Here is a 65617-nt window from a genome sequence, read left to right as displayed (position 1 = left end):
TTGAACTTGAAGGAATATTTTCATTCTAACTTTCTAGAATGAGTAATTGTCTTCACAAAAGAGTGGAGGCTGACTGCTAGATTGACATTCACCAAATAAAACTGCAATATTAGCCATAAGATCTTAACTCAAAAGATAGTTAATCTTATAACAGAGCTCTTAGCTCTGATACCAATTGTTGCCCAGATGACTAAAACAAGAGGGGGTGAATTGAGCTGTATTTAAAAAAATAACAATTATAAATCAAATATACAATATAAAATATAAACAAAATACGAAACAATAATAAATATAAAGAGTAAAGGTAAGAGAGAAGCAAATTTTGTATGTTAATGAGGTTCGACCCCACTGCATACATCCTCGCCTCAAGCTACTATTTGAGGATCCCAAATTCACTATTCAACCTCTTTCAGGTGGAGATAGAAACCTATTACACCTTTAAACAATATCGTTATAAAGGATCCGTGTAGAGCACCCTCTACACTTGCAATTACCTTATACGTGGTAATTTAACTATTTTCTATGTTGAATACTTTTTACACGCATAAGAGTTATACACACCCTTTTACTGATACAAGAGCTGATAGTGGGTAAGTTATCAGAAAACACTCCTCAATGAATGAAATAAAAATAATACAGTGTAAAATATATCTCTCAAAATTAACAAGGATTAAGGCTCAATGCTTAAAGAAGAGAGAATGAAAGTTTTGAATGAATGTTGTATCTTCTTGATGTTGTAAATGTGAAACTCTCAAATGATCTATTTATAGGCATATGAGACTTCATATTCAAATTTAAAAAGATTCACATGTAAAAAACAACATCATTCACTTTTTCAAAAAATTCAAATAAAAGGTTCTTTTTTTTCAATTGTCAAAGACAACATTATTTATTTTTCAAATACTTCAAACCTAATCTTTTACTTTTAGCATATGAAAAAATGAGCACACTTTACTTTTCAAAAAATTCAAATCTAATCTTTTTCTTTTGCATATGACAAAAAGAGCACGCTTTACTTTTCAAAAAATTCAAACCTAATTTTTTTACTTTTTGCATATGACAAAAGGAGCACACTTGAATTTTCAAAATTTTCAAACAAAAACAACGACCTTTTGCATAAGTCAAAAAAAGTATCAATGACTTTTAAAAATATTCAAATAAAACATGCACATGTGAAAGATGACGATCAATCATCTTTAATATTTTCAAAATTCAAACCTTTAATCAAGGTATGGACATGTGAAAGATGACAATCAATCATCTTTCAAAATTTTCAAATTTAATTTTTAAAATATTCATGCACATGTGGAAAATATATTTTAATGTTTTATGATAAAATATTAATTTTGAGCCTCAATCCTAATTTCGAATTTTTAAGAGATTTACAACATTATTCTATGATTTTAATGTAAATTTGTTCACTTCTTGCTCATGCTTGTTTCCTTGATGTGTTTGACTCCATTGTGTAGACAACTTGAGCTTGAACTCTTTTATTTTTTGAATTCATTTGTTATCATCAAAATTCATGTGTAGATATATAATTACACAAAAATTAAAACGGTTCAACATTTAGAATATTAGTTTTAAATATTATGAGTGTGTTGAGATTTGAAAAGGTTAAATTTTTTTATTATATTTTATATAAAAATTTGACAAAGTGTATAGAGATTTGAAAAATGTGTAATGATAAGATGAAGTGAGTTGAGGAGAGTTTGGTAACCAAAAGGGGCCTAAATCGCATTTCACCATGGAGTGGCCTCAAAAGATTATGTATGATCTTTAGTTGAATTTCAAGTATGTGAGATAAATCTAACCTTCTCAAATGTGATATTTTGGATAATGACTTGTGCAAATTCACTAGAAAACAGAATCTAATTGTTGGGTTGCATGTAGAGTTTGGTTTGTGAGCAGAAAAGGCATTAACAGAGAGCTCGCTCGACTTTCGCTCGATTTGACACTTGAGCGAAACTTAACCAGTGAGTTTGCTTGAGTCTCGCACGACAATGAACTTGAGCGAGACACAACCCTAGTATTCACTCGAGTTATGCTTGACACACCACTCAAGCCAGTGTTCATTAACTGCTCGCTCGAGGCATACTCGACATGCCGCTTGAGCGAAGAACCTATTTTTGCCAAATTAGGGTTTCCAACACCGTCTCTATATGTATGTTATGTTTAGATCCTCTTGTATACCAAATTCAGTAGTTTCAGAGTGAATAAAGAGAAGCAAAGTGTGAGTGCATATTGTGAAAGAAAAAAAAGCCCTAGAATGAGTGAGTTGAGACTAGGTGATTGTGATTTCTTTTGAATTAATAAAATCTATACAGCTCTGTGGATGTAGACATATTGCCGAACCACGTAAATTGTGTATTATGTGAATCTATGATTGCTTGATCGTTGCTTTTATTTGTTTGCCATCGTTGGTTTGTGTTTTTCACAACACTAATATACCGATATAGTTTAATGAATTTCTTGTTGGAATATCTTTTCTCCCTCGCACCATGGTTATACAGTAAGTGTTGGGAGCTGTTCTGGCCCAGAAACGAATCTAAATAAAGGAGGGACGAAATTTAACGTGGTTCGGCAACTGCCTACGTCCACAGAAACTGTAATTTCACTATGAAATTGATTTTTACAGAAACTCTCTCTCACCCACTCTCTGTTTCTCTCTTCTGTCTCTCCCACTCTCTGTCTGCACGCTGCACTTTCGCTGCACACTCTCTGATGCTTAAGCTCTCCTATTTATAGGAGAGCAAATCAATACTATGCAGCAATTTGCTGCATGATTTTAGGGAGGTGGGGAGGTGCCTAACAAAAGCACCGAACGGTGCCTTCGGTGCCTAACATGCCAAAATAGTAAACGGTGCATGGCACCGTTTACTTCTTTGTCTCCATCTGCAACAATCTCCCACTTGGAGACAAATGAGTCTACATATCTTCATAGCAATTATCACAGCAACTTCAAATCATGCCTTTAAGTACGGAGGCCAACTGAAGCTATACACAGCTTCAGTTTGTCAGCAGTAACTACTTTTGTAAACATGTCTGCTGGGTTTTCTGCTCCTCGAATCTTCTCAAGTATCAGCTGTCCACTATCGAGAAGAGATCGGATAAAATGGTATCGCAACTGTATGTGTTTTGTTCTGGAATGAAAGGCTGGATTCTTTGCAAGAAAAATAGCACTCTGACTATCACTGTGCAGAATGCCTTTTTCATTCTTCTTTCCCAATTCCTCCAAGAATGACTGCAACCAAACCATTTCCTTCCCTGCTTCAGTTATAGCAACGTATTCAGCTTCTGTAGTTGAGAGAGCAACAATCTTCTGTAACTTAGAAGCCCACGATACAGCTGTACCACCCAGCGTATACACAAATCCAGTAGTACTTTTCCTGCTGTCAACGTCACCTGCTAAATCAGCATCTACATATCCCTGTAGCTTTAAACCTGCTTTCGTAAAGCATAGTGACGTATCTGAAGAGCCTTGTAGATATCTCAAAATCCACTTAACTGCTTCCCAATGCTGCTTTCCTGGATTACTCATGTACCTGCTCACAGCTCCCACTGCTTGTGCAATATCTGGCCTTGTACAGACCATGGCGTACATAAGACTACCAATAGCAGATGCATAGGGTATTCTGTTCATGCATTCTTGCTCTTCCTCCGTCTTTGGCGACTGATCCTTAGTTAGTCGAAAGTGACTAGCTAAGGGTGTGCTCACTGGTTTCGCCTTATCCATGTTAAACCTTTTGAGCACCTTCTTTACATACTCCTCCTGGGAGAGCTTGAGAGTATCATTAGACCTGTCTCTAATAATTCTCATACCAAGGATTTGTTTTGCAGCACCCAAATCCTTCATCTCAAATTGCTTTGACAACTGCTTCTTCAGTTTATTGATCTCCTCGATGCTTGACCCTGCAACGAGCATATCATCCACATACAACAGTAGGATAATATAAGAGTTGTCAAAGTTCTTCATATAGCAACAATGGTCAGCCTGCAGTCTTGTAAATCCATTACTGCACATGAAGTTGTCAAACTTCCGGTACCATTGTCGTGGAGCTTGTTTTAGGCCATACAAGCTCTTCTTCAGTTTGCAGACTAGATTCTCTTTTCCCTTCACTGAGAATCCTTGTGGCTGGTGCATATAAATGTCTTCCTCCAAATCACCATGAAGGAATGCAGTCTTCACATCTAACTGTTCAAGATGTAGATTCTCTGCAGCCACAATTGCCAACACTAGCCTGATCGTAGTCAATTTTACAACTGGGGAGAAAATGTCTGTGTAGTCGACACCTTCTTTTTGTTGAAACCCCTTCACGACCATTCTGGCTTTGTAGCGCTTGCTACCATTGTGCTCTTCCTTAATTCTGTACACCCATTTATTGTGCAAAGCCTTCTTGCCTTTTGGAAGCTTAGTTAGCTCCCATGTCTGATTTGACATCAGTGACTCCATCTCATCTTGCATGGCTTTCTCCCACTTGATCGAATCTTCATTTTGTAGAGCTTCATCATAACTTTCCGGTTCACCACTATCTGTTAGCAAGATGTAGTATAGAGATGGTGAGAACCGCTGTGGTGGCCTGATCATCCTTGAAGATCTTCGAATAACAGTAAGTGGTGTACGTTGTTCGATCTGTGGATCATCATTCTCTTGATCCTCGTTCTGATCAGTGTTGACTCGAGTAACATCAAAGTCAACAACCTCAGGTTTCTTTGGCTGCTCCTCAGGTTCAGCTTGTGACCTAGCTTTGTACAGAATCTGCTCATTGAAAATCACATTTCTACTTCTGATGATTTTGCGATTTTTATCATCCCAAAATCGATAGCCAAATTCTTCATCACCATAACCGATGAAAAAACATTTTCTAGATTTGGCTTCTAACTTGTTACGATCAGAAGAATCTATGTGAACATATGATAAACAGCCAAAAACTTTCAAATGGGAAAGATTTACCTTCTTTCCGCTCCAGACTTCCTCTGGTAAATCAAACTTTAAGGGAACTGAAGGTCCCTGATTAATCAAATAGGCTGCAGTGTTAACTGCATCAGCCCAAAAACATTCAGGCAATCCTGAATTCAGCCTCATGCTTCTGGCACGTTCGTTGAGAGTTCTGTTCATGCGTTCAGCTATGCCATTCTGCTGCGGTGTCCCGGGAATAGTCTTCTGAAATCTAATCCCATTTGCAGCACAGAATTCTTTGAACCCTCCGTCGATGTACTCTCCTCCATTGTCTGACCTCAGACATTTTAACTTCAAGCCTGTTTCATTTTCAACCATGGCTTTCCACTTCTTGAAAGTATCAAATGTGTCAGATTTATTTTTCAAAAAATAAACCCATACTTTCCTGCTTGAGTCATCAATAAAGGAAACATAGTACCGCGATCCTCCAAGAGAAGCGACTGGGGATGGCCCCCACAAATCTGTGTGCACCAACTCCAACTTTGTAGATTTTGGAGTTCTACCATTTTTCAGGAAACTAACTTTTTTCTGTTTCCCAAAAATGCAACCTTCACACATGTCGAAATCAGTTGATTCCAACTTTGGTAACTTCCCCTTGGATAATAGAATTTTCATTCCTTTCTCACTCATGTGACCAAGCCTTTGATGCCATAGGTTGGCATTTGCATCAGCAATTGCAATAGTATCTCTAATACTTGAAGTCATGTATAGAGTACCTGTTTTTGTGCCTCGAGCTACTACCATAGCTCCTTTTGTTATCTTCCATGTGCCACCGGTAAATAGTACCGAATGCCCATCAGCATCAAGTTGTCCTACAGAAATCAGGTTCCTCATGAGTTTGGGAACATGTCGCACCTTCTGTAGCAACCATGCACTTCCATTGGGCAGATTGATTGGTACATCTCCCATGCCTTCGATTTCCAACGCTTCTCCATCTGCTAAGTACACCTTCCCGAAATCACCAGTGACATAATTCTGCATGATTTCTCTGTGTGCTGTAGTGTGGAACGAAGCTCCTGAATCTAACACCCAAGATTCAATTTGATTGTCGACTGAAAGAAGTAAGGCATCTTGGAGATCTTCTGTTGTGGCATTAACAGAATCATGCTCATTCTTCTTCTTTGCTTCTTTGCAATTATTTTTGAAGTGGCCAATCTTGCCACAATTCCAGCACTGTACTTGTTTTCCGGACCTTGATTTACTTCTGCCTCTTCGGGACTTCGATCTGCCCCGATTTGAACTTCTACTAGCTCCTCTACCTCTCGTCTCGAGATTTAAGGCAGAACTGGAAGTTGATGCTTCTCCTGTATCTCTTCTGCGAACTTCCTCGCTAAGAATATGGTCCCGGATTTCTTGATACTTCATCTTTGTTTTGCCATAAGAATTGCTAATAGCTGTTCTCATGGCCTCCCAGCTTTTTGGCAATTGAGCCAGAGCAATTAGTGCACGTACTTCATCATCAAATTCAATCCCCACTGAAGCTAATTGATTGATGATGGTGTTGAACTCATTCAGATGTTGAATAACTGGAGTTCCTTCTGCCATTCTCAAGTAGAATAGCTTGTACATCAGATGCACTTTGTTATTGGCTGATGGCTGCTCGTACATATCCGATAGAGCTTTCATCAAATCCGCCGTGGTCTTCTCCTTTCCCACATTGTGTGCAACTGATCTTGACAGTGTTAGTCTAATGACTCCCAACACTTGTCTATCAAGGAGACTCCAATCTTCATTGCTCATGTCATCTGGCTTTCTTCCTAGGAGTGGAAGATGTAGTTTCTTCCCATAGAGATAGTCTTCTATCTGCATTCTCCAGTAGCCAAAGTCTGTACCGTCAAATTTCTCGATACCAGCACCTTTAGCTTCTTCTCCAGCCATGAGTTCAAATTTAAACAAAGATCACCGCTGCGTCCGAAACACTCGAATTAGCTGGAAACGAGTCCGGAATGATCCAAATAGTTTGTCAGCACTATTTGATCGTCGCGATGGAACTCCAACTGGCGTGATCTAGCCCAAATTGATCTGCAACACGTGGATGGTTCAGATCCAATATACTGACGCCGAATATCAAAATTTCGACCGTACGGATGAGTCCGGAATGATCCAAATAGTTGGAAAGCACTATTTGATCGTCGAAATTGGACTCCGAATGGCTTAGATCTAGCCAAAAACAGATCTGAAAAAACGGACGGCCTTGATCTGTCTGGCGCGTGAGATGCACGCGCTGTACAGTGAGCGTGGTGAAGCACGTGGCGCGTGGGATGCACGCGCTGTACAGTGCGCGTGGCGCGTGATACGCACGCGCTACAGTGCTGTGCGCGTGGGGAGAGTGAGGCGCGTGTGAAACACGCGCAGAACCTCTGTAGGGCGCGTGGGGGCGCGTGAAGCGCGTGTCCGTCACGCGTCTTCAACCTCTGGTGCGCGTGGGGGCGCGTGAGCGCGTGTGGTGCACGCGTCTTCAACCTCTGGAGCGCGTGGTGCGCGTGGATTTGCAGCAGATGCACGCGCCGATCTTCTAGGGGCGCGTGTAGCCTCGTCCGACCTCCGTTTTCGATTCCGTTTGCGGCAACGGATTCGTCTCGGCGCGAGGAACACCGTGGAGTTGTCAAAAATTGATTTTGAACAACTTGAATTTTCGGACAGATTGAACCGGTGCTCTGATACCAGTTGTTGGGAGCTGTTCTGGCCCAGAAACGAATCTAAATAAAGGAGGGACGAAATTTAACGTGGTTCGGCAACTGCCTACGTCCACAGAAACTGTAATTTCACTATGAAATTGATTTTTACAGAAACTCTCTCTCACCCACTCTCTGTTTCTCTCTTCTGTCTCTCCCACTCTCTGTCTGCACGCTGCACTTTCGCTGCACACTCTCTGATGCTTAAGCTCTCCTATTTATAGGAGAGCAAATCAATACTATGCAGCAATTTGCTGCATGATTTTAGGGAGGTGGGGAGGTGCCTAACAAAAGCACCGAACGGTGCCTTCGGTGCCTAACATGCCAAAATAGTAAACGGTGCATGGCACCGTTTACTTCTTTGTCTCCATCTGCAACAGTAAGTTCATCATCATCTGTCTTTTTTTTTTTTTTACGCGATTAACCACCAACTTTTCTATGGCTGAGATTTTGCCTCTAAACTTGTTTGGATTCGATTTCGACTCTGCGAGGATAACAAGCGTTGTATAGATTATAAATTTTGAAGTGCTTTTGATTCTTTAAACTATGTAAATGATTTCCTTATAATAGTGGCATAAATTTGTAAGCATGCGTCAATTAAATGGAAATTGCAAGGCACTATGATCGTATGGAACTTAATATGTTGTCTAGTGTCTCCCCTTTCCCCCATTATTTAACTAGATCCTCCCATTTGCAGTACTGTCCACCTGCTAATGCACGATAAAACCTATCTCTGCAGTAGACAGGTCTTCCATCTGCAGCCTCAGCTGCTGCAGCTGCTAAATCATCATCAGCCATCACCTCGATGGGCAATTTAAGCAGCTCCTCTTTTCTACAAGGTTTAAAATAAATTGTTCAAGGACAAAATAGAAACATATGGTGCACTTTTAATGGCACAGTTGGAATGTATATTTATACCTTAAATTGAACTTTGTGCTGATCTTTGAAGATAGAATGTCTGATGGGTTTTCTTTTGTGCCAAAGGTGGTTTGAAAGAAATCCTCCACTGGTGTAGCAAAGATGAAAATAAAAACTGCTGTAACAAGTAACGCCCCAGTTCCAACTAGTGTCTGTTTTAGCTTCTTGATAACTGGCTTCACCTAGAGACATAAATATTCCATATGAATTTCATCTTCCAGTGAAAGATATCATAAACTGCAGTTCACACCACTGCAATGTCTAGCATGGATACATTTGTGCCCTTTCTTAAGCTCTGTCTGTGTGTGTGTGTTGCATTTGTTTAACATTATTACTTCACTTTCCCAGGATCATAGCAAACGTTATTTTACCAAAAAACAAGAAAGAGATTCATTTATATTGTTTAATACCTTGTAAGATCCCAACAATCTATCCCGGGCCAGGATCTGCAACATAAGACGAGAAGCTGTTAATTTCCAATTGCTAATTGGAACATGCATGATATCTACACTGTTTGTCTCTATAGTCTGTTGAGCTAATGCAAATGAATCATGCCTCAGTCATTTCATCTCGTCATCAACCAGAATGCTCAATCAACAGACCTCTATCGAACGACTATAATTGAATATTAAAATTGACTGAAATTCTTACTGGTTTGTCCGGTTTTAGGATAACACACTTGATTTATACCACCCATTTAGATACTTCCCATATTTTTCGGCTGCCTTTGGATTGTATCAAGTGAAGTGCGGTAGTAAAATGGGTAGTTTTAGTGCATGTAAAGCCAATATATGTACTTATCTGGGTTTGCATGCATTAAATAATTTTGTTTATTCCAATATTAGATGGCTGTATACAATTTTTATTAAAGATGCACTTCTCTTTTACATGGCCCCGTACAGTTTGTCTATGTATGAAACAAATGATCCATGGACGCTTCTGTGGTTCCAACATTATTAAGCGATGGTAATACATATTCAAAAGAGCAAAACCTGTCAAATTTCTCAACGTACTATATGATTATGAGGCTCTTCAATAAATCTTGTCTTGTAGTAAATCTCTCTACCCCCCTTTCAGTTGAATACTCACAAGTTTTTTCAGTCAAAGTACTCTTAAGAGGTTGACTAATCCATTAATCCATTCTTTATTATTTCACTGGCATGTCCAGTTGCTGTCTGTAATTAATATTCAGTAGCAGAAATGTTGCAGATACCCCAAATCAAGAACATAAAGTTGGTTATATAATTTTCCCATTGTTAATGATGCCCCTGGTCTCCTCACAAGAAAGAAAGAAAGAAGAATGCATGAAGATGCTAACCTCAGGCGGCTTTACCCACATTTGCCCATCATACCATCCACTCTCTTCATAAGGTATCACTGCCGATAGAAGTCTATCACCAACATAACTCCATCCCTGCAATATAATTATGCAAAATTGTTTATTAGTTTTATGGATACTGGTGAAGAAATAGAGGTTCTATATTTAAACCTGATAGTTATTTAAAAGTTATGAATGTTCAGGTTGTGCATGTCTATATTGCTTTAAAATCTTTCTAATTTTGTAGTTCAGAAGCTCTACCTCCTGTTTGTTATTGGATTAGTTTGTTGGTGTGGTTGAACTAATGTGCAAGCTTTTCTGTTTGAATCCATGTTGTCTCCCATAAAGTTTGTTTGCCTCCATGTTGTCAAAATTAGAAGAATTCAATATTATTCATAAGAATTATAGTACTGTTGAATCTGTCAGTATGTGAATCTAACTTAAATATCTTGAAAGGTGGTGCTTTTGTTTCCTTGGCTGTGCCAATAAATCTCCGAGCTATTTGTAAAAAATAAATATGTTTACCCTGCACATTTGACTGGTAAGTGAATGATAGTTGAAATAGTGATCTCAAAGACTTTCCAGAGCTATTCTTGATTGTAGTTGGAGGGCAACAGACCATACTAATGTTTTTGAATCTATTATTTCCTACATGGCCTTTGTGGTCATTCTCTCCAGAAATTATCCCGTTAGTGCTTGCTGTCGAAGTTACATAACATGCACTATAGAAATGAAACTACTGTAATATGAAGAAGAAGAAGAAGAAGAAGAAGAAGAAGATACCAAGTAAATTCTTAAGACAATTAATGACACAAGAAAAAGAGTTCCTGTTCCAGCAGCTAGCACAAATCTTAGAGGTTCCTGCAAAGGTTCAAACATGGAAATTAGTAAATATATATTCACAAAAAGATCGTTCAACCATTGAAACATTTCATGCTGGTTTGCATGAGTCTGTTCTGATTGAGCCTATGGTCTCTGTGCAATTTTGCAAAGATCAAGTATTGTCCTAAATATAAAGCAGCAGCGAAATTATGTCACTGGTAGGCTCTGAGCAATTTTGCAAAGATGAAGTATTATTCCAAATATAAACAGCTCATGGATTTTAAGACGGTGTTCTTATAAATATGACGGTTCATTTGCTGTCTTGGTCTCCTCTTATTCAGAAAATATTTATCCAAAATTTATTCACAAAATTGCCCAAAAAAAGTTGATGCTTTTGTACACAAAAGTGGCCATTTTTAGTTTGATCTCACCCTTGAAGGATTAAAGCTTGCAGCTGCAATTGGCACTCCCAGAGATGTGAAAGCTCCTAACCAGAGGCCTCCAAGACGAAGGAAAAAGGGCCCGGGATCAAGTTCACCCCATGAATATAGGATTCCATCTTTTAGAGAGGAGTACTCATTCACCTGTAACAGAAGCAAATAACTGAGTGTGAATTGATTGTGATACAGCGCACGATACATCTGAATCTCTTGTACGAGTCCTCTTGACCCATGACATGCTTCACCCACTATCATGCTTTCCTAATTATCCTCTTTCATCCCTTTATTTAATATCAGTGTCGGGAAAATTTTGGAAAGTAATGCATTTCGCAGAAAGTTAATATTACAGGTTTGCATGACATTTAAGGGGGATCATGTATGCCCTTTGACCAATCATTTGGTGGTTGTATTTTTCTAATATGCAGGGGCAGAAATAAGTTACTGGAACATCTATTGCTGCTGTGATAACAAGTGCTGAAGTACATGATTACAGTCTAAACATACCGGCCTTTGCTCGAAAGGAACCTCAATTTCCAGTCCGGGATTCCAGTTCCGACTTGGGAATCCACTTGTTTCCCCATCTTTTTCATCTTTCAAGGCCTTGACGGAAGTCCCTTGACAACGTCTCCAAGCCCTGTGATACTGAATGGTCCATGAACCGTAGCTGCTTCCAAGCTTGACTTGGCTTGAACTGGGAATCAGAGAGCAATACACGTTTACCCTGATCATTTGTTTCCAGAATCGGAACTACTATGATAGATGCAGCAGCAGAGATAATATGCTGAATTTGTTTCCCTTTTCAGTTCTTGCTTTTTGGTTAGATTTGGAGGAAGAGAAGTAGAGGGCTAGTACTGTATCCTTTTAGAAACCATATATCATTTACGTGGAGGCAAATGATGGATACAAATTCACATAATGGTTTTGTTGCTTCCTTACTGGGACCACTATTTTTGCCACTTTGAGAGGACAGTCACCAATCAGGGACTGCCATTTCATCGTTGCCCTACTTTAATAGTGTTTAAACTTTCTGTCCACGTACTTTGTTTCATACCATTCACTTGATGAGGTTTGGGAGTTAGATTATCCAGATGTTCTGGTCCTTGTTGAAAAACAGGGACAGGGTGAAGCAGAATTGCTTTCTCAACGTGGCAGCTTTTCTCTTCCACGCAATTTCGAGTGTATTCCTGATGTTTGCACGGGCTTTACTGAGCAAGACCGGTGGATATTTATTATTATTATTATTATTATTATTATTATTATTATTATTTTTTGTTTTTCTCCTGAGCCATTCAAATTGTGTAGTGATTTTGTACCAACCAAATGATCGAGGACTATATTTCTAAATAATTAGTCAATAATTGCAGCTCAAAATTCATTATAAGAACTTGGAAAAAACCAGTGATTTAACAGAAACTTCATGTTTACCATTGTAACAGAAACAAGTCATTTACCATTGTAAAAAATTTCGAACTCGATTTGAGGTGGAAAGATCAAGAATGGGTTGTTAGCTGCCAAATAATCAAAGATAAATCTCTAACACTTTCCCAGTGAGATACAATATCCCTCATTGAATTATGGATTGGATTTTAATTTCGTGTGGGTTTAATTTTTTTAATATCTCAATTCTATTTTTCTGTACCTTACCACAGTTATTAATGATAGTATATATTTTTCTTACACGCATCTTATAATGTTGTCATATCACTTTAGGCCCGCCTGTTGACATTGGGAGAACATTTATATGCATGCTAGAGCACACTATATTTCTTTATTTATTTATTTTAAATATATATATATATATATATATATATATAAATATATATTAAATTCGTTTATATCTATAATATTTGTGAGACAAAAGAGTACAATCCCGTTACCTACAATAATGACTACAGGCAGGCTGTCGAGACCGATACAGTACAGTCAATCTCGCAAATGTCATATTATTTTTAAAGTTTTGCTGTACAATCTCCCAACATTCCAACACCTCACTATTTTTTTAATTTTTATTATTTTATTTTTTATTAAATATTTAATATATAAATAATAAATAAAATAATTAAATTAATTTAAAAAGAATAAATTCAAAAAAAAATATTAAAAAATTGAAAAAGAATGGGATGTTGGGATGTTAGGAGGTTGTGTAGATTTTTTCTTATTTTTATATGATATATATAATCTTTTTTATAATTTTTTAAACAATCCTATTTTAAATAAAAAAAATATTTTTGTACAATAGTTTAAAAATGATATCGTTTTATAATAATATTCTCAATTTAAAACATAATTTTATTAAAAAATAGTAAAAGGAATTGTAGATATTTTTTTTTTCGACAATAAAAAAAAAAAAAAGGCAGCACAAAGCCGGGGCAATCATACCGTTAAGAGAAAGTTCCCGCGGTGTTTACGGTTTCCAATGTTCTACGAGGAAAATGCCGTGCTCGGCTGCTTTCCCATGTCTTTCAAATTGACCAATGACCACCGCCCCAACCCCAACGAAATAAGGGAAACGGAACGGACTCTTCTCAAAGATCAAAAGAGAGGGAGCAGCAGAGCTTTTATTTCATTTTGATAACGATCCTTGTGGCTGATATACATATACTACCTATATATATATTTATGATGAAAGGCAAAAGCGGGAAAGGATATTGTAATTGGTGCTTTGCGAAGACGAACAAGCTAGGGTTACCGGCTGTCTTCCTCCTCTGCTCATTCTTCTTCATCTCCGGCTTCTTTGCCTCCACCCTCCTTTCTCTTCAGGTAGTTTTCTTCTGATTTTCTCCTATTTTTTGTTCTTTTCTTTTATTTTTTTTGTTTTCCGTGGAAAGTTTATCACCGTTTAAATTATTGCGCAGGATAATTCTATAGGTACGACGAGATCGACGCTGCAAGAATCGGTCAACGAGGGAATCGAATACAATTCGTTGACTCCTGGAGAGACCGGAGACGATTCTGTTACTTCAATTCCCTTTCAGGTGCTTGGTTTTGCTCTTTAAGCGATTCCTTTCTTTTTCGTTGTTCGGCTATTGGTGCAAACATGTTGTATTCTTTTCTTTTCCTCCCCCAACACCACCCTCTCTATTTTTTTTTTTTTTTTTTTTTTTTTTGTCCTTCAATTGTGAGTTTCATCTGTGGATTACTTCCCATAGATCTTGAGCTGGAAACCGCGGGCACTATATTTTCCTGGTTTTGCTACACCAGAGCAATGCCAGGGAGTCATAGACATGGCAGAGCCAAATCTTAGACCGTCCACTGTGGCTTTACGACCAGGAGAAACAGAGGAAGACTCAAAGGGAATTAGAACAAGGTTCCTCCACTCTCTCCTCTTATGTGTGTTTGTGTGAGGTATTATAATTAGATTAGGCATTTGAAGATGAAAATCAACATTAGAATGTATCATAAGGTGATTGAGATGTAAAATAATTAACCTCCTTGAATTTGGAACTCTCGTGCTTCAACTCAATTGGCTTGATCAATTCTCAAATCGGTTGTACATTATGTTATTAAGCAGAATATGCATGCAAACAATATGCCACGTGATGTATGTTGGAATTGATGAATAGTGGAATTGATTCTTGATTAGTAACTAGTATCTGATAATATCTTTCCGGGATAAATAGCTTTGCATGTAAATAGGCTGCAACTTTGACAATAAAATGTTAAGATCGTATATCTTCTAACCCTTGCTTTCCCTTTACCGTATCAGATGATGTATTTATCTTCCTTCTTCTAGTAATAATAATGACAATTATTATTATTATTATTATTGTTGTTGTTGTTGTTGTTGTTGCTGCTGCTGCTGTTGTCATCGCCATTGTTGTTTTTGTTCCTGTAGTTGTTACTCACATCTGTTGGTTTATTATGTACTTTAAACAGATTTCCTCCTGTGCATTATTTGTGAAGTTTATTGCATGTGAGGATTGATAATCATGATTGTAGGAGTTTTCATCAATTTTAAGGACATATTGATTATGTTGATACGATAATCAATTGTTGGTTTATGCTTCATGTGAAACAGTTCTGGCGTGTTTATTAGTGCTGACCAAGACAAAAATGGTATTTTGGATATCATTGAGGAAAAAATTGCGAAGGTGACAATGCTTCCTAGGGCCCATGGAGAGGTACTAATCATAATATTTATCATCATCTTCATATCAACAATTTCTCTCTCTCTCTCTCTCTCTCTCTCTCTCTCTCTCTCTCTCTCTCTCTCTCTCTCTCTCCCCTACACACACACACACACACACACACATTTATATCCAAAAGACTATGAGTATGAAGAAAACTTCTTGTCTATGTTAATCTTAAGTACAATGTTAAAGATTAGATAGTTTTTTGCCACCTGGGGTGGTGGTTGATGGGCAATGCAGTGGATGAATGCCTACGCCTAGTTCTCATCAATAAAGTTCTTATTTTCTGGTTAAAAAAAATGCAGTGGATGAACACCAGCTGTTAATACCTGGATACTTGCCATCTGCATCTCCTTCCAATCAACCTGTTTTCTTGGTTCTGTTCCTTTTTCTTCCTTTTCTTTATGATTTTCTTTCAGGAAGAAAATTTCTTCTTGTTCATCTGCATTTGGTGGTAAATTTAGTTGCAGCCATCACTGATGCAACTGCATTGCTCACACATATATCTCATGTCTTACCTTTGAGTCTTCTATCCGAACCTTCTGAATAAATTGATCTGTAGAAAAAATGCTGATTTACAGCTCATTACATGAATTTGCTGCCTCAATGATAGGGATATCTTAGTGATTTTTCTCTTACCCCCCCCCCCCCCCCCCCCCCCCCTCCTCTCTTTTTCTCTTTCTAGTAGAAATGACTCTTTCAATATTTTGGTGTACAAATTTGAATTGGTTCGGGAATTAGAATGGCACATCACTGCCTTCTATATTTTTATGTTGTGGTCCACACAAGCTATCAATACGTTGTTACAAATCACCAGTGCTAAAATACCTTCAATGCTTTTGATTTTAATGCCTAGACAATTATTTATTTTATTACATGCTTTCGTTTTCTTCGTTGAAGTAGTTCCACTTTCATTTCAGGAAAAATTCTAAAATTGTCTGAGGATGTCGCCATGTTTCAGGCATTCAACATCTTGCGCTATGAGATTGGGCAATTGTATAATTCTCACTATGATGTGTTCGATCCTGCCGAGTACGGCCCGCAGAAGAGCCAAAGGGTACAAGCAAAAAGCTTAGGTGTTTGTTTGGTTATTATTGGTTTCTTATTCATAGAACTACAGAAACGTGAGTTTGGATAGAACATGCACGGGCTGTAAAGAATTGTAACATGTCTCTTTAATCTTCATGCAGATTGCTTCCTTCCTCTTGTATTTATCCAATGTTGAAGGAGGGGAAACCATGTTTCCATTTGAGGTAAGATCAAACTGCTGTCTCTCTTCATACATTTGGATAGAATTTTTATTTTTTTGTTTGATCACTTGTTCAAAATTCATCTAGGTGATCATCTAATGCCTGCCTTCAGTTCTCTTATTCCTCTTTTTGGGATTCAAATATGCTCACGCTCTGATCTGCAGAATGGCTATAACATGGATGAAACCTATGATTTTAAAGACTGTACAGGTTTGAAAGTGAAACCACGCAAAGGGGATGGACTTCTTTTCTATTCAATGACCCCGAATCTAACAATTGATGCGGTTAGTAACAATATTATCATTTCATCATCTCAATCTTTTTCAATTGATGCGGTTAGTAACAATATTATCATTATCATTGTCCCAATCTTTCTAATGAAGACTTTCTCAAACGAGAATAAAATTTCCCATTATAAAAGATCAACAAACATCAACGGGATTATAAATACAAAACCTCATTCTGTCAAAATGTGGGTAGGCATTCGCCTGGAATGGATACCTTTAGCCATTTGCCTGAATTAATGTTAGCGGGAATCGATGGTGACCATAATTTTGTATGTTTATCGATCAAGTTGGGCAGAATTAAGAGTATAGCGGAGACCCAATGGATAATAGTCCTAAGCTTTGAAGAATCTGTTTATATTTTTCATAGTTAACACTACTATGTTTGGCTGAATTAAGAGCATAGGGTCCAAATGTATAATAGTCCTAAGCTTTGAGGCGTCTGTTTTATATTTTCCATTACTAGGGCCTTGGCACCGTGTTTGAGTTTCATAAGTGCATGAATTGCAACTATTCCTCGGATTCTTCTGGTAATTATTATCCTATCCAAAAAAAAAAAAAAATCTTCTGGTAATTATTATTGGATTGCTTTTGGCAGACGTCACTTCATGGCAGCTGCCCTGTAATTAAAGGTGTAAAATGGGTGGCCACAAAGTGGATCAGGGATCAGGAACAAGATGATTAAAATATGTGTACCTGCAATCGGCGTGTAACTTAAAATTTTGTTTTGATTGATAATCGGTATCCATGTTGTAATATTATTGTGTTCTTAGAAAAGTTCACAACTATAATTTCTTTAAAACTTTTTTACAACTCGTTTCATAACATTATACTTCATTAAAAATAAATTTAATTTTACAAAAATGTCTTTTATTTAATTTAGAATTGTAAAAGCGTTGTAAGTCAATAATTTTTTTCTTAGAAATCCTCGCATTAGTATTTTAATCTCTAATGCTGCATCAAGCAAGTTGTCCCTTTGAATTTAGTTATATATACTTATCTTTCTTTTTCTTTTTTTTTTAACGAATGCGAGCTAACCTTGTACGTATTTATAAATAGTTAGTTATAGTTTAACTATAAATAGTTAGGGTTGTGTAAGTTTTCACACCCGCGTTGGGTTTAGATAAAAAATTTAGAGTCCTGTTTTAAAATTGACAGTGTATTGTATACACATTTATTTAAAATTCTATTAGTTGCCTTACACTACAACTATTTTTATTTTTATTTTCTTGTAGGGTTTTTGAGTAGTAGAATCATTCTTAAGTAAGACGTCGGTAGGTCCTACTTTTACCTTGGTAGAAATGTGATCCTAACGATTAACACACCGTGCCCCACCCCCTGAATAAAGGCCGTTACAGGCCCGATATTATGGAGAAAGGGCCCAAGATAAGTTGAACCTACTTTGGGCTATTAGGGATTTTAAGATCTCGAATTGGCTGGTTAGGCCAGACAGGAGGTCAAGCACCATAAAATGCTTTTAACCAAAGCTTGAAAATCAAAATCGAGGTTGAAATTGGATAAGAATTGCATCAATGAATCGGGCGATTCAACAAACTAAGTCAGGCGATTTATGGAGATTTTGAATCGATTATTTTAATGTTGATAAAATATATTAAAATTAACACAATTCAAGCATATAATGTCATGTATGAAAGAGTACAAGTATAAATTTATTGACTAGTTTCAATAAAAATATGATAGAATATTAAAATTTTAGTAGTATCAATAAATATATAATTTATGTATTTAACATCAATTGTTAATATTTTTCTTTTGCCTCGTATACAAAGAAGATAAAGACCATTAAGTAATAGGCACATAGTAAATATCATTTTTTATGCACAATCACAAATTTAATACAAAATACTTAATTCTTTTTTTTTTTGTTAAACTAAAAAAAATAAAGTTCCTGTTCTATCTTTCAATTTTTCTGCAATTTTTATTTAATACAATGATAAAAAATTTAACATATATTTAATTCTATCATATTTTTGTAAAAAAAAAAATTACTTAATCGATTTGGCTTTTGATCGATTCAATTTAAATAACCTAAATCAAAAATATCATGACGCATTAATCATTATGACTAACCAGCTCCTAAAAAGAAAAACCTAAGCATATTTTAACTACTAGATCTAACTGAATCTGGGATATTCTTAAATTCTTCAAGCTGCCCTTTACAAAATTGGCAGTAGACAAGACAACGTAGATGAATCCGCTACCAAGCAATCATATACTATATGAGTAATGATATCCACATAATATATTTCACTAACATGTTTTAAAATAAAATTATTTTTCTAAAGTAATATTATTTTTATAAAGTAATTTTATATAAAATAATTTTTTATTTTAAAACAAGGTTGTGTAATTTCTGATAAAAAAAAATTGTCTATCATTTTTTCTTATTCAACATGGGCCAAATATTAATAAAAACAAATAAAATGATGAATGTACCATTCGTAATGCATGTATTTTTAAAATTTCTTTTTTTAATCTTTTCAAATCAATCATAACCCGGAAGGCGGCGCTCTGTAGTCCCACAACATACCTGACATAACGATCAACGTCGAAATCTTACGTTTCCTATTCTAAATCACCATCTACCGTACCGGCATTGCCTCGAAAAATGAATTCCAAGTGCTGAGCTCAACATCCTTCCTTCATGCTCCAACTAGGTGCCTGTCGACATCCGGGGGAATCTTTTACGAGTAAATCCCGATTTGGTTTTTCCCTTTTCCCCCACTTCTACTTTGGTATACCCTCGATGCATATGCGCGGTCCTGTCTGTAACCACAAAATCTCATTTTCTTCTCGCTTCTTGTTCTCATCATTTAGCGACCAATGAAGGCAAACCAGAAACCAACAACCATGAGGACATGAAACTAATTTAATGGGTTTGAAATCATAATTTGTGCCAGTTTTGATATGGTTGCTTCCCCAATCGCTTCAATACATGCATACCACCAGCTGCTGTGAGGAGACACATCGCAGCAAATGCAATTATTGCTGCATTCCCAATGTTCCGATGGTAGACTCCCTGCATAAACACCGAGTATCAACAGTAGTATATGACACTATAGCTATAGCATTACACTGTATATTGGCATGAAAACAAATGAAAACTGCCTGAAAGCAGCTCTCTAGTGATTTAAATCATCTTCTTGGACAGTTGGGACTCGTCCTCTTATCTTTTTCTCTATTTTAAAGTCTCCATACCATCGCTCACCACAATGATAGGGGACCCTGATCAGGTATTCAGTCGGAACGCTTTAGGAGGGTGTTCTTAGGAGGAAAGCTCCAAGTATATTCTACATAATTATTTGATAAATAACAGGCAATAACGAGCAGCATATTATGCATGCCATACTTCTAATATTCCCAGTTGGAGAAGGCAAGTAAAGAACATTAAGCAATTGAGTTTGGATCCTTCTCTTCTTTTTTTCTTCTTTTTTTCCCCCTTTTTTTCAAGGAGAGGTATTATTAGAACAAAGATGAGGTTTTGTTTTCCCTAGGCAAGAGTTTGGATCCTCTCCTACTTCTAGATATGCTATAAAGTTTCAGCCTATAAATAATCTTATACCTTAGTGTACAAATGATTATGTATGTTGCCATCACTGTATATCAATATGATGATCATTCTACCACTAGTGCACCAGCCAACCAGCTGAACGTTAGATGGAGAGATGTTTATTTCTCTGTTCCCTATGTTAACAAGGGCTTAAACGTAGGCATGCACTTCAGCTTTGAAAATAAATGAGACGCACTTGGGTCATAAAAAGCAGAATTGCTGCATTGGCAGGGGCTAGAGAAAGGCTCATCATTCCTCCTCGCAACTCATTTGGCACATACCTGTGAACAAAATTAATAGCAGAACCATCAACAAAAATTCATATGATGCGGCCAATTCTTCCTAGGTTAAAAGTTAGGAATCTGATTTAGCATACATGGTCCTCAATCTGGCAAGTGAAGGTAAAATTAAGCCAACACACCCATGGAATAAGCAAAATAGTGCAACTAGAACTTCAATTTCCTGCATACAAGAAATGAACACTGTCAACTTCTGAACAACTGGCACCAGAGACAGAATGGCTAATATTTTTTCTAATATTTCCGTGAGTATAAGAGATATGTACCTGATAATCATAAGCTATTATAGATAACACAAGTCCGAGTACGATAAATGAATATAGTAGACAATCTTCAGTGCGAAGTGGTGATGGTCCACTAATGAGCCATGGGAACACTGTGCTTCCAAGCATTCTCGCACCCAGCATACAGGGATATACCAATCCGAGATGCACTTCTCGTCCATCAGCCTAATTTGCATGAGTTTCAAAGAATTTTACAATTTAGAATATAATCACAAGTCAATGTTCATGATCCAGTCGAGGACAGGAAAGTACTTTAAGAGGGAAAAGACATGAGAACATTGAATCAATGGATATATAAGTTTCAATAACTAAAACAATTCTATTGATTTGATTGAGGAAAAAAACAAATTAGCTTTCAAAGTAACTCTTTAGTTCAGTTGGTCAATTGAGTTAGATGTTGATGAATAGAAAGTGACTACAGCATGTGGGGAAAGCTTAAGAAACCCATCCTGAAAAACACTGTTGCAGATATTTCAAAATCTCTAACATGATGAGTTTGCTTCAAAATGTTTATATCATACCACCAATGTCGGGGCCCATAAAAGCCAAAACACTGTAATGGAGAAGTGAAGACAAGCTTGTGCCCATGCCAAAAGGCATATCCTTCTATCTGCCAGTCACAAAAAAAAAAAAAATCATTAATGCCAATACTATGCAAAAGCATAATTAGAAATCAGCCGTTTAATCCTTAAATACATTTTAACCTGGGATGCGATTAATCCTCTTAAAGGCAATGCAATTTTCTAGTTGAGTAACAATCAAAATGAGATCCAAATATGAGAGATGTTCTATAAGTACTTATCTTCTGTTTGAAATTCAAAGGTGATTTGGGTAGATAAAAGATGAAAGGCTATCATGGATCCAGGGATTAATAAATTGTAAGACCATAACAACACAGGGCAGGAAAGAGAGGTAGGAGAGCTAAAGGAGAATGTGATGTACAAAAACGACATCAAGTCCAAAGCAAATAAAATAGGCCCCTGACAAGTATGATTTGCAGGTGCCAACAAGACAATGGCCCAAAGACACTCATTAACATTTTTGAAACCTGTCCAACTAATATAGAATTCAAACAGTCGGTTAAGTTATTTTCATACCTAGAATGAATTTGGAGTCGTGATACCTGTTGTCCTTCCAGTCTTTAGAACAGTTAATAATTGATTCAACTGTATTTTGCAGCTTTTTTTTAAGAAACTTTATTTTGGAATTTCCCAAGCTTAGTTTGTAACACCCCAATGGAAGGCCCAAACCACATGGCCTATACTCCAAAAGGACTAGTCAATGATACAATTGGAGCCCCATTGGAACCTTATAAAGAGCAAGAACTCCTCCTTCCCAAGCAATGTGGGATCCCATATACCACCTACCCTTAATCTTATCATATAGGGGTATCACATAGTTCATTTGAGTAAAATAAAAGGCAAGATAATTCTACTAAAACAAAGTTAAATTCTCAGTCTTACCTCCTAAAATATATGAATAAAAGGACACTCTATATTCCTTAAATGAAGCAGTCTGCGAAGGTCCTTTCAATCCTACAGTAACAGAAGTTACGCTTATCATTCCCAACAAGATAGCTGCGTTGGAAGGAGATGCTATGTTCTTCTCCATATTATCACCAATGAGCCAATTTGCAAGCACCTGGCTTCCAATGTAAGACGCAGACTCAAAAAAAGTCATTAACCAAAATGTGTCACTCATTGAATCTTGCCTCAGCCCTTGCTGCAAAGAAAAGACCCAAGACACGATAATCATTAGCAATCTGGCTATTTCATCACACCCTATAATTTCACATAGGCATTCACAGTCTGGTAAAACACAGTACAAAAAACAGGAACAAATAATTTAATCAGGTAAAACAAACAAAACTGGCTCACTTCAATGAGGAAAAGTTATGGTACCTACACCAATGAACTGCCTGCATGAAAAGTAAAAGTGAAGAATGACATTTCTTTACAAACCTTTTCATGTTGAACTACCACCCATGTCTCAAAACTGAATGAAAATATTGAAGAGGCAAGAGACAAACAGATGCTTGCTACCAGAACACTTGGGTGACCAATAATCCTCTTCCAAATGCCGACAAACAGGTGAAGGATGCAAAAAATGAGACAAACTTTCTTTTGACCTCTGCGCACAAGCATACAATAGGTGACTTTGTTAGGGTTCGTTACATTTTCTGCTCCATCAATTTAAAAAATTATAGCTCCAAAGATGACACCAAAGTGCAGGAGTTTACGCTAGCACTCAGCCAACCTGTATGTTCTTCAAGTAACATAGTTGAAACATGTTTTTTTATGCATAAAGCATGGAATAACGACATAATTAGACTTAGTTGTACTATGTTCCCATGTTCAGTTTAAAAGTGCTACATAAAAAATGTGAAAGCAAATCACTAGAAATCAAACATCTGGCCTGGATATTTCTCACAGAGTATTCTTGCAAAACGAAAGCACACTAGAAGTACACTATTTCATATATAAACTAATTTTTCAAAAGAGAGATATATTTGAGTGTTTCGAATTTTTAATGTTTTTTCTTTTTTCTTTTGAAATGCACCGGGTGTCCAAAACCAAAGTCTCGCTTATCACGGGGGTGCACAGTCCCTCGGCAAAGAGTTTTCCACAAGTGTACCTTGGGTAATTCAAGGGGAAGTTCACCCAATCCGATGGCCTCTATAAATTGTTTACACCTAAGAGGATTAGAACCTTAGATTTGGAGAGATCATACCACCAAGACCTTAAATGTAAACGTGATAAACATTTTAAAGTTCAAGAAATGGGATTGTTTCCACCATTCAGATCAAGCCAGTGATATATATATATTGCAGACAGAGAAACTTACCAATAATTCAGTATAACGAAGACCATTGTAAGATGGAGGTTATCTTTTGTAATAGGTGTATACAATGCTCCCTTTAACCCTTAGATGTCCCCTACATTTCTTTTTTGGATAAGAAAATTTATCTTTTGGGATTGCCATGAATCGCACCACATAAGACATAAGGTCCCCTACATTTCTGAGAAGGGAATTGCATTTTTTTCAACTTTAAATTCGTTCACATTTCTTTCCAAAAACACTGATCCTTTCTCCCAACAGACTTCAACATTGCAAATAAGTAGACCGCTAAAGAATTCAGAAAATTCAATATCTCCAGTTTTGCTTCATATGAATCATTTTTTATTCTTTTATTTTGTCAATTAAACTCTGAATAAGCCAGAGAATACATAAATAAAAACAAGGCCCTCTGGAGCAAGTGATCGCACTTACATTAGATCAGAAAGCACGCCTAAGAAAGTGCCAACGAAAAGAGCAGCTGCAGAACCAACACAGAGAGACAAAATCATTTGCTCTCTGCTAAATCCATAGTGAGCCAGCTCGAACTCTCCGAAGACTGCCCATAGTCCTTCCATTGCTGCATGAAAATTTAAAAAAAAAAAAAAAAAAAAAAAAAAAAAAAAAAAAAAAAAAAAATCATGTAAGTGATCCGAAATCCTAACATGATTATTCTCTTCTTCTTTTTTCTTGCAATTTCTCGGACGGAGAGAGCGCACAACGTGTCGTTTCGGTTTTTCCCCAGCCGTATTTTTCTCAGCAACCAAATAAGCCTAATTCGTTAAGAGTTTTGAATAGGAAAAGTGACCGACCTGAAGCGAGGGAATACACGAAAAGGAAGTTCCGCTGGAAACGAAGGAAGGAGGAAGAGAATCCATGGTCGAAGAGGGCCGAGGTTTTAATGGAGCTGTTGTTGTTGGATGCGTAAGGGAAGATAAATATGGAAAGGAGGCAGGAGATGAAGATGAAAATGTATAGGGCGAGATTCGGTTCCCAAACGGAGCTTTCAATGACGACTCCCATTTTTTGCTTCTTCGGAAAGTTCAGTATAGAAGGAAAAACCTGTAATTCGAATCTCAGAAAACCCCTGAATCTTGAGCCTTGGATTATAGTGACTGAGAGAGAGAGAAGCTCAAATGAGGGATAGAGATGGAGTTCAGATCTAAATAATGGATTTAGAAAAGGAGTAACTGAAGCTTCGGCCCTGCAATTGCAACCAAACCGGTAGCCAGGTGTCGGAGTACGTGAGACGTATCCAATAGAAAACCTGCCGCTTGTGGCACCCTTTTTTTTTTTTAAAAAAAAAAATTTGATTCTTCTTCTTTTTTTCTTTTAAATAATAACATCTTCATCTACTCTATTCCATTTTTCTCACTTGTACAAATTTATTATATTTTATTGAAAAATTAAGAAAATTATTTTCATGAAAAAACTTGCCGATTATACAATCTGGGACGTGTGCTCCCCTTTAAATTACAAAAATATGGAATTTGGGTATACGTAGTGTTAACGTCGTATTTCATACATCTTTGGGTCGGACTCATCAAAAGCTTAGGTCTTCTTTGTTACTTGTACATGCAAATTCACTCCAAAATCTAGTGGCCAAGTAGCAGCTAGATGGAGCTTACGATGCCTAAGTCAGTAGAAGAAAAATTGGAAGACTCTAAAACCAGGTTGTTTTTTTTTTAATTACCTCTGCTCGACGTTTGGGGGGCGGCCTTTATACCTGCCCCTTAGGTTCGTGACGCATTCCTTATCCCTCTGGCCTTCCGGGTGCCTTATGCCAGAATCCATTTAATGTGGCGTGCTCTCCGAGAGGGGACGCCAGGTCAGGGAGTCTTATCAAAGTGGCGTGCTGCTCCTTCCATGGTAAAGGGGGATTGAGTGCTCTTCGGACTATGGCCTATTCGAGTCATCAGCTTGACCCATATTCTCCTAGGGCTGGGAATCTCGCAGATAGGTTGTCCTAAGTGAAATGGACCTCAGTCTAGTTTTGGGCTAGATGTTGCATCCATTTGGGTTAGGTTGATACTTTTGAAAAAAATCCTCCCAACACGTGAAAAAAAAATCATATTTTATTAATAGATCACATTCTAATTCTATGTTAAAAAATGGCACAACAGATCAGAAGGAAAGAATGATTCATCCCCAACCCCGTTAAGGTTGTACTAGGCCTGGATCGATGTTGTGTGGGCCCTCGGCAATGATCCGATGAGCCTGTGTGGTATCCGTGCGTACACCCATGTCAATGAATAGTAGATAAATGCAAGGAAAATAAAGAAAAATAGATATACAGATTTATGTGGTTCGACACTATGCTTACGTCCACGAGGGATTGGGGAGAGGAGAATCTACTATAATAAACTTGTTTTACAATCTCTCATCTTCACTGTATAATAGATTTCAAATGTCCCTCTTCCCGCTCTTCACTCTGTTATTGGAACCCATGTCTAAATGTTGAAGAAACCTTTCTCGAGAAGCATTTCCAAAAAGTCTCCCCAAAGTCGTAACTTCCTTTCTCTTTATCTTCTATATTTTCTTCCTTTATACTACATCACCTTTCTTTTATGTCTCATCCTCTCTTTTCTTCCTGATACCCTAATCACACCTTGCATTCCCTTGCTCTTTCATCCACTTTCCCTCTCCCTTCCTTTGTCCTCTAGTGATTGCCCTTTGATGGACTGAGCCTTGATAACCATTTTGAGGCATGTGATATTTTACCCATTGACAAGAGTGTATGAAACTTGCATATTCTAAAATTTTATCTAACATTACTCTATTATATTTCATCTTACATTTGACTAAAAAACTCTACTATTAAAAAGTTTATTGTTTAATCTAACATGTTTTTAAACTTAATTTTTTAAACTTGAACTTAAACTCAATCAAACGCTAGTCATCAAATGATGATATGCTTTGCACTTTATTATTATTTTTTTCCCCGCGAGCATTACACTAGCTAAATTATTGAAATGCATGAAGAGAGGGTAAATATCCCCAACAATCACCTAAATATAATTAATACAACACTTAAAACTATACAAACTAAAAACAAAATGTAAAACAAATTAATTAGTCCCACCCATTCTCATTCCTCACGATTTTTTAACAAAGCCAAGAAGAATCGAACGAAGGTGTGCTTTTACATTAGTTAACACAGTTACCATCTCAGCCAATTTCTTTCATTTGATGTGTGGCTGTACCAAAAATTTGCATTATTAGGATATTGCAAATCCAAAACAGGTTAAGTACTATTTCAACGTCAAAGACTCAAAACAGGTGCATGCTTATTCTCTATGCGTTTGGTGAGGAGTGCGCATTGATTAGTGCTTGGTTTTGGCAGTTTCTTAACCCAACGGTGAAAATTATAACATATACATCCACAATTTTTTAACAGCTAAATAGACATCTCATGGCTCATATTAACTGTACAAACTAAATGGGCTTCCTATTATATGGAGGAAATTCTAACATTCCAAAATTCCCTCCTGATCATAATCAAAGATTCAAAGGAGCCATAAATAGGAAAAAGAAAAAAAAAAAAGGTCCAATGAGGAAATACCTAGGCCTACCATTATATACTTCTACTAGTAAGTCTTGGGAACAAGGCTAAGAGGATGCCAGATATATATTTTCTGTTTTTTATTTGCACAGAACATCGTAATATCTACTAGGGGTTATAAACAGTCCGATGCCTCCACCAGTACTCTAAAGGGGCATCTGCATCCATGCAGTAAGGATTTAGGAGATGTCATTCTGATGGTGAAGAGCAATTGACACGTCTTTGTCCTGAAGATGAAGAACCATGCCAGGTTAGTCAATGCAATATGGGCAATGTGAGAAATCATCTCTCATTTTTTAATCCTATTAACTTTATATTCAAACAAGTTTTGAGCACATATAAAAAAGAAGGATGCCAGCTACTGTAATTACATTATCCAATCTGACTCATTGTAATTGTGCTTTGATATATTCTAAATTTCACCATGCCAATATTGTTTTCCTCTATGAATAAAAAAGTTATAAAGGGGCACACCTCTATACAAGTAAACACTCTAATGGTTGATTATCTCTTATCATAGAGAGCTGCAACTGTGTAATTCCGAATCCATCTATTCCAGCCATCTTCAATATTTGTTCCAACTGATTACAGCTTCAAGGATACCTCCTAAGTGATTCTCATATAGAGCACTAATATTCCATTGTAACGATCTAAGGAAAGATCTAGTCACATTTACGCTTATACTCTAACCATTCCAGAGCATTACATAAGGATTTCTTTTTTCTTTTTTTTCAATGCCCATTCTTGAAATTAATAGACAACACACTCAGTTTACCGACTATATGCAACACAACCACATCAACAGGCAATGTCTGGCTTGCATGTCTCTGAACAAATTAAATCCATGAACATCTTAACCAAAGAATCTGTGCATACCAATAATCATGGATTTTGGACACCAAATCCTGTAACATAAAAAGCCTCAAAATGAGGCTTCATCTCCATTTTCCTGCAGGGAAAAAAATGACTGCCTTAAAGTCGGCTCTTGAAGGATAAGTGGTAATTAAATAAACGAAAGATCATTTTAAACACCATCCACTGATCTCCCACAAGGACATATTGGTATTTATTACCTTTCATCTGCAGCACCTAGTCGTATTGATGGCAGTTCCTCTAAATCAGAAGCTAGCCTCCTAAATGCTTCGAATTCTTCTAAAACCTGTTTATTACCTCTCTGAACCAATAAACTACGTGAGCAATATGAACTCCAAATAGTCCATAGATGAAATCACCCAAAGGACAATCAGTAGCATATGGTCCAAAAGGAGAGGCTTACAACAAAATCATATTGCATCCACCTAGGAAAACTTCTTGAAAGAAGGGCGATGTATTGCTCCATTGCTACCTCCGGACTCATATTACCAAGCCGTTGCCAAGCATTCCTTGCATAATGAAATTAGTGCTACATCAATTAAATGACATCAAGTGCATTATATGCCCCACAATCGGAATCAAATCGAAGGGCAAAAAATCTTTTGGTATGACTACAGATCAAGCTATATACACTGGAAGGGAAGGCCTTAATGTGGTGGTATGACATCAAGTCCATTTATGTCGATACTTCGTTTCTTCTCCACCCCTCCAACATCCCGAAGAAAACACACATACACACACACACACATAATGAAACACCCTTTTCTCAAAAAGGAAAGGGAAAAACCCCCTTTCTAGCGCCAATCGTCTATAAGAAAGGATTTCTGAATTTGGTGGATACTACAAAATAGGAAGTAGTGGCACTCAACGAAAAATTGGCATCCATAAGTAAAGAAGGTAGCTGTAAGAGTAGATAATTACCACTTAGCGCGAGCAGAGAGCTTCAATGCCATTGGTTGGGGTTCATGGCAAGGCCCTTGGGTGGCAATCTTGTGAAGCCCATATAACTGCGCCTCCACATCACTGCCAAGACTCGAAGCTCGACCAGCAGTACTGGCAGATCCCGCAAGCACCACCGCGGCGCCGAAGACCTTTTCCAATTCGGTCCTTTCGATCCCCTCCCAATCATCCTCCAAACCAAACACTTTGTCCTTGAACTCATCATCCCCACTTTTTTCGAATTCACATCCCTCCTTACCTCCGCACACCAATACATCCCGGGCCGAATCCACCTCGCTCTTAACCGACTCTAACTCAATTTCGCAAAGCTTTTCCCCCTTAGAACTTCCATCCACCAAGCTTTCCCCGCACTCTCCCACACAGCAACGCTCTGATACCTCTTCAATATGTTTCTCTCCCCTAATGTCCCTCTCCGTTGACTCAAACCCTTCGTTGACAAATTCTTGAACATCCAATTTGTCCTGAACCGGTTCAGTTACATTTTTATCAGTTTTTTCAATCAACCGGAATCTTCTCCCGATTTGGAGCTTCAGCTCCTCAGGCATAACCCATATTCCGTTCGCATACCTACGTGATGTCAACGTAGAGGTGCGGTTTTTGTCACCGGCAGAAGCTGCATAGAGGAGCTTGGAAAGGAGGAAACAGAGGGTCAGAGAAAGAAAAACTGTCAACAAGAGTTCGAACAAAAGCTCCATGGGAAAGCTTTGTGAGATGAAGAAAAAGGATTGAAGATCAGAGACTGATTTCGACGAGGAATAGATCAGAAAGGGGAGGGGATATTGCAGAGCAAAGTATATTCTGCCGTGCATTTGTTAGGTGTCGGTCTGCTGCCTGCTGGCAAGCGTCTACACATAAGGAGCCCTGTTTCGAAAAGGACTCTTCCGCTAAAAAACCGAGACCTCCGAGCGGTTGACCGGTCCTTCCAGTTTTCCAAATTTCCAACACTTGCTTTTTCCTATTTTTCCGCTTTCAATTACGATATATTTTTGAAAAATGCTATTTGTATAATTGTATGTGTAATTTTTATTTGGGTAATAATAACGTTGGACGTGTTAGCTATTGGATAACAAAGATTTTCTTTTAAGTCATTTTTACGTATTTTTTATATATTTAATTAATAAATTTAGTTATATTATTTTTTTAATATAAAATAATTATTTTAATTAATTTTATCAATTCAATACGTAAAAAATATATAAAAATAATTATATGAAACAGAACTTAATAGATATATTAAAAATTATAAAATTTAAAATTTAAATTTTAAAAAAACTAATAAAATAAAGCTAGTATATAAAATTATAAGTATATATAACTCTATTACGTATCAATAATATGCTAATAGTGGATTTCTACTCTTTAATTTTTAATGTTAAAAGAGTTAGGTATTAGTATTACATTTCGACTTTATGTCAAAAAGTCTAAAGATTACGTGTGCTTGTACTTTTGTTCCCTCCTTCATCATGTAAGTATTTATCTTAAAAATAAGCTATTTTCAATCTAAAAGTATTGGGAGCCACTGAGTTAAAATTTAATATACATGAAATGCCTTCAATACACTAATTTTAAATGCTCTCTTTTAATATTATATGTTGTCAATTCAAATGTCTTTTCATCATTCGAAAAGAAAAGAAAAATGTTTTCTGTTTTTGTTTTAAATGGGTTGATACAAACAAAGGCATGTAATACACGAGTGAGACGAAAACGACTATTTTCATAAATTTTAAATAAAAAAACGAAAAAGAAAATGACATTTTATTTTCTTGAGACTGATAAAGATAAATGAGTTTTGTTATATATAAATAAAATTATGTATTAATTTATATATTAATATTAATTTATTTATATTTAAAATTTAAATTAACATTATTTTTAATAAAATTTATTTTTTATCAATCATATTAGATTGATATATATATTAATGTACATTTATACTTATAACTAGATTTTTCTTAGAGTGATTGAGGTGCTATAAACCTTGGTATTAAGTTATATTTTTGGCACGTCTCGCGGTCGACTTTAGAGGTTTTAAGGTCTGTGTATCTAGAAGATGTGTCTATGTCAAAGGAGGACATGAATCCCTTCTTTTAGCATTATGTTCATGTAATTGTGGCTGATAATGCAGGTGTTCATGCTTGTCATGTGGCCTCAATTTCAACGTCCTTACCCGATTACCCATCTCACAAGGAACAACAAAAGTTTACGAATGAATTTAAAATCAACTCGGCTTTTTTTATTATTATCAATTATATAAAAAAAAACAATCTCAAATCTCTCCAACCAATCATTAATACAATTCACTATTTTTTTAATTTTCATTAAAAAATTAATGAAAATTTTAATGAAAATTTTCATTGAAAATTTTCATAAATTTTCATTAAAAATTTAATGAAAATTTAATTTTGATATCAATTCATCTCAACTAATCAATATTTAAATGCAACTTAGTATCGTTTGGATAGTTAATTGAAATGAGATGAATTGATATCAAAATTAAATAAAATATTGTTCGAATGTTATTTTTTAATATTATTATTATTTTAATAATTAAAAATTTTGGATTATTTATTATAATTTATCATATCCTCTTCTATCATGCATGTCTAAAAGTTGTTGCCGGCCCGACTGCGTAATCAATATATTGAAGATGTTGTCTTTAACAAAGATTGCAATAACATTCCCCACTAAGCTCCGCAATTTAAATTATGACTATGTTAAAATAAGATTAAATACAAAATGTTATCTGATTATTATCCTGATTTAATTTTATAATTATTAAATTAAAATATTTAATTTCCAAGATATTATATTTTTTTATCTCAATATAACTTTTTATCTATACTTTGTAATCAAACACACTTCAAAATAGAAAAGATGTAAATCTCAAAAGCCTCTCTCCCACTATCTCTCTCTTATCCATTTTCTTTTCTATCATTTTTTTTTCATCCGACTCTAACTATAAATATTAGACAAGTCGAGTTTTTAGAAAACTTTTATCCTCACGCTAACTTTGTGTAAAGCACACCTAGTAAAATATTAACAAGAAATGATTTAATATGAAAGATAAAATTAAAATTTGAATCATACAAATCAAATCTTACCATTCAAGCAATATAAATAGTATACTTTATACACCAACTTAAAAGTTAGATTTGGGCAAAAACTTCGTAATTCTTACTCTATTCGACACTCACTCCGACTATATTAGAGTTGAAATCGGTGTCAAAGTTAGAGTTTGAGAGTAAAAAATAGTTAGACTCGGAGTCGTTAGTCGTTGAACAAGACTTCAAACTACTGACTCCGATGATTATATTTAACATATTTAATATTACAACAAATATAATATAAGGTTGAGTAGCCTAATTGTTGCGGTAGTTTTTGTTAACTCCATGAATGGAGTTTGAACCCCTACAAAAAAAAAAAAAATTAGCCCAAGTTTTAGTTAAAACAATGCCATAAGGGCCACTTAAGTCATGAATTTTAACTTTTCTCCCCCTTATGAATGTTCACTTGTTTTTTATGTCAAGAAAAGCATATAAGAAAGAGGGTATGTGTTGTCAAGACTCTTGAGAGAGAAGAACATGGCATTGTCAACCAGAGAAGAATGGGGTATGACAAAAATGGTGGTTGAACCGAGATTGATATCGGTGCTATAAATTAGGCCCTATGCACGATTGCTGAGTTCAAGAGAGATGTGAGATGAGTTTCATTAGGTTGAGAAAATAGAGGAGATAAATCAAATATGTGAGCTAAGCTACGCTTTCTGCATAGTGGTGGAGCCCGAGTTAGAGGAAAATGCAACGGATTTGGGTGGCTTCCTCACGGTGGGTCTTGGCTTTGTGTGGTTTGTGATTAGTATCCGATAGTAGGGAGTGCCTAGTTGGCATTGTCTATGCATGAAGGTGGTCTTGGTGGTGTTGAGTGGCGCTGAGTGGCGCTTAAGGGTGAAGGAGGTCCAATCGGGACTAGCCAACGCTTCTTAAAACTTCTCCTTCAAGTCCGATTAGTGGTGCTAAGTAATAAATTTCTTAATCTTTATTTGAATGTTGAAAAAGTACAAGTGGGTAAAAAAAATTGGAAAAGAGTTGAACTTTGAATGGGAACTTTGACTCTTCTATGACACTAATAAAGCGAAGCGAAGTGAAGCCGAAGTTATCTCCCTCTCAAAGTTAGAATCATAGTCATTTTTTGACTCTGACTCTTACTGAAGTCGAAGCTCAAAGTTAAGGAATAGAGCCCACCCCTATGCAGAATAAAATAACTCAAAATTTTAATATCAAATTCGTCTTATAACATGATCTCAATGTGCATATTCATTAGATTTTCAATACTCGATCTCACGACAGTTCTTATTAAATATTTAAGAATGAGACATTCATTGGCATGGAGTAGTATATAATAAGCATGACAAATCTCAATGTTATAAAACTAAAAAAAAATATCAAATGATTGAAAGATTGTAAAAGAGAAGTAAGAAAATTGAGAGATTGTAATATATTTAACTCTTTAATAGTTCAATGTTATTTATTTATTTATTTTTTTATTTTTTTATGTATTACAAATGATTATCAAGATATTTTTTAATTGACAACTCTATCAAGACATATTTACTAAAATTTTTAAAGATGTTGATAAAGACCCATCATCCGACTCGTAACACATATTTACTAAAAAAGAAATGCTTTTGTTTTACGGGATAGTCACGTGTAACGAAATGTGAGGTGGATAGCTCTATGAGGGAGAGAGTGAGTAGGGATGGATTGGAAATAAAAAACACTACATATTCTTTTAGTCAAGAGATTAATATTTTGATTCTAAACATTAGAAATGGACAACCATGCATGCACCCACCATTCAAGAAATAAAACTTTTCATCATGAGTCCATTTCAACTTTACTACTTTGATTGGTTAAGCTCCACTTGTCGTGTAGAATACACATTTTTAAATTGTGATGGGAAAGTGTTCGTAACTTCGTAGAAAATGAGAATATATGATATGTCAAATCATTAAAATCTGCAAATTAAGTAAAACATTATTGTAAATTGACTAAACATGTACCAATTTAAATAAATTAATTTTTCCAATTTCCAAATTCAATGTTGTCACGCATGTAAGGTGGCTAAGGAGGGAGGTGCTTGCTATTGATTCATAGGGCTGCTACCTGCCCGACAGGTAGCAACGGCGCCCTTTCTTGCTCCTACCCACTTGCATCTGTTCTGTTGCAAGAAAGACTAATGGTAATCTTCATCTATTTTTTTTTTATTATGACGTGGTATTAGGTAATTATAAATTAATTATTATATTTTATTTATAAATTTATCATTTAATATTACATCATAAAATATAAAAAAATAATAATAAATAGAATTTTTTACATAAAATGATAGATTAGGAGTCCATTAATCATCGCCCGAGTCTTGCACCCTATATTTATTTTAAAAATAAAAATTCTATCTATTATTTTCTTAATTATTATTATTTTCACACAATCTTTTTATTTAATATCTAACGATATGATAAGTAATAAATGATAAATAATTTTATTATTATTTAATATTATATCAGAGGATAAGGAAAAAAAGAATGATATATAGCATTTGCGTTTCCCAGAAAGATTGCACATGATATATGTGCATTTTAGACGCCAAACAAACCAAGCCTTACAAAAACCAAACAATACCACATGTCTAGAATCCAAACAAACAAAACCATACAATTTCCAACCCTAATTCAAAAGTCATATTTTATTCACCTGACCATGAGAGATGAGGCTGAGCGCTATGATTTTAAAATCATGGTTGACACGGCAAAATTCACTATCCAAAATATAGTCTCTAAATTAATAGCAATTTTGGAGATTGGTTATGAGATGAAATAAAAGTTAAAAATTAAATAAAATATTGTTAAAATATTATTTTTAATATTATTTATATTTTAAAATTTAAAAACGTTAAATGATTTATTATATTTTATGTAGAAGTTTAGAAAAATTGTAATAATTATATGTGACTAAATGATTTGTGTAACTAAATCAAGTCCAATGAAAAGTAAAAGAAAAATAAAAGGATCATGCTAGTTGATCGCTCAACTCTTGCCGTTGGGCGTACCTGCTAGTTCATTTTTATCTTTTTAAATATTAAAAAAAGAGAAAACGAAATTGTTGAACTTCAAATTGAGATTATCAATCTCAAATTTGAAAATGATTCTTTTAAACAAAAATTATTGTGTTTAAAAATTGATAAACATTTTGAATAATATATTCCTTCTGATAATGATGAGCAAATAAATGATTTAGATTCGAGTCAAAACGAGAAAAAAGCTTCTCCTTCTTTCAACAATCTCATTTGCTTGATCCATCATATTATTTCTCCCAATTAGTACTCTAAAATTACTATTATTGTTTGTAATGAATATAAATTGATTGTGATTGCTATGATTGATAATGGATCATATATAAATTGTATTAAAGAAGGAATAATACATAATAAATATTATGAAAAATCTTCTGAAAGATTATTCTCGACTAATAGATTTTAGATGAAAACAAATATGACCTCAATAGTCAATACTACTCATGTCAGCCAAAATAATATTTATTTTAAAATTCATTTTGTGCTTATTAAAAATATGACTGATAAAGTCATGTTAGAGATTCTTTTTATTTATTCTTTATATTCATTCATTTCGAAAAATGATGGTATTACTACTAGCCCTTTTGGTCAAAAAATAAAGTTTAAATTTGCTTCAAAAATTGATATTAATATTGATAAAAGTCTGAAATCTTTAGTATCTGCTATAACAAAAAATTTAATTTCCAACAATAGAAAATATAAGTGATTTTAACAAAAACTTGATTGATGATTTTTGTTTTGATCTTCTAAATGCTTTCTAGTACATGAAGAAATATGTTGTTACTTTACCTTATGTTAAATATTTTTCTATAAAAAATCTTCCAACTAAACCTCCACTTATTCAAATAAATAGTGAAACTCTAGAATTTTGTAAAACTGAAATATAAGAATTTTGTAAAACTGAAATATAGGACTTGCTGGCTAAGAATATGATTAGGCATATTAAGTCTTATTAGTCTTGTGCTGCATTTTATATCCAAAAATATATAAAAATGGAGAGAGAGATATCTCACATAGTTATTAATTACAAACCTTTGAATAAAGTCTTAGAGTAGATATATATATATATATATATATATAAATTCACAAAAGTTTTTGTAAAGATTAAAAACAAATTAAATTAAAATCACTAACCAACAAACTAAAAACTCAACTCATTTTATATTAATTATTGACGATTGATGAGACTCATTATTCTTTTAAATTTCTATAAAAAAATTAAACTTATCTCAACCTATTTCATATATTTCAACTTAAAAATTAAATTTATTTTAACCTAAAAAAAATTAAATCTATCTTAATAAAATACATAAAATATTAATATTTATAATTTAACCCGACTCATTTCAATATCCAAAACATTTCCCTGAGCATTAGCATTGGCTTGGCCAAATGCATATCCAAATTTAGCCAATATCAACTTGAAAATACATTTGCCTATTCAATCTAAATTCAAGTCCCACATTGAATTAGCCATCCATTCTATATATAATAATAAAATAATATTAAAATAATATCTTTTTAAAAAAATTTTTGTCTTCTCACATTTTATAATTCTACCAATTTAATATTAAGCAATATTCTATTATAATTAAATTAATATTAAAAAAACACATTTTCAAAGCTCATTTAGGAATAACAAAATTCTATCAACTAATTTTTTTTACTAAATATCTTAACCAAATATCTAGCAACATATGAGAAGTCATGCAAAAATAAAAAACTGCACTTACTTACAGCAACTTAAGGTTACATATGAGAAGAAAATCTGCACTGCAGTTATAAATCAATATGAAGAAAACAGCAACTTAAGGTTACATAAATCAATATGAAGAAAATCTGCACTATACTTACATCTACATAAACAGAATTAGGAAATTTGCACTGCATTCTTAACCTTCTTAATTACAAAACCATATACATAAACACCTAGAGGAAATATACACTTCCTCCACCATCTTAATTACAAAACACTTACATAAACACCTAGTGGAAATCAAATATTCAAACACCATCTTAATTACAAAAAACACTTACATAAACACCAAGAGGAAATACATAAATCTGCACCTAGTTATCATATACAGCAGTTCAAATATAAACCATCAACTAACATATAACAGCAGTTACAAGTTTCAATATACATCCAAAAAATCAGTCAATGGGTTCCAAGCTGTCATGAAGTTCCAAAAAGTAGACTTCAATGCAAAAAATAGTCTTCCATTTCATAAATCAGTACCAACTGCAAAGCAGATAGACAGAGCAATATTAATCTGTGTTTTTTTATCCAAAAACAGCAACTAGTAATTGTTTTCAGGTGTGCAAAACCATCAACTATTCAGTTTATTAACAAAAAACAGCAACTACCAAAAATGGCCAAAAAACAGCAACTACTCACTTCTCCCTCCTCTAGCTACTGCATTTCATTCAATTTAGTCCTATGTTTCTCTAGGATCTCAATTTGAATTGACTTGAAGTATTCTCGTTGTACTGCACTCATGTTATCAACATTCAACATCATGACTTCTATCTCCATCTTCTTCTTCTTAAGTGAGATGATCTCAGCCCTGTCCTTTTCAGCCTTCATTGCCGTCTCTCGTCGCTCAATCATCATTATCCTCCTATCAGCTTCCATGTTACTTAACTTTTCATCAAATTGACTATTACAAGATTCTTCATGTTTCCTTTTTCTTTCCCTTTGTTTTTCAGATTTCTTGCCTAGCGGCCTCTCCAAATTGGTAGACATGCTCTCATTTTCCTCAACATCTATGGCAATGGCAGCTGGAACAATAGGGCAACCCGTCTTTCTCTTTGTTGGCAAATTATCCATATGTACTTGCCACTTTGGTTGGTGCCTCAATAAGTTCCAACAATGATCCAAATTGTAATTACTTTTTTGTGTCGATCAGTACAATGCCTTTGCCTTGTCAATCTAAACATCAATCATAAAAATATTAGTACATATTACAACCTAAATTTATAATAAATAGAAACATACCTTGTCTTGTTCATTGGTACCGCTTGGATGCATTGATTCGACTTAAGCCAAGCAACCACAAAACTTGTTTGTAGCTTTTTGGATAGTTGACCATCGATTAGTCAACGACCCCACAGAGCGTTCAGGCTAATTATGTTTTTTATAAGTATAGAAGTAATCATGAATTCTTATCCACAATTGGGTGGACTTTTGATCTGTCCCCCTAATAGCGTCTATACTAATGTTCAGCCACCCTAATACAAGGAGGTTGTAACAGCCCGCTAGAAATTCAATTGTGAAATTTCTATTAACTTTAGGAATCTCGTGAAAAACCAATAAGTTTTCACGAATCCATTAATCGTATAGGTTTTTGTCTAACTACATAGTTAGTGTTATTATTTACTATGGTATCAGAAGTGTATTTTTGATTATTGGAGATAGTTAGAAGTGTCAAAATGTATTATGATTTGTGCCATTAGACTCGGAGGGTTATTTAAAGTCTTATGGCGCAATAACTTTTTTTCACATTTTCGGACAAAACGTCTGTTCAAAACTGTAGATATTATTGGATAAAAAAGAAATATCTTGAGGTAATTTTCGTGAATATTATTGGGTAAAAATATTTTGAGTTGATTTTTATAGATATTATTAGATAAAAATATCTTAAGTTGATTTTTGTAGATATTATTGGATAGAATATTATGAGATAATCTTTTATAGATATTTTGGGTAGGAGAAAACCACACTCAACTCTCAACTCCAGCCTTATCACCTCCCTTATCTCGTCCATAAATGTGTCTAGCCAGCACCCATGAACTTATCTTCAATTACTCCTTCTAATAAAAGATTATCAAACACTCTCTCTCGGACAGATTTTAGGAGATCTTTTGCACGCCCATTTCGAAGCTGTTGTAAGTGTTTTATCATAAAGTCTCTTTCATATAAGTTGTTCCTTTTTGAGTCTAGTTTACATGGATATCTTATTTGCCCCATTTGAAGATTATTTGGTCAGTCAAATATTGTGTAAACTATAGAAAGGTCATTCTGGGAGATAAACTGGAGAATATGTTATAGTTTGGAGTTTTTGACCAAGCTAATGGATAGATATTGATCCGAAATTTTTATGGAGTATTGTTAACATGTATATGTGACTATTGGTTGAGGATTTTTGCATGATTAAAGGTTTTGATGAAAGATGTTCTTAGATTTAGAAACTTAGAAACTGGAAGAGGAAAAACAGTTTCTGTTTTGAGAAAGTTTAACTCTTTGGTGGTCTAAACCTATTCTAATGACTTTGATAATTTTATTGGAGGATCCTAAACATCTTATATACATGTTATATTATTATTTTGAAGATACTTGATGTTAGTTTCAAAGATATGAAATTTTATGCAAAGAGATATTCAGATAAGCCAAAGTGTGGATATTCTTGGCTAAATTTATGTTTTGGTTAATTTCTAACCATGTGATCTTGAATTAGAAGCTTGTATATGTTTTAGGACATCTTTTTAAACCATGTAATGGTTTGGTTTGAAGATCATATATTTATAAGTTATAGATCAAGAGATTTATCAAAACTAGTTGAGGAAAAAGCTCCTGTTTTTGGACTAAGTGTAAAACCAAAAAACTCCAAATGTTATTTTGTGATTTTGGTGACTTTAGTTTGATGATTTAAAGCATGGTTGATGTTAGGATGATATTATGAATATGTTAGAAGTAAGATTTGATTTTTGAAATTCTTGGAGATGTTTTGATTTAAGGTCAAAACTTGTGATTCAAATGCTTGGATCTTTTTACAAAAAAGTTTGGTGTTGATTATTAGATTTTTCTAAATGGATATTTTAAGTATGGTTTTGAACTTAGGATTGGAAGATGTTTGTTGCAAAATTTTGGTTTAAGCATGAGTTTTGAAGTTGGAAGGAATTGCAACAAAAATAAAGGGAAATGGCCTATGGATGTTTCGACCATAGTGTGTTCTTCATGGTTGTGTTTTGTTTTAAATTTTTATGAGTTGATATTTAAGTTTAGGACAAAATTTACATGAGGAATGTAAATTTTGGAAACTTTTGAAGTTAGTATGCAAAATCCTTAAGTTATGGGTAAAACGGTCAATTTCCCACATGTAGAGAGTAAAATGAAATTATTAGTGATTTCAAATTAATATTTTCCATATTTCAAATTATTAGTGATTTAGTTCTAATTTTTAGAATCACTAATTACAGTTCCTCGTGATCGCACTTGAAGTTTTATAAGAAACGCGGAGATCGAGGTAAGTTAGCTTTTAACTTACTAGCAGTCTACTGTGTATGTGTGCTAAGTAAAAGAATTACAGTGTATGTATGTATGTTATCATATATGTCATACCATGCCAAGTTATCATGTAATTGTCTATTATACAGAATTTATTCTGTCATCAATTTTTTATCTGTTACACAATATATTCTGTCATGTATTACTATACATTACAAATATGTCATGTTAAATATGTTGTCTGTTATATGTTATGCCATGTTACGAAATGTTACTATCTCAAGTTGGTTATGTATTTAACTACAATTGTGATGCGTAAAATACATGGGGCCACAACAACTGTGGAGTATGTATTTTTCATGTTAAGTCAAGTTTATGTAGAATACATGGGGCCACAACAACTGTGGAGTATGTATTTAACTGCATAGTGATGTATAGAATACATGGGGCCACAACAACTGTGGAGTATGTATTTACATATAGAATACATGGGGCCACAACAACTGTGGAGTATGTATTTTTAATGTTAAGTCAAGTTTGTGTAGAATACATGGGGCCACAACAACTGTGGAGTATGTATTTACACGTAGAATACATGGGGCCACAACAACTGTGGAGTATGTATTTTTCATGTTAAATTCAAGTTTCAGAGCAAGTTCATGCTAAGTCAAGTTTCAGATCAAGTTCATGTCAAGTCAAGTTCAGTTCATGATTCAATTTAAGCTATGTCAATTATGTTATGTTGTACGCTAAGTTATGCTTTAATTACTTATGAATTTGATTATGCATTTATGCTTTTACTGTCATACATGCATCATTAGTCTGTATGGAAGTTTTTTGTTAACTTGCTGAGATTTGTAATCAAATCTCACTGTGGTAGTCCCAACTACCATTCCCCCCGAATGGTAGATCTTGTTACAGGACCTGAAGGAGGATCAGGAGCTGACTAACTAGACACAGTCGACTGAACGACGGTGCGTCGTTAATGTTAATATAGTAGTTAAATTACTACTTGTACGATGGAGTTGCATCTCCAGTACTTTTGGATCATAACTATTTTGGAATAGTGCTGTGATCTTAGTTATTCAATGGATCTTTATGTATGAAGTATGTTTTAAGTATTGGGATATTTTCAGTTTGGTGCATAGTATTGCTAAAAAAAAAAAATTATCCGCTGCGAATATTGCATAATGTTAGATGCATGTTAGGATTATTGCATCTTATATGTCATGAACGGGGGCAGGTAACCTTGTGTTACATGTCTCGACGCTTCAAATGTCCGTCCGATCCCAAACGGAATTTGGGGGCGTCACAGAGGTTGTCTTCCTCCACGTTGAAGGACACACCCTGTTGGGATAGTTTAGTTCGTGCCCTTACTTGCCCTTCGGGTTGTGTCACTTCAATCTCATTAACAATATTATCATGCAAGACACGAGCCATGAGGGGGTTAATAATACCTTCTTCACCACTTTGCAATAGTATGGTGAAAAAGGGATCATCCAATAAGTGTGAATCCATCCTAAATAAAACAGTCAGCAAGTAATAAAGTCAATGCATCATTCAGCAAGTAATACAAAAAACAGTGAGCAAGTATGAACACTTCTAAAATAGGTGAGCAAGTAAGAACACTTCTAAAACAAGAAAATAGTGGAAAAGAAAAAAACCAAAAAATATATTTAAGTATTTAATCACAACAAATATTGCATCTTCTTCGTCAGATTATTTGAAATACACTACATTCCAAAATAAAAGTCCACATGAAGCAACAACTAAAACTATTGGACCAAAACATTAAACCTACTCTAAATGTAAAGATAGATGCATATGGTCCTACTTGTGCAAGCTTAACTCTCAAAACAAAACACAAATCAGTAGAATAGAAAGATCATTTGAATCCAAGGGTTACTATATTCAAATTCCTGCAAAGATTATAAATATTTCTAAACCATGAGCAGAGCATTCACCAAACAAAGATTGAACTAATTTCTTTCTTTTCATGGTTATACTCGGCAATGAACCATATTCCAACAAAACAAATAGACACCTCGCAAACCCAGAAAATCAACATATAACTGCATGATACCTCTCCCAGAAAAATATATTCATCCCATAAATTATAAGCATACCCAGAAAATCTAGAGTGTTAATCATAGTTCGGTATCCTTAAGTGGATGATACTTCCATGGAAAATACTTTTCAAGAAAGACCATTTAGATTCCGGACAAAAACAAATACATTATTTCCACAAAAACAATTGAAAGTACAAAATGTGAATCCACTAAACCCCGGCAAAGAAAGACCAAAAAATAAATAAAACCCAAAAAAGAACCCTAAAGCCCTATAAACGGAGCAATCCGAACGATTTGTACGGGTTTATGGGCAATGGAAACAGAAGAAGACGGAGGCACAGGAGGGGAAAAAGAATTAATCACTGAAATACAAACCAAAGTGTCATTAATCACTGAAAAACCGAGAGCAAAACAGAGACAAAGTTAAAGGAAACTTACAGATTAGGACGATTCCGTGAGAGAAAGAGAGTGGCGGGCCCAGCCGTGGGTCGATCGGTGCGCAGCCGTGGGAGTCGACCGTTTCCATGGAAGCAAATCGAGAGAGAAAAGAAAGAGTTTGGGGAGAAAAGGGTTCGGTACCGAATGGAGGGAGTGATTTTCCTTTCGCGCCTTCTATGTGTCTGACTTCAGCTTCCTCAATTCCAGTGATCAAAGAATTGTTTATTATTTGGCTAACGAAAACCGTCTTTCATATTTGGACTGAGACTGTAGCAGAAGTCTAAAATGATTTACATTTACCCAATTCAATGCAATAAATTTTTAAGTCAAATTAGTCTAAATTTAGCCGAGCACCTCATTTGGCCAAGCCAATGAGGATGCTCTAAGGGAAAAAATCCGGGTGACTCGAGTTGTGCGGTGTCGTTTGTTACCAAATATAAACAGATCCGATTCGTGTCGAAAGGCCACTCTTTGTCGAAATTAGGGTTTTCAGGTTCTCATCTATTCCATTGCAGACATGGGAGGAGGCAACGGGCAAAAGGCGAAGATGGCACGCGAGAAGAACTTGGAGAAGCAAAAAGGCGCTAAGGGTAAAATTCTTTCGCATCCTTCCCTCATTCTTTTTTTGAAGTTTCTCCGTTGTACTATGCTTGTTTTCTGGGAATATAACCGCAAATTTAAACAAATTAGACATTTTTCGTCTTAGGTTCTCACTTTCTAACGCAGAGCTGAATTTTGTAAGAGCATAAATAGTGGGTTTTACCGGGCAACCAAGATAACGTGGAGAATTAATAAATGATTTTTGTTTTTAGATTCCTTTTCAATTTCATATAAAAATCGCCGTTTGGGGATCGTTCATTATTTCAATCTAATTTCAAAGATCTATATGTCTTTGCTGTGCTTAATTGGGTGATTTGATTAATATTCTCAGGAAGCCAGCTAGATTCAAACAAGAAGGCAATGTCAATCCAGGTATTATTGGGTTGATATCTTTATCGAGGCCGCTCTAGTCCCTTTATTAGTGCGTAACTATTGAAATTTAGACCTCTCTCTGGTATACGTCTTGTGTAAATGGTAATGCCTATTATCCTCATCGATAAAGTTTTTTGTTACCTTCAAAAACCTCTCTCTACAAGTCGTTACCTTTTTATAAGAAATTTTCAAGAAAATCTTTAAAACAAACCTATCTTGCTTTGAGCTTCCCTTTTTTGTTGTGTGTTTGTCCTTTTATAGAATTTTAGTTTGTTACCCATATCCAATTACTGTAGCTGTGGCTGATACTTTGAAGAAATGATTAGTGTGGAATAACTTAAATCAGAATAAGTGCCTATTTTGGCATGAGTAGTTTTGAGTCTTTAGACGATAGCAGCATTTTATTTGGTACATACAAGCATCTCAGGTTGATGTGAAATTGTAGCTTTTTGGGCACGAGTAGTTTTTGTATTGCTCTTATAATCTTCCTGCGCATCTGGAATGCATGAAATCATTGACGTAATCCCTTGTGGGTTTGGAGGTGAAACATTGTAGTACCAGTTATCTCTATAACAAATCATTGATCGAGAATATGATCTATTGGTGTGCAACTGTATCTTCGCTCAGCTAAAATTATCCTGCATATCGTATTCCTTCCATTTTTTGGTGAGTCAGTAATGTTTTTGGTGAATGTTCAATCAATGCAGTGCAAGATTTGCATGCAGACCTTTATGTGCACCACAACCGAGGTGAAGTGCAGGGAACATGCAGAAGCAAAGCACCCCAAATCTGATGTTTATACTTGCTTCCCTCATCTCAAAAACTGAATGAAACCAACAAAAGAATGTGGAGATGGGTTAAGAATATGTAAATCTTTCTATTACAATTGGTTTAAGTCCTACAGCAAGGTTGCGTTTTGCATGTTGTATTACTGTCTGCTTGAGTGAGGGAAGTGAGTGTTGTGTATTTCTTTGATAAAGTGGAATTAAGTGTCTAATTGTCATTTGAAATAGAAACTTGTTTAATTATGATGAATGAGTGCCATTGTTCATGAAAGGTTGGAAGAGTTGGTATTCGATCCACGCATATGCAATAATGAAGTTGGGTTGCTAAGCCGAGCGTGGCTGTGGTTAAACACTGACGGGTAATACATGATGATGTAATTTCCTTCTGTTAGTATAAGAAGGCATGTATGATTATAGTCTTCTCTGGCACATCCGAATGCATTATTATTTATATCCTCAGCTGTATGAGAAATCATCATTCTTTTCTGTTTCAAATTTTCACAGGAATCAGGAGATGGCAGAAACTAGTCTTTAGAATCTCAGCCACTCTATATCTCCACTCTAGGAAGGCTGGTAGACATTTTCCCTTCAGTAGTTTTACTAGAACCAGTTATGCTTGACTGCCTGGCATGGCTGCCCGCACCATTGTCGCTACTAACTTGGGTTGGTTTTTCAAAGTTTTGTTAGGCAACTGTTTTGGTTCCAGTTTCAATGAACTATACCCATTGAATTGGTGTTATCCCATATTCCCGTGGATGTGGAATAAATCCTGTGTATCCATCTTTGTTGGAATTGGATCCATTACGGATTCTGTTTTGATAGGTTGTGCCATAAGCATAAACATCTTACTTTTAGGAATACGTTTTTTTTACTCACTAAAAATCAATAACAAAATAAAAAGTGAAATAACTAAGGCAATAAACATTAAAATATAGATTGAAAGAGTAAGGATCGCTCCTTATTCTACACTACGTTCGTCTAGAGCAGGCCAGCTGTTGCCACTTCCCCGGGGGCCGGGCCCCGATCATCGTGCAAGAGGGATTGACGTTGACCACCCGTAAATTTCTCTACAAAGGGGACTTTGACCCATCGCATGATGGCACATTGGAATTGAGAGTTTTGAGGGGATGAAGTATATGGTTCTTTCTTCTAATTCTTGGATTTTTGGGCTTTTATTGTTTAAATTTCTAATATGGGATACGTGGAACTGAGTTGAGATGGTTGAGGATAGAACTTGTGATTCCATTGTAAAATGAAAAACCATGTACCAACCTGTGCTTAAAACCGATTGACTTTTCTAAAATTGTACCAAACCCAATTAAGTTTGTACTACTAACCTGATCTGGTTTCATGATACATATTCATGTACTTGTTCCTAATGAGGGCTTGAGAAATTGAACGGTTGCTTTCCTACTTCACCTTATAAACCCCGGAGTTTGAATTTTAACAGGTATTCATTAACTGACGACAAAGTGAATGGTGAAGGGCTTCAAAAGAAAGACGATGGTGAAATTGTAAACCTTCCGATACCGAGGAGAGGCTTGAGAACACAAATGTTAATTCAACCGAAACAACAGACTTCACAAAATCATTTAAGAACCCCACCCCTCCCATACACAAGTTTCACTGCCTACTTCCAGTGAGGCAGCCATAAAACTTTATAGACGTTATGATACATACTCCATATAGCATGGCCTCTGGTTTGTTCGCATACAAACAGCCTACTGCGTACGCATCCTGCTACTTTCTGCTGCCCTCACCTGAGAGAAATATGGATGTGCCTGCGGTACCAACATAAGCATGGCAGCACTAAGATTAGTATACCCAAGAATATAATGAGATTTACTGACCTTGTCAACAAAAAATTCGCATGTCAGGGAACTTTCAATCGAAGGAACATAACAACTATTTCCCACTCGGTCCAAAACAACAAGAACGGCCAGGAATACTCCCTGACAATATTCTATTTCTATTCTAGCATGGAACTATATTTTGATTGAACCCCACCCTTTTTATCAGTATTTGATTGAACCAAATGAAGGGTTTTTTTATTTTTTTTTTATTTTTTTATTTTTATCTTTTATTTTATATCAGTAACGGAAGCCAATGAAAGCATGGATTATGTTATCAATTAATATCAACGAAGGATAAAAAAAGAGAGAGGTAGTAGTGAATAGAACAAACAGAATTACCATGGCTTCTCTTGCAGTTAGCCTGTCCTGATGATCATACCGGAGGAGCTTATCAAGAAAATCAATGGCCTGCACTCAAATACATTTTAAAAAAAATCAATTCATTACCTTGATAAGCTAAAATTTGATTCATCTAAAAGAAAAAAGAAAATGACCTCAGGGGAAACTAGATGCTGATTATCTGCATTAATAAATTTGGTCCAGGGCTTCCTGCTGTGCCTGCAGAAGGTATTGGACACATTAATAACAAGTGACCACAGAAAGTTTGAGGCTGCATGTGATTATTTGTTGAATGGAAGGGACTTCAATCTTTTGTGTTAATTGCAGCACTTCTGAGGCAAAAATGGACCATTACATATTATAAATTCTTATGGAAGTCTTGGTTTAGTAAATTATCTTTTACCAAGTAGTGAAGAACTGACTCTACAAGGTTGAGAAAGCTCATCCCAACTTACCTCCCAACAAGTGCATCAAGTTGAGGATCAAGCTCCAAATGGTACTTATTCAGATATGCATTTAGCTCATCAGTCCCAAGAACCTGGAGAGCAAGCAACTAAATTCATACAGGAATTCTTCTGGGGAAGAAAAGTATTGTAACATCAAAGATCATTTGGAAAGAAGAACTACTGTTTAGCCAAGACACTTAAATCCCATGAACACCCAAAAAAAGAAAAAAGATAGTGAACAGGAGTCATAAACACAGTAACTGCTAATACTTTTTTTTGATAGGTAAAAGTAAAATTTTATTGATATAAAAGGCATTGCCTAAGTACACCGGTAGTATACAAGGAGCATGCCTAATTATATCTAGGTACTAGTGAGAGATACAAGCAAGTCATGAAGATTGTCCATATTACAAATAATGGCTGAGGCCCAAGAAAGTAAAGTATTGTAGAAGAATTGCTTCAGCTCATCCACAGTAACTGCTAATACTTGATAAAATACAATTTAATTTTCATGTGACAGATTTATATAAATTTTAATTTTTTGCCAAATCAGAATAATCACTACCTTGGCGATTTTGACAAGTTGATCATGGTTGTCATGACCATAAAAGAATGGCTCCTTGCGAAATATCTACATAAGCAGAAACTGAAATGATCAAGCTAACTATATAATACTCTTTAAAAGCGCATGCACAAGTACCCAAAGAACAACATGCTTATCCAAGTGACATTTTAAATGACTTTACACCATTGTAATTCTTACCATTCCACCAAACATGCAGCCAAGGCTCCACATGTCCAAGGAATAGTCATAGTCTTGCAAATCAACCAGAAGTTCCGGACCCTTAAAGTATCTGAAAAATAAAATAAGAAAATACTCAATCTTTTCAGAAGGATGAATTTTCAGTTTGGAGAATCAGCTTAAATTTACATTTATAGTACACTTTTTTAAACATTTAAACCCCTTTTGATCTTTCGCTGCGAACACAGTATCAGACAATAATGCAAATTTAGGTTAAGCAGACCCCATGATGAATAAGCTGCAATTCTATTCGTGCATCCGCCAAAGTAAAGATTTATAAAAGATGTTTGTGCACTCATTCGTATCTAAAACCACTAATTCCATTTAATATTATTTCCATTGATATTATCACGTACAAGCAATTCTATCAAACTGAACGATATACCTTACATTATATAAGAAAGTTCAGACTATCTTTATAGTGTTTTGTAACAGGTGTTCTATGTACCAGATATTCTCCTCATGTTCCCAGCCAGGTTTTAGACACAAGCATACCCCACATCCTGCTTACAAATGTTCTATAATGAAAACTTATTGTAAGACTAAGATCATTAAATGCAAGCTTTCAAACGATGCATGTTTTAATCTGTAGGAAATTTTTAATCTCTTAGAAAAGTACCTTGAAGCCACACGGACATTATATTCCTTGCCAGGATGATAAAACTCAGCAAGACCCCAGTCTATCAAGCGAAGTTTCCGCAACTCATGGTCAATCATAACATTGTGAGGCTTGACATCTCTGTGCATTATTCCTTGAGAATGGCAGTAGTCCAAAGCCTGCAATATAAAGTTATCAGAATTAGTCCCGCTGGTAAAAATGCATTTACAACACCAATGAAAGGTCACTGCTTAGGAAAACAATTTAAAGAAGTGTTTCAATCAATAACAACGGAAAAATTAAATAAGTAGAAATTTTTGAATCTACAGCACTTTTTCAGTTAACGTTGATGGACAGAAAGATAACTTTTAGAAAAATAACAAAAGTTATCTTTCTAATCAAATCATAACATAGGGGTTATTTTTTCAGAAAAATAACAAAAGGTTCTCTTTCTAATCAAATCATCATCGGGGGTTATTTCTAAACAAAATTGCTAGACCTATGTATCGCATAGCAGGGGGGGTGTTAGACCAAATTTCCCCCACCGAAAAAAAAAACTAGCCACATAATGACTTCACACAGATGAAATAAGGGAACATTACCAAGATCCTGTCAATTATGTCCTCTCAAGAGATGTTAAATCCCAATTTTCCCAAATTAAGCAACAAAACTCAAGAAGGGAGCTGGAAAATGCAAGTTTGAACAATCAGCACTCCTGATTGTAAATTTAATGAACGTGATTCCTCTCCCTCCCACAAAGCTGTTAACCTTCTATAGTCTTATTTCTTTTCCCATAAAAAATATTGCAGCATCTCAAGTAAGCAATAGATTTACCAGCAAGATTCATAAATGAGCAACTGTGTCGAAGGAAGAAAGTGTGAGCACATAAATTACCTTGAGAAGCTCATATATGTAGTAGCGTATGTCATAATCAGTCAATGTGGGGTAAAGAACTTTGAAATCTGTACTGTTCACATACTCAAATATCAAGCTAGGAGTTTTTGAGTGCTGATCTCTGACAATATCTAGAAGCTTGACAACATTTGGGCCCCCACAAAGGTTCTGAAGAATTTTTATCTCTCTCTTTATCTGCAAAAGGGAACATAGGCACATCATGGTTGATCCTTAATTGTTATCTGCCTACATTTACAGAGAAAAACCACATGAATGGCAAACAAGAGCAAGCAAAAGTGTACAATATCTTTCTTTTTCTTTTTTTTTTTTTACAATATCTAAATCAATCCATAGATGATCCTCTACAGCTCACGCATTTGTTAACACTATGTTTCCACTCACATTGGCAAAGTTGGATTATGATAAATACAACATGATAAAAAATTCAAACAAAGCGCCAAATCATGTAAAATGTAGTACTTTAGAAACAAACCAACTCTGCTGACATGCTAACTGTCCTGAAAGATAGAGTTCACAATTAAAATTCACCTTCTTTTTCTTGACAGGCTTGAGTATCTTGATTACGCACCGCTCATTGCTGTTGACATTTAAGCCCTCAAAAACTTCACTGTATTTCCCCCTTCCAACTTTCCGCACAACCTCATAATCATCTTGATCACTGAAAAGAAGACACAGAATTTTCTCAGAAATTCAAAGGATCACTAACATAACCACGAAAGAAAGAAAAAATGCATTAACAACGAAAAAGTAAAGATACTTCAGCATTACATGAACAACATTAATCATTCCCTTCTCAAACCAAATCACGTCAAATATTCTCTATATACCAACCCCAATCCGAAACCAAGAATTAATCAATTGAATCCATTCACTTCACACTCAATGTGATCACATCAGGGTTTTCTCATCTTATTTCACATATACCAACCCCAGCCCGACAGATAGAACTTCCGCAGTTGGAAAATTTTAAAAAAAATACCTGTAACTACAGCAATTCAAGTGCCGCCTTGATGTGATCACATCAAGGCTTTTCTCATCTTATTTCATATAGGGCAGAAGATATAACCGAGCTAGGCTAACGATCATAACACCTCACCTCTAGATGCTAATTAATCGAAGAAGATACATAATAAACTAAAAATCTTACGCTCTGTTTGGTAGTTATGAAAAATAGCAAAAACAGAAAAGGATCTTTACTACCTATTTTTAAAAATTAGAAGCTCAGGTTATTAAGACATAAAGCCTATGATTTAAAATCTTAATCTTTTCTGTAATCCTCATTACAAAATTTTCTAACCAACCAAACAAGAGGGCCAATAAATAAACAAAATCAGGAGGAAAAAAAGGGTTTCATATTGGGGATTCCGAAATTTTATACCCCCATTGAACAGTGAGAGACTCGTAATCCCAGTACTCTTTGGGCCGCACGACATTGACTTCAGCGTAAACACGGGCTTTGGACGACATGGCTCCTCGGGCGCGAGAAGACGAGATCTCGATGAGGTTGGTCGTATCGACCTTATTGCTGCCGTTGCTGGAGGAGGAGGTGATAGCTATCGCGTCGTGGGTAGGGTTTGGAAAAGAGGGGTTGCGCAGGATAGGGGACTGCGCAACCGGGGAAACCAAGGAAAGGAGGGTGCAGACTAGGTGGAGGCGGGGAAGGGCTAAAAGTGCTGCATCTCTCATGAGCCGCGACAGAAGCCCATCACTACTTACACGTTGCACGATAGCAAGGGCATGAAATTATCTGGATGAATCGAATTTATTATTGGTGTTGAGAATCTGCTGACGTTGGCAACTCATATATATTAGATTCCCTTCGTATAGATTTTTCGAATCATTATTTTCGTACATCATATATCACACTGAAATAAATGATGTATTAACGACAAATAAAAAAATTCAATTAATTTAAAATAAAAATAAAAAATAAATATAATGTGTGATAATAATGAATAGAAAAACTCTTTACAGTTTTTTTTTGTTTTTATTTTTTTGCAAAATTTAGATGGATAACAATAAATTATACTTTATTTTTCTAGATCCCAATTAGATTTTAAGCGATTTTATCCTACAAGCTAGAGATAATAAAAAAAAAATCAACAAAAAAATAATAATGTTTCTTTCGTCTTAAATATTTATTATTATTAGTCTTAAAATAGTAATAATGTTGATGTAATGCATTTAAAATAAATTTATATTTCAATCACTACCCGTCAATAATGGGACAAAAATGATAAATTTATAAGGTATAACAATATTTTTTAAAAGAAGAATATATAAGTAAAAGAAAAATAAGTTTAAAAAGATAATTTTCGGCATCGGAAAGGAATTGGAGTTTTGTCAACTTTTATGTTTGGAGTCTTGTCAACTTTTATGTTTGATCGGTGATGGATATGTTAAGAGAACAACTCTTTTCACGTCCAGCTGCTATGATATTAAAATCAATTGTCAACCCTTCGGTGGCGTTCACGGTAATACCTAACCCATAAAAATGCTGGCTATTCTTCTATAATAACAACGTCCAAACAAAACATAACAACCATTCGGGCGCTTTCGCCTATCTTTTTCAGACGACGAGCACAAGAAAGATATAGAGCCTTTATCCTCACAAATTGGGCTTGAAGAAGCTTTTCACGCTGGTCCTGAAGCTTGGGTGGTATGTTCCTTTCTTTACACACGCCTTCCATATCTAGCAATCAGTCTTGGGGTCCAGATTTGTCAGGAAACAAAAAAAATGCCCACGCGAAGAAGAAATTTTTTAGAACCCAAAGCTTTTATGGCACTTGAGTTCAAAGCATTTGATGGAGTTTGAAATAACCAACCAACATTACTTAAAAATCTACATTACATAAGCCCTGTTAAGACAAACTCGAACTGGATCTACAAGCAGATGGTGGATGGAAGTATACCTCATTTGTTAAAAAGGGTCAAGTCTGTAGAGAATGCAAATGCTTTCATCTTATGTTACCCTGGATTCATATTTGTGCCCTTACATCTTCACACGGCTTTAGGTTGGACTTGCTCAAAATCAAAAACCTCAAACATGAGGCGTCTTACATCGGGCTTCCCGTAAACAGTGTATGCTAGCCCATGAAGGGCTTGTTGAACAGCAGTAGTAGCTGGGTTCCTTAGTCTTCGATTGTGCTCGTATGCATCTTGAACCTGCTCAGAATAAATGATAAAGCTATGGAGATGCTTGTCCCTCAAATACCTCCCACAGAACTTGTTCATAAGAAGCCGCCGGTGCCTCTCCTGTAGCCACAGACCAGGGGCATCTATATGCTTCATCAACAATTTCTCAGCCATCACAAGATCCTAAACCAGACAAAGCCACAAATATCAAGATGTCTCCTTTCCTCCACATTCTATAAGGGTAAAGCAAAGTCTGGGTTGTGCTTTTAAACCGAGCGATAATGCATTGGTAACTATCATGAGGATTGCATTGCAAAAACATTTATTACCTGGATCTTCTGCCCAACATATTCTAATCGCTCGTAGCAAAAGCGTGGATGCTCAAACTTGTGCTTTGATGGATGTAGAAAACAAAGCTGTATTTCAATGACAAATTAACAGTACATCAGGGATACAGTAGCTAAGTAAAATTTCACAAATGTCGGACAATTAACCATATATAATTTAAAGCAGGTATTAGAAAATTAAATTGAATTGACTTCATATATATATATATCAAAAAATACCAAGTAGAAGTTCTGAACCATATACGAATCGTGATGATTGGGAGTTTAAGGTGTTGAGAAATGGTTGATAAAATGGCACACCAAGTGTACACCATTGAACTTTACCTGTGCATCAATTGTATGGCACTAATCATAGAACAAGAAAACAATTGTAAAGGATATCAGGCAAGTCAACTTTATCTACAAGCACAGTTGCTTATATAATTTTTCCCTAAACCTCTTCGAAACTTCATCATAAATGCATTAAAAAAACAACATGCTACAATCAATGGGTAATAGACGCATGTGTTTAGGAAGGATGAGGAAAAGTGAAATAAGAGGCAGCAAAAGAACTACCTGCAACCCAAGTCCAAGTTCAATGTTCCTGGCTTCAGTGATATCTGGAATTCGATCTTTCATTGCTAAGGGGTATCCCAGTGTTTGCATAACTTGGGGTCTGCTCTCAAAATCCCATATATTGCCTCTGAACCGATGCATGCCTGGTGGAACGCAAGCCCTGAAGAGCCTTGGGTGTGCAAAAAGAGCATCTTCTGGAGGCTGTGAAGAGGTTAAAAAGAAAAATTATGTGGGATTCCTTCCAACGTGATTAGAGTTTCAACATTCATATTGTATTCAGCAACCAAATATACTGAAGACCACCTACTCACTTAAATATTGATTAACATAATTAGACTACAAAATTACTTTCCTTTTATAATTCAAAAATCAAATTCAAAGCGACCAAATCTAGAAACTTGTCCAGTCTAAAACATCTAGTCAATAGTCCACATATGTCAAGCTTGGGTGTGCCTATAACATGCACAAGATTAGACTCCGTGTTTACATTTGGTGGAGAAATAATACAGAAACAGAATGAGAAATAATACAGAAACAGAATAGAGCTTACTTTATTTTTGATAAGGAATAGAGCTTACTTTATAGGCTGCAACATCCTGCCAGCTGAGCTTTTTGCCTTCAAATTCAACAGAGACATAATCTACATCTTCAAGTTGTCTTCGTAATTTTGGTTGGCAGTCCTCAGCTTCTGGGTCCATGCCAAACACTTCAAAAAGAACCCGATATACTTCTGGCATACCGAAACAAAGATATATTGCACCAAACAAAGCCCAGAATACACACCTGCTCCCATCATACCAAAGTTAGAACTCAAGAGTGTTCTGCCCGTCAATTATGAGTGTTAAACAAATACAAAGTCTATATTCTGCCTGTCAATTATGAATTCTCATGGGAAAAATCAAACACATCATGGTAAATGATTTTACAACAGCAAACAAAAGACTCATAGCTAACTTTTAATCCACTGCACGAAGGCAAGATCTTGCTCAACTGTTCTCATTACATAATAGTTATGTGGCGTTTCAATTGTCAGATAGGGTATTCATAGTCCAGAATAACCAAGTTCATAGCATAGAGTACTGTACCATCGATAAGTCTAAGCTGAATTTCTATAGGCACATTTTTTCGGACAATCAAATTTCCACCTCCAATAGATGGGTAGGAAGTGATTGACTTGAACTAATTCTGCTACCATCACGTATACAGTTCTGACTATTGCAACCTCTTGTTCATTAGAGGCAGTCACACAAATATAGTTCTGACGATAGCGACCTCTTGCTCATTAGTTGGGACTTGGTTTCAATAACCAAAATATATATATATGGACACTTTGTGGCTGCTTTTGTTTTTCTTTTTTTGATAACCATGTCTACAGAAACTCATATGGGGTAAATAAGGAGCATAAAGAAAAACATGCAACCATCTCGATGCTCCATGCCATCAGCAACCATATGCCTAATGTACTCGGTTAAGGCATACCATGTTGGAAGGCAAGAATGCACAATCTCAGAGCCTAACTGTTATTTATGAGCCTATGTGTGATTGCTTACTTGGTGCACGCATTAATGAGCTTTAGCTTCCAATGGTTCATTTCATCGAACGATTGAAATGAATTTCTGAGCCTATGTGAGAACGTTTCCAGGCAAGAGTTTTTAACGCAAGCAAGTGTACATATGGGCCTGTACTTGAAGGATTAGTCATTGGTACAATTGAAGCCCCTTGGATGCATTATAAAAAGCAAGGACTTCTCTCTCCCAAGCAAAGTTGAATCTTATTCACCACCTATACTCCTTAATTCACCACCGATACTCCTCAATATGGGGTATTACAATCTCCTATCATAAATTCTCAACATCCTCGTTGAACCATTCCATCATATAGGTGGCACAGCTAGAATCCCACATTTCCCATTGAGATTGACTTTAATACTATTTTGTAATGTCCTAAAGAAGGCCCAGGCCACATTTGGGTATACTCTAAAAGGACTGGTACAATTAGAGCCCTTTGAATTCATTATAAAGAACAAAAAACTTCTACGTCCCAAACAATGTGGAATCCCATTTACCACCTACACTCCCCCGATATGGGATATCATAGAGAGTGCATTAGGCATCCCTATAAAAAGGTGCAGGCATCTGTGAATCAAGCAACACTCTTAAGATTAGCATTCAATTAGAAGCAACTTTATGGGAAATTCTAGCAAGAGACACTCCTTTTTTTTTTATAGGTCTAGCAAGAGACACTCTTAACTTCAATTACCATTACAATCAAATCAATGACGAATCAAATGCACAGCAAGTCTTCTATAACAATACCACAGTACCCACTTCTGCAAAGACTATAAATTTCAACTTACTAAGACGCCCACTCAATTAATTACCACATTGTTCAACAGCGAAAGTTTTGCATTTGAACTAAAATGAAGAACAGTAAGAAACTCACTTCGCGGGCGGCTCGCGCTCCCTCCTCTTCAACTTATCCATATCATCATACGGAAACACCAAGTTCTGCAAGCTCGCGGCTTTAATCCACTTGGGCAGGTTCCGCTTCCCAATCAACCCGAAAACCCTCTCTCTCATCGGAGCCGGGGACTCCCTCGGATATCTCTGCAAGAAATATTCCGCAAACGCCAACTCAAGCACGTACTGCCCCAAGAAGAGAAGCCTCGAGTGGCCCGACCGAACGTGCCGCGCCTTAGTCCTCTCGCACGCGGGGTGCTGAAAGGCCAAGTACAACAAAGTATCAAACTGCTTCGCCGGGTTATCGTCCCCGAACCGCTCGTCCGAGGCCTCCAAAGGGTACCCCAGAGCCTGCTTCGCCTCGAGCAGGTACTCCTCCATCCAGGTCTTGTCGGCGAAGTTGAGCCGCGACGACGGCAAGCAAGAGCTTAACAAGGGGAACGATTTGAGGGACATCTGGGGGCTGTTGAGGAACCGTTGGGCTAATCTCTGATCGTCCAATGGGGGCCTCAGAATGAACCTCTTAGGGGGGAACTTCTTCTTGGGAGAAGTGGCTCTTTTGCGCTCGGCCAGCTCCTTGAGAAGCCTCTGGGGGCTGTTCTTGGGGAGTTCTTTTTGTGGGTCGACAGCCACCGCATAGATACGATGGATTCTCCGCGTGGGGTTGGTGGAATTGCGGTGGGTTTGGATTGGGAAGGGGAAGAAGGAGGATGAAGAAGAGCAATTGTTGCATGTGTGCAAGTGTACGAAGGAAGATGAAAGTTCCATTGAGTAGGGGAATCCAAAGTGTAGGAGTTGAGAAGAATCAAGGAGTACGAATTACCTGATGTAGTGGCATTGAAGCGAAAGAGTTTTCGGGCGCAGTGAAGCAGAGAGGGTTTTGAGGGGGCTTTCGCAGGGATAGCGGATAAGAAACGACTTGATGATGCTATCTACGGGACCGTCTGATGGAGATATTTTGCGCAAGACTCAGACAGAGTGGCAGTTTGAGCGAGAGAAACGACGCCGTAATTGATGCACGTATTCGAGAGATGCCCTACAAGTTCAAGCCATGTTATTAGATTTGTAACTTAAGTTTAAACCACGCAATTTAGTATTTAGATGTCAAAAAAAGAAAAAAAAAAATACATCTTTAATTCTCTCTGATACACAGATTTTTTTGTATTACATATAATATTTCTGAACTAGAGCAAATCTTCTAATGGGTCACACTATTAAAGGATTGAAAACAGCATCCAATAATTTCTTGCCACATAGCACACCCATAGGACCAACAATGGAACCGTGGCACACAGCCGAAAACACCCATGGAAGGGAAAAAAAACCTCTTGTCCATATCTCTCAACAAAAAGTCTATTTGCAAGCATGACGGGGGGAAGGTTCCGTGCACGCCAGCTGAGATGGCAAAATGCGATGATATTATTGTTTGAATTAGAAAAAATAGTGTGTTTTTTTAATGTTGGGTCCTTTATTAGATTTCTTTCTCCTCTCCTCAAGATCAGCATTTACCGCATTTCCTTTCTTCCTCCGCTTGATGAAACGTTTCTCTAGCCCTTTTAATCCCTTGTTATTTTGAAAACGATTCATTTACTTTGTGAAAAGACTTGCTGTCTATTTTTTTCTTGTTTTAGATTTCAATTTTTTCTCTAGTCTATGTGTTCATTGATGAGAGTTTTGATACCATGTATATTTTGTGTCAAAATCCAGCTCATTTTTTTCTAAATTTCTCGAAATCGGAAATCTTAGAGTGTACCAATTGAAACTTAGAACTAATTTTCATTTTTTTTCTTGAGTTTTCTCGACAGCCAAACATAATATCAACCACAAATTTCTATTGTGAACATTGCGCTACTTAGGATATAATTTATTTTGACTGGTTGGTTTTTATTGACAAAAGATAAAAAAAAGAAATCACATGGAGCAATGGTATATATTCAAGCTGAAGAAAGAAGCCCCCAGGAAGGAAAACCCGGAAAACAAATCCAGAAGTAATTAATAGCATGAAAACTGGGTTAAAGCAGTAAGAGAAGAAGAAGAAAACTTGAAAAGAAAAAGTAGAAGAAAAATTTCATAGTAGTCGTATGCAAAGTTGCAAACAGACCTTTTGCTTCTGAAGCTGTTTTGGGGGATACGGTTCGAAAAGAAAATGGGCGAGACACGAAGTCCTGTCCAAAACTCAGATTTTTCAAAATCAACAAAGATGAAAACCAGAGAAAACGAAAAGTGTTCCCTTTACTTCTTCCTCTATTTTGCATTTTTTGTTTTTTAATTAAATAAATACTGACGTAATGTGTTGCCACATCATAGGGGTGCGCGTATAGGCACAAATATTGCCTGTACGTAACAGAACTTATCTTTCACCCCCATCCTCTCTCCCATCTCTCACCTAGATCCCTCATGCCTCTCATCTCTCCCATCGACGTCACCCCAAGCTACCTCAAGGTTGAAGCGTTGGGTTCTCTCCCATCGATGCTCTGACCCCATCTCCTCTGTCCCATCGACATCACCTCCAAACTCCCTCAAGGCTAAAGCGTTGGATTCTTCCTCCTGAGTGCAACAGATCATTATCGACCTTGGTGGTACATATCCAAAATATCAAATGGGTCTCCTTCTCTTCTGTTTTCCTCAACTGGGTTTTATTTTAAATTATCGTAATTTGGCTCTAAATATGAGATTCAAGCCTTTAATTCTTTCTTTGCTTACGCCGAAAACTAATGAAAAATAGAACTATAACGCAGATGGTATGGATTAATAGCCGTATACTCTTAGTGATGATATTTTTTAAGTTGTCTTTTTCAAGACGAGAACATACTTCGATTTGTTTTGGCTATTGATAAAGAAAATACTTCAATTCTCTTACGTAGAAGTTAATGATCATGTATAAGCTAGCATTTGCTTATAAAAGGTACGGGCTAATATTGTTTGACACAATAAGCACACAGTTTATAGCTAAATGTTTTCAGACTTCGTTTGGAAAATAGCCTTACTATTGATTCATGAACTCCTTATTAGAGATTTATGTAAAATAACCTTTTTGTGGATTCAATTCCTTATTGATGATTTCTGTAAAACAAAAATTAGTCTTACTGTTGATTCAATTCCTTATTGATGATTTTTGTAAAATAGCCTACATGAAAAACCAAAATCTGGACGGTGTCTTGTGCTCAATCTGCTTTGTTTTCCTTGTTTGGGAGTTGTGATTGTCTTTTGTATTTTACTACATTGAATAATACATTGCCCCATTTTTTAGAGTGTAAGTTGTTGCTGGAACCCACTAGAGGATGGCATAAATAAAATCCATTACAACACGAATCAATCTAAACATGGACATAGCTTCTATGTATTAAATGAGATTGATATCTATTTATTATTTAAAAGCTACAGAAGCATGTGAAGTGCTAATTGTAAGATATTTGGTGATTTGGATTTAAGGAGTTAATTGGGGAGTAATTTCTTCAATTGGTATGCACCATGCAAAAACTCCAACCTATGAGTCGTATTGAGCTATTTGGATTTATTCAATATGTCTAACAAAGAACAATATCTATTCCAAGTATAGAATGGGAGCTTGACTTTAGCATTCTGGTAACATTGATAGTAGTCATCCTTCTAAAACATTTTGGTAACATTCTTGCAACATACTAAGCATTGAATCACTTGTAACATTCTTGTAACTCAAAAAATAAGTGCTTAGAGCATACTTGTAACATCCTTGTAAAATGTTTTGAGACTATATTGAGAGTATGTGTAACATGCTTAGAGCATATTGTATCTAATATTGTATATATTTTTCAGAAAAATGACAAGTTCAAATTTTCATTTCAGTTCAAATTCTTAGACTATAAAAGGGAAAGATAAAACTATTTTAGAGAGATCATTTTGCTACTATAGCATTCCATTGAAGCTACAGATTTCTGGCAAGGCTAATATTTTTGACAGACCATTTTGCAATTATCCCAACTATAAGATCAACAAATAATGTGAATTTTTTGAATGGATTGATCTTAAAATTGAACAAAATACTTGCTACAGGATGACTTTGGAATTAGCTCAATGAAAGAGCGACAAGATACATGATAAACATGTAAAGATCAATCAAGCTAAATTATAAGCCATGGAGAAGAAGTACAAAGAAATCTTGAAAGCGTTGTTCTCATCATGGTTATTTTTTATTGTGATTTGTGCTGAAATTTTTATATATTCTAGAAAAAATAATGTATGTCAGTCAATGCTAAAACTCATGTAATGTTTAGGTCACTGTTTGTAATGTTTAGGATACCTTTGCCTCTTGTTGGACAATTGACTTTTATTAAAATGAACATGTTTTGCATATGGCACGGCCATGGTGTTTGCCTAATAAATGTCATTCATTGCATAAAATTACAGAAAATCTCATTCACTCCATAAAATCACTAAAGCTACAACGAAGTTACATAAAATTTCATTCATTCTATAACATCAAAACATAAAATTTCATTCACTCCATAAACATTACAAAATAAGTTGACAAGAAATACATCCTTATTCACTCACCGTAACATAAGCCAGAACACATCCAAAATTCAAAACCTTCACCATCTAACTCCAACGTTCATTCGCTGTAACATAAAAATAAAATCAATTAATGTTGTTGAAAAGTTATCACGCTAACATAAAAATAAAATCAATACAATTATCACATACAATATAACCAAATTTGCACTAAGGCCATAGTTTTGAGATATGTTGTTAGTTGTATCTCCAAGATCCCTACAACAAAACACAAATAAATTCAAGAAATAAGTTCTCAGATTGGAACAAATAAAAAAAATTATATATATGTATACCTCATCGAAAAATTCAGTTATTCTTAGTATGTCTCTCATTCTTATAAATGCTACAGCTACAATGCCTTTTCTTTGTTGGTTGAATCCCTTTTGGACTCTTTGCTTGGAAAGATTTTGGTTGTCCTTTTATTAGCACCCATGGAGGATCTTGTATCGTTTGTAAAAAATTTGATACAATTTAAGTTCTTAACATATTAGAATTATTGGTTAACATATCTCCACCTTCAAAAAAAATTTCTTGAATATTTTCAATTAAAAGTTAACTCTTTGTAGACCTTGTCTAAGGCAAGAAAGAGATGATTGGGTTTTTGTATTGACTGAGATCCAAGTTCTGCAATGTTATAAACTTGTATCATCGACTTGTTTTTCCTCATGGTAGGATCATTCTGTGTTATTACATGTGTTGAACCTAAGATTTTAAGTCTTGTGTAATTATATATTTATACGTAGATTTTGATGATAACAAATAAATTCAAATAATAAAGGAGTCTCAAGCTTAAGTTGTCTCCACAATGGAGTCAAGCACATCAAGGAACCAAGCATAAACAAGAAGGGAACAAGTTCACATTAAAGTCATAAAGTAATGTTGTAAATTTTTTAAAACTTTGAAATTAGGATTAAGGTTCAAAATTAATATTTTATCATAAAGTATTAAAATATATTTTCTACATGTGCATGAATATTTTAAAAATTAAATTTGAAAATTTTGAAAGATGATTGATTGTCATCTTTCACATGTGTATTACATTATTAAAGTTTTGAACTTTGAAAATATTAAAAATGACTGATTGTCATCTTTCACATGTGCATGTTTTATTTGAATATTTTCAAAAGTGATTGATACTTTTTTTTGACTTATATAAAAGGTAGATGCTTTTGTTTCAAAAATTTGAAAAGTAAAGTGTGCTCCTTTTGTCATATGCAAAAAATAAAAAAAAATTAGATTTGAATTTTTTGAAAAGTAAAGTGTGCTCCTTCTGTCATATGCCAAAAGTAAAAGATTAGGTTTGAAATTTTAGAAAAATAAATTATGTTGTCTTTGACAATTGAAAAAAAAGAACCTTTTATTTGAATTTTTTGAAAAAATGAATGATATTCTTTTTGACATGTGAATCTTTTTAAATTTGAATATGAAGTCTCATATGCTTATAAATAAATCATTTGAGAGCTTCACATTTACAACATCTAGAGCATACAACATTTATTCAAAGATTTCATTCTCTCTTCTCTAAACATTGAGTCTTAATTCTTGTTCATTTTGAGAGAGATATAGTTTGCGCTGTATTGTTCTTATTTTACTCATTGAGAAATGTTTTCTGATAACCTACCCACTATCAGCTTTTGTATCAGTAAAATGATGTGTATAACCCTTGTGTGTGAAAAAAGTATTCTACACAAGAAATAGTTGAATCACCACGTGTAAGGTGATTGCAAGTGTAGAGGGTGTTCTACACGGATCTTTTATAGCGGTGTTGTTCAAAGGTATAATAGGTTTCTATCTCCACCGGAAAGAGGTTGAATAGTAAATTTGGGGATCCTCAAAGGGTAGCTTGAGGCGAGAACGTAGGCAGTGAGACTGAACCTCGTTAACATACTGAGTTTGCTTCTCTCTTGCCCTTACTATTTATATTTATTGTTGTTTCGTATTTTGTTTATATTTTATATTGTATATTTGATTTATAATTGTTATTTTTTTTAAATACAACTCAATTCACCCCCATCTTGTATTAGTCATCTGGGCAACAATTAGTATCAGAGCAAGGGTTCTGTTATAAGATTAACTATCTTTTGAGTTAAAATCTTATGACTAACATTGCAGTTTCATTTGGTGAAAGTCAATCTAGCAGTCGGCCTCCACTCTTTTGTAGAGACAATTACTCATTCTGGAAAATTAGAATGAGAATATTCTTTTAGACTCAAAGTCAAGAAATTTGGAAATACATTATAAATGGATCTTATATTTCAACAAAAGTGGTTGATAGAGTAAAGGTCAAAAAGGAAAAAGAAGAGTTTGATCGTGAAGACGATGAACTTTATACTTTGAATTTAACTGCTATGAATTTATTATTTAATGCTCTCAATGGAAATGAGTTTAATAGAATAATAAATTGCGCTATGGTAAAAGAAATTTGGGATAATTTGGAAGTTACTTATGGATGAACTTCGCAAGTCAAGGAATCAAAAATTTATATTCTTACTCATGAATACGAAATATTTAAGATAAATGATGATGAATCTATTTCTAATATGCACACTCGTTTTACTAACATCATAAATAGCTTGACAGTTCTTGGTAAAGTTTATTCCAAGGTGGAGATAGTAAGAAAAATTCTCAACTCTCTAACAAAACGCTGGGAATCAAAAATGACAACAATTCTTCAAGCTAAAGACCTCAAGAAGCTCGAAGTGAATGAACTCATCGAGTCACTTATTACCTATGAGTACACATTGAAAAGAGGAGAAGAAAAAGGAAAGCTAAAGAGCTTGGCACTTAAAGCTGTTCCTCATGAAAGTGAAAGTGATGAAGATGAGGAAAATGATGATAAAGATGAAGAAGTTGCGATGATAACAAGAAGAATTCAGAGTTTTTTAAAGAAAAATAAAACTCCTTCAAGGAAATCCTTCAAAAAGTTTTCCAAGAGAGATTCAGGTAAAAATGACACTTTAATTTGTTATAAATGTAATAAGCCTGGTCATATCAAACCAGATTGTCCTCTGCTAAAAAAAGATCGAAACAAGGGTAAGAAAGCAATAAAAGTTACATGAGATGATGATTCAAGTAGTTCAGATAGTGAAGCAAGCAATAGAGAATCAACAAATCTTTATCTTATGACTAAAGATGACATTGAGATAACAAATTTTGATAATATTGAAGATCCTTTATATGAAGAATTGTAAAATATTTTAGAAGAGGTAAATGAGAAACTTGAAAAATTGGGTATTAAGTATACTGTTTTGAAAAAGAAAAATTCTTCTTTAACAAACAAAATTGATATTTTAATAAAAGAAATCATCATTTTGAAATATGAAAATCTTGAGTTGAAGAAAAAGAAAACTGATTTAGAAAATATTGTTGAAAATTTTACGAACGGAAAAAAGAAATTTTGAAAAATTTCTTGATAGTCAAAGATGTGTTTTTGATAAGGCACGTTTGTGATATATGCCAAAACAAAATTACAAACCTTATAAAACCTCTTTGATAATCCTTTTACATCAAAATCTAATATTCAAAATTCTTTTCATAAAAATAATTTTGTAAAAGAAAGATACTATTATAATTATTAAAGTTCTTTATATATGCCTCATGTTATTTACAGTTTTTGTAATAGAAATGGTCATAATTATCATGTTTGTCCTATTAGAAGAAAGCATACAATGACGATTAGGGCCATATGGGTACTTAAAAATCTTATTTCTTCTAATACTAATAAATAAAGGACCCGAAAATTTTGGGTACCAAGAAAAATCATTTTAATTATTTTTATAGGTATGCATGAAGTCATCCACAAGAAAAAATAAATAGTTTTTAGATAATAGATGTTCAAGACACATGATGGGAGACAAGACTAAATTATTTGATCTTAGATCTAAAGAAGAAGGATATGTGACATTTGAAGCAACTCGAAAAGGAAGATCGTGGGAATATGTAAAATTGGTAATAAATATTTTCTCATAATTGAAGATGTTCTACTTGTTGAAGGTCTAAAACATAATCTTTTGAGCATAAGTCAATTATGTGATAAATGATTTACAGTTATTTTCAAAATGGATAAGTGCATTATTTTGAATGATCATGATTGTAATATTTGTTTTATTACTTTTAGAAGTAACAATGTTTATACAATCGATTTTGAAGAAATTACCTCACAAGGTGCTATTTGTTTTTCAGTTCAAAATGAAACTAGTTGGTTATGGCATAGAAGACTAGGTCATGCCAACATGAAACTTATTTCCAAACTTTCAAAAAATGATATTGTGAGAGGTTTACCAAAAATAAATTTTCTTAAAGACAAAATTTATGATGCATGCCCATTTGGTAAATAAACAAAAACTTCTTTTAAAACCAAGAAACATATTTCCACTACTAAACCATTGCAACTGATACACATGGATCTTTTTGGACCAAATAGAGTTGCAAGTCTAGGAGGAAAATATTATGCATTTGTTATTGTTGATGATTTCTCTAGATATACTTGGGTCATCTTTCTTGTTCATAAAGATGAGGCACATAATATTTTTACCAAGTTTTGCAAGAAAATTCAAAATGAAAAGGACTATACTATTTCAAGTATCCGAAATGATAGAGGAAAAGAGTTTGTTAATAAAAATATTGAAACATTTTGTGATGAAAATGGTTTTGTGCATAATTTTTCTGCTCCTCAAATTCCTCAACAAAATGTGATAGTAGAGAGGAAAAATAGATCTTTTCAAGAGATGACAAAAACAATACTCCATGAGAACAACTTGCTTAGTTATTTTTTGGCCGAAGCGTTAAGTACTGCATGTTATATTATAAATAGAGTTATACTAAGATCAAA

The 65617-nt window shown here is 35.1% G+C and overlaps 7 protein-coding genes across 8 annotated transcripts; 2 read left to right on the top strand and 5 right to left on the bottom strand.

The window, feature by feature from the left end:
- Positions 1 to 8142: 8142 nt before the first annotated feature.
- LOC122304692 (protein CONSERVED IN THE GREEN LINEAGE AND DIATOMS 27, chloroplastic) lies at positions 8143 to 12030 on the bottom strand. The gene is made up of 7 exons (XM_043116960.1): positions 11638 to 12030; positions 11125 to 11277; positions 10655 to 10732; positions 9872 to 9967; positions 8964 to 8999; positions 8554 to 8735; positions 8143 to 8467 (listed from the first exon to the last, which is right to left on the bottom strand). Exons 1-7 carry the CDS (start codon positions 11860 to 11862, stop codon positions 8305 to 8307), a joined length of 933 nt encoding a protein of 310 aa, XP_042972894.1. The 5' UTR covers positions 11863 to 12030; the 3' UTR covers positions 8143 to 8304.
- Positions 12031 to 13537: 1507 nt separating this feature from the next.
- LOC122304685 (probable prolyl 4-hydroxylase 9) lies at positions 13538 to 17675 on the top strand. The gene is made up of 8 exons (XM_043116952.1): positions 13538 to 13893; positions 13989 to 14108; positions 14283 to 14440; positions 15152 to 15254; positions 16225 to 16320; positions 16454 to 16516; positions 16678 to 16797; positions 17396 to 17675. Exons 1-8 carry the CDS (start codon positions 13753 to 13755, stop codon positions 17480 to 17482), a joined length of 888 nt encoding a protein of 295 aa, XP_042972886.1. The 5' UTR covers positions 13538 to 13752; the 3' UTR covers positions 17483 to 17675.
- Positions 17676 to 19269: 1594 nt separating this feature from the next.
- On the bottom strand, positions 19270 to 25043 carry LOC122304662 (molybdate-anion transporter). The gene is made up of 9 exons (XM_043116923.1): positions 24599 to 25043; positions 24222 to 24366; positions 22913 to 23081; positions 22415 to 22673; positions 21473 to 21561; positions 20934 to 21116; positions 20745 to 20830; positions 20565 to 20649; positions 19270 to 19837 (listed from the first exon to the last, which is right to left on the bottom strand). The coding sequence occupies exons 1-9, from the start codon at positions 24807 to 24809 to the stop codon at positions 19703 to 19705; spliced, it is 1362 nt and encodes a 453-aa protein (XP_042972857.1). The 5' UTR covers positions 24810 to 25043; the 3' UTR covers positions 19270 to 19702.
- A 2294-nt stretch (positions 25044 to 27337) lies between these two features.
- On the bottom strand, positions 27338 to 30027 carry LOC122304674 (acyl-CoA-binding domain-containing protein 3-like). Of its 2 annotated transcripts, XM_043116934.1 has the most exons (5): positions 29143 to 30026; positions 28625 to 28730; positions 28422 to 28522; positions 28225 to 28297; positions 27338 to 27575 (listed from the first exon to the last, which is right to left on the bottom strand). In XM_043116934.1, the coding sequence occupies exons 1-4, from the start codon at positions 29988 to 29990 to the stop codon at positions 28231 to 28233; spliced, it is 1122 nt and encodes a 373-aa protein (XP_042972868.1). In that variant the 5' UTR covers positions 29991 to 30026; the 3' UTR covers positions 27338 to 27575; positions 28225 to 28230. The 2 variants fall into 2 exon arrangements, with proteins under 2 accessions (XP_042972868.1, XP_042972877.1); XM_043116943.1 differs by lacking the exons at positions 28225 to 28297; positions 28422 to 28522; positions 28625 to 28730 and having other exon boundaries at positions 29143 to 30027.
- A 13446-nt stretch (positions 30028 to 43473) lies between these two features.
- LOC122304680 (uncharacterized protein At2g23090-like) lies at positions 43474 to 45075 on the top strand. Its single transcript, XM_043116946.1, has 3 exons — positions 43474 to 43637; positions 43979 to 44019; positions 44727 to 45075. Exons 1-3 carry the CDS (start codon positions 43565 to 43567, stop codon positions 44844 to 44846), a joined length of 234 nt encoding a protein of 77 aa, XP_042972880.1. The 5' UTR covers positions 43474 to 43564; the 3' UTR covers positions 44847 to 45075.
- A 1217-nt stretch (positions 45076 to 46292) lies between these two features.
- LOC122304668 (casein kinase II subunit alpha-2-like) lies at positions 46293 to 51500 on the bottom strand. Its single transcript, XM_043116928.1, has 10 exons — positions 51136 to 51500; positions 50286 to 50415; positions 49737 to 49931; positions 48864 to 49021; positions 48206 to 48296; positions 48008 to 48073; positions 47452 to 47534; positions 47152 to 47215; positions 46997 to 47065; positions 46293 to 46585 (listed from the first exon to the last, which is right to left on the bottom strand). The coding sequence occupies exons 1-10, from the start codon at positions 51441 to 51443 to the stop codon at positions 46526 to 46528; spliced, it is 1224 nt and encodes a 407-aa protein (XP_042972862.1). The 5' UTR covers positions 51444 to 51500; the 3' UTR covers positions 46293 to 46525.
- A 1062-nt stretch (positions 51501 to 52562) lies between these two features.
- Positions 52563 to 57198, bottom strand: LOC122304658 (ribonuclease III domain-containing protein RNC1, chloroplastic). Its single transcript, XM_043116917.1, has 5 exons — positions 56237 to 57198; positions 54373 to 54577; positions 53795 to 53995; positions 53222 to 53308; positions 52563 to 53075 (listed from the first exon to the last, which is right to left on the bottom strand). The coding sequence occupies exons 1-5, from the start codon at positions 57019 to 57021 to the stop codon at positions 52758 to 52760; spliced, it is 1596 nt and encodes a 531-aa protein (XP_042972851.1). The 5' UTR covers positions 57022 to 57198; the 3' UTR covers positions 52563 to 52757.
- Positions 57199 to 65617: the final 8419 nt, after the last annotated feature.

Source organism: Carya illinoinensis, chromosome 1 (genome assembly GCF_018687715.1).
Source record: "Carya illinoinensis cultivar Pawnee chromosome 1, C.illinoinensisPawnee_v1, whole genome shotgun sequence".
NCBI lineage: Eukaryota > Viridiplantae > Streptophyta > Magnoliopsida > Fagales > Juglandaceae > Carya > Carya illinoinensis.
Note: the sequence above shows the minus strand (reverse complement) of the source record. Positions and strands in the feature narration are given on the sequence as shown.

Coding starts and splice junctions, on each gene's coding strand:
- LOC122304680 (XM_043116946.1), top strand. CDS start 43,565: ATGGGAGGAGGCAACGGGCAAAAGGCGAAGATGGCACGCGAGAAGAAC. Junction 43,638..43,978: donor GAAGCAAAAAGGCGCTAAGG/GTAAAATTCTTT, acceptor TAATATTCTCAG/GAAGCCAGCTAGATTCAAAC. Junction 44,020..44,726: donor AGAAGGCAATGTCAATCCAG/GTATTATTGGGT, acceptor CAATCAATGCAG/TGCAAGATTTGCATGCAGAC.
- LOC122304674 (XM_043116934.1), bottom strand. CDS start 29,990: ATGCACGGCAGAATATACTTTGCTCTGCAATATCCCCTCCCCTTTCTG. Junction 28,731..29,142: donor CTCTCTGCTCGCGCTAAGTG/GTAATTATCTAC, acceptor TCATTATGCAAG/GAATGCTTGGCAACGGCTTG. Junction 28,523..28,624: donor GGATGCAATATGATTTTGTT/GTAAGCCTCTCC, acceptor TTATTGGTTCAG/AGAGGTAATAAACAGGTTTT.
- LOC122304685 (XM_043116952.1), top strand. CDS start 13,753: ATGATGAAAGGCAAAAGCGGGAAAGGATATTGTAATTGGTGCTTTGCG. Junction 14,109..14,282: donor TTACTTCAATTCCCTTTCAG/GTGCTTGGTTTT, acceptor TACTTCCCATAG/ATCTTGAGCTGGAAACCGCG. Junction 16,798..17,395: donor CGAATCTAACAATTGATGCG/GTTAGTAACAAT, acceptor TGCTTTTGGCAG/ACGTCACTTCATGGCAGCTG.
- LOC122304658 (XM_043116917.1), bottom strand. CDS start 57,021: ATGGAACTTTCATCTTCCTTCGTACACTTGCACACATGCAACAATTGC. Junction 53,996..54,372: donor AGGATGTTGCAGCCTATAAA/GTAAGCTCTATT, acceptor ACCTCTTCACAG/CCTCCAGAAGATGCTCTTTT. Junction 53,309..53,794: donor AACTTGGACTTGGGTTGCAG/GTAGTTCTTTTG, acceptor ATTGAAATACAG/CTTTGTTTTCTACATCCATC.
- LOC122304668 (XM_043116928.1), bottom strand. CDS start 51,443: ATGAGAGATGCAGCACTTTTAGCCCTTCCCCGCCTCCACCTAGTCTGC. Junction 49,022..49,736: donor ACATATATGAGCTTCTCAAG/GTAATTTATGTG, acceptor TTTATATTGCAG/GCTTTGGACTACTGCCATTC. Junction 47,535..48,007: donor AACTTGTCAAAATCGCCAAG/GTAGTGATTATT, acceptor CTTGCTCTCCAG/GTTCTTGGGACTGATGAGCT.
- LOC122304692 (XM_043116960.1), bottom strand. CDS start 11,862: ATGATCAGGGTAAACGTGTATTGCTCTCTGATTCCCAGTTCAAGCCAA. Junction 11,278..11,637: donor TTCCTTTCGAGCAAAGGCCG/GTATGTTTAGAC, acceptor CTTCTGTTACAG/GTGAATGAGTACTCCTCTCT. Junction 10,733..11,124: donor CAAGCTTTAATCCTTCAAGG/GTGAGATCAAAC, acceptor GAACCTTTGCAG/GAACCTCTAAGATTTGTGCT.
- LOC122304662 (XM_043116923.1), bottom strand. CDS start 24,809: ATGGGAGTCGTCATTGAAAGCTCCGTTTGGGAACCGAATCTCGCCCTA. Junction 20,650..20,744: donor CTTGCCAGATTGAGGACCAT/GTATGCTAAATC, acceptor TTTTGTTCACAG/GTATGTGCCAAATGAGTTGC. Junction 19,838..20,564: donor TTCTGCTTTTTATGACCCAA/GTGCGTCTCATT, acceptor GTGTTTATGCAG/GGAGTCTACCATCGGAACAT.